Source organism: Solanum verrucosum, unplaced genomic scaffold (assembly GCF_900185275.1).
Source record: "Solanum verrucosum unplaced genomic scaffold, falcon-dt-bn FXZP01000010.1, whole genome shotgun sequence".
Taxonomy (NCBI): Eukaryota; Viridiplantae; Streptophyta; class Magnoliopsida; order Solanales; family Solanaceae; genus Solanum; species Solanum verrucosum.
The window spans coordinates 625,935-698,023 of record NW_026020633.1 but is presented as its reverse complement, the minus strand read 5'-3'; the positions used below and the strand labels follow the sequence as shown (position 1 = coordinate 698,023).

The 72,089-nt window shown below is 32.9% G+C and overlaps 3 protein-coding genes and 1 long non-coding RNA gene across 5 annotated transcripts in view; 2 read left to right on the top strand and 2 right to left on the bottom strand.

Annotated features, from left to right (window-relative positions):
* Window positions 1-19,014: 19,014 nt before the first annotated feature.
* LOC125812032 (probable L-gulonolactone oxidase 6) lies at window positions 19,015-21,173 on the top strand. Its single transcript, XM_049491537.1, has 4 exons — window positions 19,015-19,671; window positions 19,908-20,163; window positions 20,261-20,362; window positions 20,434-21,173. The coding sequence occupies exons 1-4, from the start codon at window positions 19,039-19,041 to the stop codon at window positions 21,171-21,173; spliced, it is 1,731 nt and encodes a 576-aa protein (XP_049347494.1). The 5' UTR covers window positions 19,015-19,038.
* Window positions 21,174-34,908: 13,735 nt separating this feature from the next.
* LOC125812033 (uncharacterized) lies at window positions 34,909-45,448 on the top strand. 2 transcript variants are annotated; one of them, XR_007441959.1, is made up of 3 exons: window positions 34,909-34,968; window positions 40,640-40,697; window positions 45,313-45,448. It is a non-coding gene; the product is annotated as an uncharacterized LOC125812033 (long non-coding RNA). The 2 variants fall into 2 exon arrangements; XR_007441960.1 differs by lacking the exon at window positions 45,313-45,448 and adding an exon at window positions 40,784-40,830.
* A 1,725-nt stretch (window positions 45,449-47,173) lies between these two features.
* On the bottom strand, window positions 47,174-52,220 carry LOC125812040 (monooxygenase 1-like). Its single transcript, XM_049491540.1, has 6 exons — window positions 52,091-52,220; window positions 49,551-49,697; window positions 48,581-48,631; window positions 48,307-48,478; window positions 47,951-48,176; window positions 47,174-47,806 (listed from the first exon to the last, which is right to left on the bottom strand). Exons 1-6 carry the CDS (start codon window positions 52,177-52,179, stop codon window positions 47,307-47,309), a joined length of 1,185 nt encoding a protein of 394 aa, XP_049347497.1. The 5' UTR covers window positions 52,180-52,220; the 3' UTR covers window positions 47,174-47,306.
* Window positions 52,221-61,788: 9,568 nt separating this feature from the next.
* Window positions 61,789-72,089, bottom strand: part of LOC125812031 (uncharacterized) — a 13,516-nt gene continuing 3,215 nt past the window's right edge. Inside the window, exons 4-5 of the mRNA XM_049491536.1 lie at window positions 62,298-62,421; window positions 61,789-62,206 (exon numbers count right to left, since the gene is read on the bottom strand). Coding sequence (XP_049347493.1) covers window positions 62,159-62,206; window positions 62,298-62,421 — 172 coding nt within the window. The 3' untranslated portion in view covers window positions 61,789-62,158. The remainder of the gene's footprint in view (window positions 62,207-62,297; window positions 62,422-72,089) is intronic.

Genomic DNA, 72,089 nt, shown 5'->3' with positions numbered 1-72,089 from the left:
TTCGGAATCGCTCAAACTTGGCGGCGTTGGAAAGATAATTCCAAGTGATTTCCAACCATCGCTAGAAGTACACCTAACTCGTCTTGATCTAGGAGTTATGGCCGTTTGAAGTTGACCAAAACTCAATTTTTCTTAACTTAAACAAATTTCCTGATTTCCATTCTTTCCAAAAATGACTATTTCCAATTATTAGCTTCTTCCTAGTTACTTCAAATTGCGAGATGTCACATTATCCTAGCGCCTCCACTCCAGTTCCACCCTCCACTTCCCTAGAGGTTGAGATGTTCCGCCGCCAGCTGCGATTGGAGAAGAAGAAGAATGTACAGAGGGATCGTCTGATGAGCGAGATGTGGAAGACCCTTAAGGTCATTTTCTCTTGCGTTTCCCCCCATCGGGAGCTTCCCAAGCTCGAGACGGAGGACTTTCGGGAGTTCCCCTGGTTTAGAGAGGTGTGGACTGGCGAGACAGCCTAGGAGGACCGAGATTTCGACAGTGATACTTCCCATTTCCATGGTCCCTGATTTGGATTTTCCCCGCTTGGGCATGTAACAAACAATATTTCTATTCATCTTTTGTTTTTCCTAAGTTTTTGTTAGCACATGGATGCTCATTTTTATATTTTCATAGTTGTAATTAAATGCTAGGTGATGATAACTTATTGTTCTTATTGTTGAGTACTTATTGGATTGCAGAATTTAGCCTATGCACGAATCGGAGTCCATAGGCGGAACAAGGGAAAAACAAGGGAGACAGGGCTGAGATTCTATCTCGCCCTATCCCGCTCTGGCGGAAGGCTTCCCGCCTTGCCACTATTATGCAATAATAACCCTTTTTCTTACATGGTTCCCGACCAATCCTGATTGTCCTAAAACCGAAGTTTCCCTACAGTCACAAGTCGTTCGTTTCCCATACCCTATTTATAACTGGTAAGTCCATGCACAACTAAAAGTGGCATTCCCTCTCATAAGTATATCATATCTCACATAATTTCAAACATTTAGGCAAGTATACCTCACATACCAGCAGTTATATCATACATTCACCATGCACATAATCACAATTTCAAGCTACATCACATAGGCAAGTTAAAATTGTTAACTTAATTCGCTTCATGGATGATCATTAGCTGATCATCCATGCATTTATACAGCCTCTAAGGCCAAATACCAATTGGAACCTTCTCGGTTCCATTTTACCTTGCTTGTGCTCCTTCAGTCGCGACCACGGCGTCCAGTTCACTTTGTTGAGATATCAATTGGAATCGAAAGATACCAATTGGGCTCAACTCATACCACAAGAGACCATTGGCACAGAATGAGAGAAGAATGGAACGACTTCCTAGAATGCTTCATAGCTTCCTAAAAATGAGATGTGGACGTCAACACACCCATTCGCAGGAGTTTATTCCACATTTGCTCTTGTGATTGGAGACCTGCAACCTGGGCTCTGATACCAAATTGTCACGACCCAATCCATTGGGCTGTGCGGGGACCTACTCTAACACCTAAGTAGGAGCACCATTCATTCCCCAATGGTTAAAACATGCGTAAGATTAAGAAAACTAGATATAAAAGGAAATTTATGTGTTTTTATATAATAAAGAGTTCTAAACGATCCAAAGTTAAAACTCGTAAAATAATTAACACCCCCAGGGATCTAGTCTAAACATGCACAAGAGCTTCTAGGATTACAAGGTATAAATTATAGTAACTACTGACACAGCTCCCACCACACGAAAGGAAAAGTAGAAGCTGTTGGAGATTGTCTTCCTCTTCACCTATGGAACATCACTGACCCTACAACCAGACTATGCCAAAGTGACATAGCAAAAGTAGCATCAGTACAAACCACACATATTGGTAGGCATCATCGGTCAACCTGATACCCACCGCATAATATAAAGAATCAACCAGCAGGAAATATGCAATAAGAAAGTGCACCCCTCAACCTTGTCCTCCGGCCTTTACCATCCCTGAATACCTTACAACATACTAGTACACTTGACTCTAACCCCCTGCTCGCTCTGCCCTTGATCATAGCTTAACCTTTCTATCTCAAACAGGAGTCCCCTAATACAACCACTACCAACTCGGCCAACCACTCACGACATGCCCATGCTTCTTTTGCCTCACAATTCAGCCGTTGACTACCTAGTAGACTTCTACCAAGGCTCGCTAACCATCTCGAATACCAATCTCTTTCCAAGGTAAGACCTAACTATTGTTTGGACAATGAACACTATCGCGCTCTCATTACTTAGAACACGGACAGCCTCCCTAAAATAACCAATAGAAATACATGGATCCTCGGTCTCCACTTACCAGACCTCATACTGATGGCGCAGGCTCATTCGCAATCAATTATAATTAACGAGATATAAGAAATTAATTACAATATAGTAAACACACATATACAGGATGCATCACTCACATACCTTTTTAGATGCAACATACAATTTCCCAATATCATTGACAGGTAGATATGAACGTAATAATCACAAGTGGTCCGCTCATGGAACCCACACCCAAACTATTAATGTGTCGGAATGTGACACTCGATCAAATATACATATGTCGGAACGTGACACCCGGTCTAATATATGTGTCGAAATGTGACACCCGATCCAATATATGTGTCGGAACGTGACACCCGATCCAGTCAGCACAACCACAGTCACAATCACTCTCATAATGAACAGTGATCATAGTCATACAATTAAGTAATACGTTCATGGCATGTAATTGTTCACATATAATCATTGCATTAGATTTGATTGACATTTCCCTATTCACACATATATGCATGCATACCATGAAGCAATTAACCGACATATATCACACAACAAGAAATCAAACCATCACCTACCCCTAGTTCACAAGACGAGGTTTTCCCCATGGTACCCATCATATTTAACAACTAGGAGTATGTGTATAACCGTATGCCTAACATGAATCTTACCATTAATTAGAAATATACTACACAGTGAGCACAAACTTACGACTACTCAAGTAAGTAAACCAAGCCTACTTGGGCGTCAAGAAGTTGTAGAGGGATTGTAGCCCAATCTTGGCTTCTGGACAATAAGATGGTGGATTTTTGGACGGGAATCGGTGAGTTATCATCAACCTTATGCTAGAAATCTTTTTCTCCTTCCTTCTCAAGTCTAGAGCAGCATTTCGAGGGTTTCTCGTGGGTTCCTAGCCTCTTTTTGGCACTTATGGAAAAAGGAGAAAATAAGAATTCACGTCATTAAGTTCAACCTCCACCCCTCCCGCTCTGGTGCTACCATCCCGCTGGGGTGCAGCCGCCGTAGTGGTATCACCCCGCTCTAGCGGGACAATGGGGCCTAGTTATTCATGTCATTTTGCCCTTCATACATAACGATGGTTTGGGTCGTTACATGCTTTTATGGGTCGTAGAAATTTTGAAGAACTGTATTGTAGACTCGTTGAAAATTTCAGATAAGTCACATTGTTGGGTCCAATTCGTATGGATCCATTCTATAGGCCGTAGGAACTTCTACAAGTCGTAGATTAGACCCGTAGAACGAAATTTTGAGCCGTAAAATTCAATATAAATTCCACAGATGATATCTATGGTCTGTATAATAAACCACGAACTGTAGATGGACCCGTAAAAGGTTTAGCCAAGTTTCAAGAGGGATATTTTAGTCTTTTCTCACCCAATCTAAGCCTAAATTACGATGTTTATATACCTAGTAAAGAGTTTAAACTGTGTCAGTCAATTCTTTTACGTTCATTAACACTTTCATGTCTTAGAGACAGGATCCAAGAGGAGAAGGCTAGGGTTTTCAAGTGTTCATCCAACTATTTCGCCAAGAACTTTGCTCTTCCAAGTATGTAAGGTTATCGCAGTGATGGATTGAGTTTGTCCTCATGCCCTACATCTATATATAAAATGTTTCTATTCACAAGTCATTTTGTCAGTACATAGAGCACACAAAAAATGTGGTTTATAATTATAGGTACTTGATATTGATATATTGTTCCTAATTATTATGTCTTTCAACCATGCATACGTACTCTTTATGTTATAATTTTCACTCATTGAGATTCAATTATATTATTTACTTCACTCCAAAATAAACGATACTTAAGTAAAAATCACATTGAATCTTTGGATTTAAATGAAGTAAAATCCATTTAAAGTAGTTCAAAATTCTAAAAGAGAAATTTCTTTCATTTAAAAAAATCAATTAAATTTCCTCGGTGAAACAAAAGAAACTTAATTAGTTTATTGGTAATTTGACTTCTTTATTTTAAAACAAGGCTAGCTAGATTTCATATTCTTCTCAATTGTGTATCATTATTTTTGTTCACCTTTTTTTTGTTTTTCGTTCGGTATTTTTTAACTGCTTTGGAGTTCAATTAATAGAAATTTAAACTGTGGAGTTTTTAATATTGAATGCTCAAATTTGAAACCTCTAATAATAGATGAATACATACTTATCTTTCCACGTACCTATTATCATATTTTTTGTTTGCTAATGGTCCCTGAACCATCTTATTTGTTTTAAAGGAAGTCTAACCCATTGTCACATTTCATTTTTATTTGTTGGTGTGTAATAGGGGGACTAATTTGGCCAGCTTGTTTACGATTTCTGGAATCAGTCCTATAATTCCTCCACCGCCTCCCCCACAGATATGGTGGATCATCAGCACCCACCCATGATCCCTAAACCAAAAGCAAAGGTTCCATCTTCTAGAATGTTTTCTTGCCTCTACTGTTCTCGCAAGTTTTGCACTTCTCATGCTCTTGGAGGACACCAAAATGCTCATAAGCGTGAAAGAGCCACTTCTCACCATAATATGTTGCAATTCAACCCCTACCTATGTTTTTATCGATGTGGGGCCTTTTGTCTTAAACTTAGTGTCACAAAAATGGTATATATATATATATATATTATTTTATCTACTGACGGATTATCATATGAAATATTTACTATGAACTATTTGATGAAAAATTAATAATAATTTCATAGCTGAATCTTTTAATTTTTATAGTGATGGATGGAAGGAAACATAAAAAACAAAAAAAATAAATGACACCAAAAGTAAAAAAACCTATGGTCCCCTTATGTAATGTTCATATATTTATGAGTCATTTTGTCATATATAGAACACATAAAAATGAGTTATAATTTTAAGCACTTTTGATATTGATATATTGCTCTTAATTATTGTGCCTTACAATTTATTAAGTTGCGTGTGAATCCAATATTTCTATCAACCATGCATGTACTCTTTAGATATGTCTGATATTTTTATAGGTAATTGACAAAATTATTTCTTTAGTTTTTGTAGTATTATAAGAAATTAATAAGAGGAATTTGGATAAAAACAACAGTTTTATATATACAAGGACTAAAATAGAGCAACCCTCAAACTAATGGTCACCAATTGGGTTAAAAACCATATACTAGTATTTAAATTTTAAGAATTATATTTGGGAGTTTTTGGTATCGATTAAAAGTGAACCTATTTTTTAAACTATGTTAGATAATGAAAATAGATCAAACATATCTCTATTTTATATAGAATAATTTTATCCTTCATTTGAAAAGTCTTCGACTCATAACTCTATTATTAGTGAAATGATCCAAATATGCAATTATTGCCCAACGACAACCAATTCCCTTTAGGAAATTTTATTCTACTTTTCGAAAAAACACAACCTAATCAACTACTATTTAATTCTTCTCTTTATTTTTATTTGTCCATATCTTTATTTTTATTTATCCATCCATATTCGTCGATACATCTACGAATTAGAAGTGTTTGTTGAATTTTATTCTCGACTGGTTTAAAATACCAATCTTACAAATTGTACACATTTTTGTATTTGTTGATACATGTTGTATTTTAAATAATAAATACAGTCGAGGGGTGATGTAACATCCCAAAAATTTCTAAGCTAAGCCTGAATCATTCTTTATTTACATTTAAGGTCGTATCAAATAATTCTTCAATTGCCCATATGTGTAAAGGTCAATTCTTTTGTGTTGGAATGAATTTGGATATGAATTAAGTTGACAAGAACTCCCTAGCACAAAGTCGAGTTTCAAGCTTCCTTACCAATTCAGTTTCGACATAAGATTCTACTTAGGTGAACTTCAAATGATCATATCTCTCAACACAAAATGAGTTAGGTGACCCATGACCTATAATATTGAAGGCCTTTGAGTTCCATTTCCAATGTCACCAAATTTGATTCATTTCGAGTTCAGAATAAAAATTTATGGTATTTTATCAGAGACTATGACATCAGAGTTTTCTTAAGTCAATTCCTCCGAGTTGCTTCTATAGGTCGTAGAAATTTTGAAAACCCGTATTGTCAGCTCGTTTAAAACTTCATATAAGTCACATTTTGGGGTCCAATTCGTATGGATCCATTCTACGGGCCGTAGGAAATTCTACATGTCGTAGCTTAGACCCGTAGAATGAAATTTTGAGCCGTAAAATTCAATATAAATTCCACAGATAATATCTATAGTCCCTAGAATAAACCGCGAACCGTAGATGAACCTGTAGAAGGTTTTTGCCAACTTTCAAGAGGGATATTTAAGTCTTTTCTCACCCCATCCAAGCCTAAATTACGATGTTCTTACACCTAGTAAAGGTTTTAAACAGTGTTTGTCTATTCTTTTACGTTCATTAACGCTTCCAAGTCTTAGAGGAAAGGATCCAAGAGGAGAAGGCTAGAGTTTTCAAGCATTCTTCCAACTGTTTCGCCAAGAACTTTGTTCTTCCAAGTATGTAAAGTTATCATAGTGATGGACTGAGTTTGACCTCATGCCCTACATCTATCTAAAAAATGTTTTTATTCACAAGTCATTTTGTCAGTACATGAGCACACAAAAATGTGGTTTATAATTATAGGTACTTGATATTGATATATTGTTCCTAAGTATTATGTCTTTCAATCATGCATGCATTTATGTACTCTTTATGTTATAATTTTCGCTCATTGAGATTCAATTATATTTTTTACTTCACTCCAAAATAAACGATACTTGAGTAAAAATCACATTGAAACTTTGGATTTAAATGAAGTAAAATCCATTTAAAGTAGTTCAAAATTCTGAAAGAGAAACTTCTTTCATTTAAAAGAAAACAATTAAATTTCCTCGGTGAATCAAAAGAAACTTAATTAGTTTATTGGTTATTGGCCTTCTTTATTTTAAAACAATGCTAGCTAGATTTCATATTCTTCTCAATTGTGTATCATTATTCTTGTTCACCTTTTTTTTACTTCTTGTTCGATATATGTTATCTGCTTTGGAGATCAATTAATAGAAACTTAAAAATTTTTATATTGAATGCTCAAAATCTGAAACCTCTAATTAAAGATGATTACATACTTATCTTTCCACGTACCAATAATCATATTTTTTGTTTACTATTGGTACCTCAACCTTCTTCTTTTTTCCAAAGAAAGTATAACCCTTTATCACGTTTTGTTTTAATTTGTTGGGGTGTAATTGGGGGACTAATTAATAAATTGCAACTCAAACCCTACTTATGTTTTTATCAATGTGGGACCTTTTGTCTTAAACTTAGTGTCACAAAAATGGTATATATATATATATATATATATATATATATATATATATTATTTTATGTAATGACGGATTATCATATGAAATATTTACTATGAACTATTTGATGAAAAATTAATAATAATTTCGTAGCTGAATTTTTGAATTTTTATAGTGATGGATGGAAGGAAACATAAAAAACAAAATAAATAAATGACACCAAAAGTAAAAAATCTTTGGTCCCCTAATGTAATGTTCTTATATTTATGAATCATTTTGTCATATATAGAACACATAAAAATGTGTTATAATTTTAAGTACTTTTGATATTGATAAATTGCTCTTAATTATTATGTCTTTCAATTTATTAAATTGCGTGTGAATCTAATATTTCTATCAACCATGCATTTACTCTTTAGATATGTCTGATATTTTTATAAGTAATTCACAAAATTATTTCTTTAGGTTTTGTAGTATTATAAGAAATTAATAAGAGGAATTTGGGTTAAAAAACATTTTTATATATACAAGGACTAAAATACAGCAACCCTCAAACTAAATGGTCACCAATTGGGTAAAAAAACATATACAAGTATTTAAATTTTATGAATTATATTTGGGAGTTTTTGGTATCGATTAAAAGTAAACCTATTTAGTAAACTGTGTCAGATAATGAAAAAGGATCAAACATATCTCTATTTTATATAAAAGAATTTTATCCTTCATTTGAAAAGTTTTCGACACATAACTCTATTGTTAGTCAAATGATCCAAATATGCAATTATTGCCTAACAACCACCAATTCCCTGTAGAAAATTATATCTACTTTTCGAAAAAAACACAACCTAATCAACTACTATTTAATTCCTCTCTTTACTTTTATTTGTCCATCTCTTTATTTTTATTTGTCCATCAATACTCGTCGATACATCTACGAATTAGAAGTATTTGTTGAATTTTATTCTCGACTGTTTTAAAATACCAATCTTACAAATTGTACACATTTTTGTATTTGTTGATAAATGTTGTATTTTAAATAATAAATACAGATGAGGGCAAATGTAACATCCTAAAAATTTCTAAGCTAAGGCCTGAATCATTCTTTATTAACGTGTAAGGTCGTATCAGATGATTCTTAAATTGCTCATATGTGTAAAGGTCAATTCTTTTGTGTCGGAATGAATTTGGATATGAATTAAGGTGACAAGAAATCCCTAGCACAAAGCTGAGTTTCAAGCTTCCTCGCCGATTCAGTTTCGACATAAGATTCTACTTAGGTGAACTTCAAATATTCATATCTCTCAACACAAAATGAGTTAGGTGACCGATGACCTATAATATTGAAGGCCTATGAGTTCTATTTCCAATGTCACCAAATTTTCATCATTTCGAGTTCAGAATAAAAAGTTATGGTATTTTACTAGAGACTATCATTTTCTGAAGTCAATTCCTTCGAGTTGCTTCTATGGGTCTTAGAAATTTTGAAGACCCGTATTGTCAACTCCTTGTAAACTTCATATAAGTCACATTTTGGGGTCCAATTCGTATGGATCCATTCTACGGGTCGTAGGAACTTCTACAGGTCATAGATCAGACCCGTAGAATGAAATTTTGAGCAGTAAAATTCAATATAAATTGCACAGGTGATATCTATGATCCGGAGAATAAACCACGAACCATAGATGGACCCGTAGAAGGTTTTCGCCAACTTTCAAGAGGAATATTTTAGTCTTTTCTCACTCCATCTAAGCCTAAATTACGATGTTTTTACAACTAGTAAAGGGTTTAAAAAGTGTTAGTCATTCCTTTACATTCATTAACGCTTCCAAGTCTTAGCGACAGGACCTAAGAGGAGAAGGCTAGGGTTTTCAAGTGTTCATCCAACTGTTTCGCCAAGAACTTTGTTCTTCCAAGTATGTAAGGTTATCATAGTGATGAACTAAGTTTGTCCTCATGCCCTACATCTATCTATAAAAATATTTTTATTCACGAGTCATTTTGTCAGTACATAGAGCACACAAAAATGAGGTTTATAATTATAGGTACTTGATATTGATATATTGTTCCTAATTATTATGTCTTTCAACCATGCATACGTACTCTTTATGTTATAATTTTCACTCATTGAGGTTCAATTATAATTCAATTATATTATTTACTTCACTCAAAAATAAACTATACTTAAGTAAAAATCACATTGAAACTTTGGATTTAAATGAAGTAAAATCCATTTAAAGTAGTACAAAATTCTAAAAGAAAACTTCTTTCAATTAAAAAAAATCAATAAAATTGCCTCGGTGAAACAAAAGAAACTTAATTAGTTTATTGGTAATTTGACTTCTTTATTTTAAAACAACGCTAGCTAGATTTCGTATTCTTTTCAATTGTGTATCATTATTTTTGTTCACCTTTTTTTTATTCCTCGTTTGATATTTGATATCTGCTTTGGAGATCAACTAATAGAAATTTATACTAAGAAGTTTTTTATATTCAAAGCTCAAATCCAAAACCTCTAATTAAAGATGAATACATACTTATCTTTCCACGTATCTATAATCATATTTTTTGTTTACTACAGGTCCCTCAACCTTCTTATTTGTTCCAAAGAAGGTATAATTCATTATCACGTTTAGTTTTTATTTTTTGGGGTGTAATGGGGGGAGTAATTTGACAATTGCAATTCAAACCCTACCTACCACGCATTAATTAAATCTATGGTCCCAAAGATTTTAAAGTCTTAAATAGATATACAATGCAATTGTTTTATGAATTAACGTGAATCCAATATTTTAAAGATAGATCTTATCCAAATAATATACACTTCACCAATAAAAAAGCACAAATAAATTATACAAAAAAATAAAAAGAAAGGGATATTAAAAAAAACTATGGCCCCCTATAAAATGGTTTTTATTCATGAGTCATTTTGTCGGTATATATAACACACAAAAACTGTGATTTATAATTATATTGTTCCTAGTTATTACTTCTTTCAACCATCCATGTATTAGGTACTCTTTATGTTATGATTTTTTCTCATTGATATTCAATTGTATTATTTTCTTCACTCTAAAATAAACGTCATTTAAGTAAAAATGATGTTTTGTAGTTTACTACTCTTGGCATGTGGCCTTTTCTTAATGTTCAAAAATCATTATATATTGCAATTCTTCTCATGTCAGTACAATGAATAAAATATTCTTTAAAATCTAAATTGAAGTTTGTATAATTTGAATCTTGAATAGCTAAAATATCATATGAGACAGAGAGCGTATTTGATATCTTACACGACTACATGAGTATATATATTTATATATGAAATTTGTAACAGTCCAGCTCACTAGTGATATTATTCGCTTTTGGCTTATGCCCGCATGACTTTAAAACACATATGTAATTGGTAAGAGCTGCTTACTTATAAGTTATATACCCAACATATTTCCTATGTTTTAATAGATGTGGGACCTTTTATCTTAAACTTAGTGTCACAAAAATAGTATATATGTGTGTGTGTGTATATATGTTATTTTATCTAATGACGGATTATCATACGAAATATTTACTGTGAACTATTTGATGAAAATTTAATAATAATTTCATAGCTGAACTTTTGAATTTTTATAGTGATGGATGGAAGGAAACATAAAAATCAAAAAAATAAATTATACCAAAAGTAAAAAACATATGGTCCCCTAATGTAATGTTCTTATATTTATGAGTCATTTTTTCATATATAGAACACACAAAAATGTGTTATAACTTATAAGTAATTTTGATGCTGATATATTGTTCTTAATTATTGTGCCTTTCAATTTATTAAGTTGCATGTGAATCCAATATTTCTATCAACCATGCATTTACTCTTTAGATATGTCTGATATTTTTATAAGTAATTCACAAAATTATTTCTTTATTTTTTGTATTATTAAAAGAAATTAATAAGGGGAATCTGGGTAAAAAAAAAAACATTTTTATATATACAAGGACTAAAATAGAGCAACCCTCAAACTTAATGGTCACCAATTGGGTATAAAAACATATACTAGTATTTAAATTTTATGAAATAAAATTTGGAAATTTTTGGTATCGATTAAAAGTGAACCTATTTTGTAAACTGTGTTAGATAATGAAAAAGGATCAAACATAACTCCATTTTAAATAGAATAATTTTAACCTTTATTTGAAAAGTTTTCGACTCATAACTCTATTGTTAGTCAAATGATCCAAATATGCAATTATTGCCTAACAACCACCAATTCCCTGTAGGAAATTTTATTCTACTTTTCGAAAAAACACAACCTAATCAACTACTATTTAATTCCGCTCTTTACTTTTATTTGTCCATCTCTTTATTTTTATTTGTCCATCCATATTGGTCGATACATCTACGAATTAGAAGTGTTTGTTGAATTTTATTCTCAACTGTTTTAAAATACCAATCTTACAAATTGTACACATTTTTGTATTTGTTGATACATGTTGTATTTTAAATAATAAATACAGATGAGGGCAAATGTAATATCCTAAAAATTTCTAAGCTAAGGCCTGAATCATTCTTTATTAACGTGTAAGGTCGCATCAGATGATTCTTAAATTGCTCATATGTGTAAAGGTCAATTCTTTTGTGTCGGAATGAATTTGGATATGAATTAAGGTGACAAGAAATCCCTAGCACAAAGTTGAGTTTCAAGCTTCCTCGCCGATTCAGTTTCGACATAAGATTCTACTTAGGTGAACTTCATATGATCATATCTCTCAACACAAAATGAGTTAGGTGACCGATGACCTATAATATTGAAGGCCTATGAGTTCTATTTCCAATGTCACCAAATTTTCCTCATTTCATGTTCAGAATAAAAAGTTACGGTATTTTAATAGAGACTATCACATCGGAGTTTTATGAAGTCAATTTCTTCAAGTTGCTTCTATGGGTCTTAGAAATTTCGAAGACCCGTATTGTCAACTCGTTGAAAATTTCATATAAGTCACATTTTGGTGTCCAATTCGTATGGATCCATTCTACGACCGTAGGAACTTCTACGGGTCGTAGATTTGACTCGTAGAATGAAACTTTGAGCTATAAAATTCAATATAAATTCCACAGATGATATCTATGATTCGGAGAATAAACCACGAACCGTAGATGGACCTATAGAAGGTTGTCGCCAACTTTCAAGAGGGATATTTTAGTCTTTTCTCACCCCATCTAAGCCTAAATTACGATGTTCCTACAACTAGTAAAGGGTTTAAATAGTGTTACTCAATTCTTTTACATTAATTAACGCTTCCAAGTCTTAGAGACAGGATCCAAGAGGAGTAGGCTAGGGTTTTCAAGTGTTCATCCAAGTGTTTCGCCAAGAACTTTGCTCTTCCAAGTATCTAAGGTTATCATAGTGATGGACTAAGTTTGTCCTCATGCCCTACATCTATCTATAAAATGTTTTTATTCACGAGTCATTTTGTCAGTACATAAAGCACACAAAAAATGTGGTTTATATTTATAGGTACTTGATATTGATATATTGTTCCTAATTATTATGTTTTTCAACCATGCATACATACTCTTTATGTTATAATTTTCGCTCATTGAGATTCAATTATATTATTTACTTCACTCAAAAATAAACGATACTCAAGTAAAAATCACATTGAAACTTTGGATTTAAATGAAGTAGAATCCATTTAATGTAGTACAAAATTCTGAAAGAAAACTTCTTTCAATTAAAAAAATCTATAAAATTGCCGCGGTGAATAAAAGAAACTTAATTAGTTTATTGGTAATTGACTTCTTTATTTTAAAACAAGGCTAGCAAGATTTCGTATTCTTTTCTATAGTGTATCATTATTTTAGTTCACCTTTTTTTGTTTTTCATTCGGTATTTGATATCTGCTTTGGAGTTCAACTAATAGAAATTTATACTGAGAAGTTTTTTATATTCAATGCTCAAACTGAAACCTCTAATTAAACATGAATACATACTTATCTTTCCTCGTACCTATAATCATATTTTTTGTTTACTATTGGTCCCTCAACCCTCTTATTTGTTCCAAAGAAAGTATAACACATTGTCACATTTAGATTTTATTTGTTGGGGTGTAATGGGGGGACCAATTTGACAATTGCAATTCAAACCCTACCTACCACACATTAATTAAATCGATGGTCCCAAAGATTTTAAAGTCTTAAATAGATATACAATGCAATTATTTTATGAATTCATGTTATTCCAATATTTTAAAGATAGATCTTATCCAAATAATATACACTTCACCAATAAAAAAGCACAAATAAAAGAAACAAAAAAAATAAAAAGAAAGGGATATTGAAAAAAAACTATGCCCCCCTATAAAATGTTTTTTATTCATAAGTCATTTTGTCGGTATATATAACACACAAAAAATGTGATTTATAATTATATTGTTCCTAGTTATTATGTCTTTCAACCATCCATGCATTAGGTACTCTTTATGTTATGAGTTTTGCTCATTGAGATTCAATTGTATTATTTTCTTCACTCTAAAATAAACGCCATTTAAGTAAAAATGACGTTTTGTAGTTTACTACTCTTGGCATGTGGTCTTTTCTTTATGTTCAAAAAATATTGTATAATGCAATTCTTCTCATGTCAATATAATGAAAAAAATATTCTTTAAAATCTAAATTGAAGCTTATATAATTTGAATCTTGAATAGCTAAAATATCATCTGACACAAAGAGCGTATTTGATGTCTTACACGACTACATGAGTATATATATATTTATATATGAAATTCGTAACGGTCCAGCTCACTAGTGATATTATTCGCTTTTGGCTTATGCCCGCACATCTTTAAAACACATCTTTAATTGGTAAGAACTGCTTACTTATAAGTTATATACCCAACATCTCTCCAATGTTTTTATCGATGTGGGACCTTTTGTCTTAAACTTAGTGTCACAAAAATGGTATATATATGTGTGTGTGCGTGTGTGTCTATATATATATATATATATATATATATATATATATATATTATTTTATCTACTGACGGATTATCATACAAAATATTTAATGTGAACTATTTGATGAAAAATTAATAATAATTTCATATCTAAACTTTTGAATTTTTATAGTGATGGATGGAAGGAAACATAAAGAATAAAAAAATTAATTATACCAAAAGTAAAAAATGTATGGTCCCCTAATGTAATGTTCTTATATTTATAAGTCATTTTTTCATATATAGAACACATAAAAATGTGTTATAATTTTAAGTACTTTTGATGTCAATATATTGCTCTTAATTATTGTGCCTTTCAATTTATTAAGTTGGCTGTGAATCCAATATTTCTATCAACCATGCATTTTTTCTTTAGATATGTCTGATATTTTTATAAGTAATTGACAAAATTATTTTTTTATTTTTTTTATTATTATAAGTTATTAATATGAGGAATTTGGGTAAAAAAACATTTTTTATATATACAAGGACTAAATTAGAGCAACCCTCAAACTTAATGGTCACCAATTGGGTAAAAAAATATATACTAGTATTTAAATTTTATGAATTATATTTGGGAGTTTTTGGTATCGATTGAAACTGAACCTGTTTTGTAAACTGTGTTAGATAATGGAAAATGATCAAATATTTCTCTATTTTATATAGAATAATTTTATCCTTCATTTGAAAAGTTTTCAACTCATAACTCTATCGTTAGTCAAATGATCCAAATATGCAATTATTGCCTAACGACCACAAATTCCCTCTAGGATTTTATTCTACTTTTCGAAAAAACACAACCTAATCAACTACTATTTAATTCCTCTCTTTATTTTTATCTGTCCATCTCTTTATTTTTATTTGTCCATCCATATTCGTCGATACATCTACGAATTAGAAATGTTTGTTGAATTTTATTCTCGACTGTTTTAAAATATCAATCTTACAAATTGTACACTTTTTGTATTTGTTGATACATGTTGTATTTTATACAGTCGGGAGCAAATGTAACATCCCGAATATTTCTAAGCTAAGGTGAATCATTATTTATTTACATGTAAGGTCGTATCGGATGATTCTTAAATTGCTCATATGTGTAAAAGGTCAATTCTTTTGTGTCGGAATGAATTTGGATATGAATTAAGGTGACAAGAACTCCCTAGCTCAAAGTTGAGCTCATGCTTCCTTACCGATTCAATTTCGACATAAGATTCTACTTAGGTCAACTTCAAATGATCGTATCTCTCAGAACAAAATGAGTTAGGTGACCTATGACCTATAATATTGAAGGCCTAGGAGTTCTATTTCCAATGTCACCAAATTTGCCTCATTTCAAGTTCAAAGTAAAAAGTTATGGCATTTTACTAGAGACTATCACATCAGTGTTTCCTGAAGTCAATTCCTTCGAGTTACTTCTATGGGTCGTAGAAATTTTGAAGACCCGTGTTGTCAACTCGTTGAAAACTTCAGATAAGTCACATTTTGGGGTCCAATTCGTATGGATCCATTGTACGGGCCGTAGGAACTTCTACGGGTCGTAGATTAGACCCGTAGGATGAAATTTTGAGCCATAGAATTCAATATCAGTTCCACAGATGATATCTATGGTCCGTAGAATAAACCGCGAACCGTAGATGGACCCGTAGAAGGTTTTCGCCAACTTTCAAGAGGGATATTTAAGTCTTTTATCATATAAGTCTAAATTACAATGACTTTACACCTAGTAAAGGGTTTAAACAGTGTTGGTCAATTATTTTACGTTCATTAACGCTTCCAAGTCTTAGAGCAAGGATCCAAGAGGAGAAACCTAGGGTTTTCAAGTGTTCTTCTAACTGTTTCGCCAAGAACTTTGTTCCTCCAAGTATGTAAGGTTATCATAGTGATGGACTGAGTTTGTCCTCATGCCCTACATCTATGTTTGACCCAAATAAAATTAAAGAAAATATGCTATGTCTAATGTCTTTACACCTATATTTATATGATACTTGTTTAGTATAATATGGTCCTATCATCTAGTTATTATATCTCTTCGCTTCAACTTTAACAGCAACATGAATTAAAAAAACAAAGAGAAGTAGTGTGAACATCTTAAATTCGACATGAATTATTTAGTTTCGTCTTCGAACTATTGACAACCTTAAGAACACCCATCTATTTGACTAATTGAACTTAAATACACTCTTGATCTTGTCATATGGTGAAATACACCCCTAAATTCTCGTCAAGTTTATGGATGTTTTCAGCACTTCACTCGACATTTTATTAAGAGCCCCACGCTTCTACAAAAAATTGAGGCCATTTGTTATGTCATATGGCAAATCGGGGGTGTATTTAAGTTCAATTAGTCAAATAGATAGGGATATTTTTAAGGGTGTCAATAGTTAAAAAGTTAAAGTAATAATTCACGCAAAATTTAAGGATAGTTTTCCATTATTCTATTAGAAACAAAATGATGGAATGGCATGTCACTATTGCAATACAAATTTTAAATACAAAATGGATAAAGTCTTCTTTTATTTTGACATGGCACAACATTCATCTATTAAGAGATTGGGGTGAAAAAAAGAGTTTTGTTTTTCCTTAATTTCTTTTTACCTACAAGAGCTACAATAATATTGCTAGTACAATAACCAACACATAAAAATTTAATCCCTCAAAAAGTGAAACAACCTCTATTACGTACAAACCTTCTATCTTAATATGAGTCTTCTACTCTTCTATCTAAGGTTATATTCTCGATAACGTAAAATTATGTAATGTCTAATTACCTCTCTCTAATACCTCTTTGATCTACCTCTACCTCGATCTCCTCATATCTTTTATAATCAACCTCTCTCACCTCCTCACTGTTGGGATATATACTATTAACCATGTGTTAAGAAATAATATTTATTATAGAATAAATATTTGCTCAATTTTAATAGATCATATATTCGTTTATGGTGTCTATTTACTTATATAGTAGATGATTTAGTGTGTAGAGTTTTAGCTTATACACAGAGGATTAAATCATCGGTTCTTATAAGTATAAAGTTTTTTGTTCACAATCTAGGATGGAAATTGGACATGCCATCGGTACGATTATAGCACAAGATTATAGGTAATTTATCTTGATTATGGGAATGGTATAGTTCCAACTTCTTGTGCTAGTGCATTTTGTATGTATTGAACGGGACCGAGTAGAGAGTTGTTTTAGACTGACTGACAAAACATATTCTCTAAACTATTAAATGTACTTATATTCTTAATCTTGATATAACTATTATGATCTGTACATATTAATTATCGTTTTGATTTATTAAAAGGTGAGATTCTGAGATGGGTCAATATGTCTGGTAAGTTGGATGATAATAATATATATTGGTGAAATAATAAGTTAGTTGATGAAATCCATGTCTCGTTATAGAGATTGATTGATATGCCTTTTTGAGAAACTTATAAGTTTTCATCGTGTCAAACCTTGCAAGTGGATTTATGAATCCGACACATGAAATAAGTTAAGTAGTGCTCTAAAGGAAATTAATCATTAAGTTAAATTCGTCAGTAATTTAATTTATTGATTAGTATCGGAAATCTTAACATGGGGAATTACATAAGTGTTTAATGGGGAATTACGAAATATAAATAGAGGAGTGCAATTACGAATTTCTAGTGGAATGATTTGTAATTTATTATGGTAAGAATAATTCAAATTAATTATTTGGAATTATTTCCATAATAGGAAGCCTCAGCAATTAATTTTGTGGTCCCTCCAGTGCCCATATTTAACTAGAACTCAGAATCCTAATTCTAAAGGGAAAAGGGGAGAGGCGTTAGTTTTCTTATAAAAAGAAAACTAGCGTGTATTTTTCGGTTGAAGAAAAATAACGTGTGTTTGGTTCTCCTCTTTGGACTGTGAAGAAATCTCTATAATTAGGGATTCTTATAGCCCTAGATTGATTAGTTTTCTATTCGATACTTGCCCACCCAAGTATTGAGAGAGTTCAGATGTGAACTTGGGATCACTGTAGAAGACCATGGCTATCTTGTAGATTCACTTGAAGGACAGTCTAACTTGGGGACTCGCTTGAAGGTATCTATTCATGCTTCAAGAGGTATTTATCGAATTAAATTTCAGTATGTTTATGTGTTCTAGCATGATTATGTGGTCTAGCATAAACATTATTGGTTATCTATTATTCATGTAAGCCGTAAGATTCTAATATGCTTCCGCTATGCATATAGTTTTCTAACACTCACTTTGACGTCTACACGTATAATTAATTAGTGTCAGTTATATTTCTCACATAACTTATACTAATTATGTGAATTGTTTTTTTATTCTTACAAGTTAGTGGATTCAAATTTTGTGTTTTCAAAAGCATAATAGTTGAATCTACTATATAAGTAGGTGTTAGTTGCGTAGACACATCATTCATGTTCTTCTATAATTATTTCATCAATTCTCTGTAGTAGCCATGAGTGACACAAAAATCATAAAACTAAGTTTGATTTTCTTTATGATCTACTTAGTGAATTCTAGCCCACCTGAAGATCCCATAAAATGTTCATACGACACCAATTTTAATTGCACCATTACAAACACTTATGGTGCCTTCCCAGATCGAACCATTTGCAAGGCAGCTCAAGCTGTTTTTCCAACCACAGAAGAAGAAGTCATTTCTATAGTAGCGAATGCAACAAGGGAAAAGCGAAAAATGAAAATCGCAACTCGATTTTCTAGTAGCATACCCAAATTGGTATGTCTAGACAATGGTGATCAAAACGGGTTACTTATAAGTACAAAATTCCTAAATAAAATCATAAGAATCGATCAAGAAAACATGATGATCACCGTTGAAAGTGGGGTGACATTGAGACAACTAATTAGTGAGGCGGGTAAAGCAGGTTTGGTCCTGCCTTACACGCCTTACTGGTGGGGTTTAACGATTGGTGGCTTAATTGGGACCGGAGCTCATGGAAGTTCTCTCTGGGGTTTGGGAAGTTCTGTACATGATTATATTGTACAACTTCGAATTGTTACACCAGCTGATGCGGCAAATAATTATGCTAAAGTCCGTATATTGGAAAATGGTAGCCCCGACTTGAATTCTGTTAGAGTGTCACTAGGTGTTCTTGGAGTTGTTTCACAGGTATCTACTTTTTTATTATTATATCATCGGGTCGTTTGGTAAGATGTATTAGATTTTCACTAATACATGCATATATTAGTTATGATATTATTAATCATATTCATATCATATATGACGTATAATCAATACATGATAATAAATCATGTTTAGTTCTCTTTTCAATGTGAAAAAATCAAACACAGATTTTGAATGACAAATCCAATCCTTATGTATGTGTGTATGTGAATTAAATTTAGGTGACACTAAAACTAGAACGAGTGTTCAAACGTTCAATTACCTTTTCTGAAAGGGATGACTCAAACTTAGGGGAAGATGCAGCTACTTTTGGGAGACAACATGAATTTGCTGATTTTACGTGGTATCCGAGTCAACACAAGGTTATTTATAGGATCGATGATCGAGTTAGTATCGACACTCCTGGCAATGCCCTTAATGACTTCCTTGGATTTCGCCCTACAGATCAATACTTGCTCGCCTCTGTCAGAACCCTGGGTAACAATTAATTACTCATAATAAATTGCTTCAAATTTACTTTCTTTCAACTTAATGGTAACATTTTTTACTTTACTCTACTTTCTTTGTTCACTAGAGGAGATACTAGAATCAACAAATAATGCTGATGGAAAATGCCTTGATGCAACAACAACCACTGACATATTGAAGTCTCTTTCTTATGGGTGGACAAACAATGGTTAGTTAATTCTTTCATCATGCGACGTACAAGCAACATATATAGTTAATAATTCGATTGCATTCTCTTAGGTACTGGCTATCCAATGGTTGGGTTTCACGACCGAGTCCAAGCATCAGGAACATGCCTAGACAGTCATGAAGGTGCAACATGCCCTTGGGACCATAGAGTTAAAGGTCTATTTTTTCACCAAACAACATTTACCATTAGTTTATCAAAAGTCAAAGGTTTCATTGAAGATGTCCAAAGGCTAGTTGCTTTAGAGCCTAAGGCACTATGTGTCCTTGACTTATACAATGGAATCCTCATGAGGTATGTTACAACTTCAAATGCTTACTTGGGTAAACAAGAAGATTCTTTGGATTTTGACATCACATATTATAGAAGCAAGGACCCAATGTCCCCTAGACTCTTTGAAAACTTCCTTGAAGAAATTGAACAACTAGCATTTTTCAAATATGGTGCATTGCCACATTGGGGTAAAAATAGGAATGTAGCATTTATTGGGGCAATCAACAAGTACAAAAATGTTGATAAATTCTTGCAAGTGAAACAAAGTTATGACCATTTAGGTTTATTCTCAAGTGAGTGGACTGATCAAGTTTTAGGCTTAAAAGATGGGTTGAGCATAGTCAAAGAAGGTTGTGCTCTAGAAGGACTATGCATTTGCTCTAAAGATATTCATTGTGCTCCAAACAAGGGTTACTTTTGTCGACCCGGAAAAATTTACAAAGATGCCAGAGTGTGTACTAATTCATCGTTAAGCACTATCGATATCCAAACAAGGAAAACAATAAGCACATCAATGTAACACTTTGTTTTGATTCTTGTTAAAAAATTGTTTCATAATGTATCGTATTGTATTGCATTATGTTGTATTGTATCGTATTGTATTGTATCTTACTATATTGTTTTAATGAATAAAGTGTTTGGTTTGATTGTATCGTTCTCCGTTGTTACATAATATCACACATCCATAATTTGAATGATAAACCTATAAGAAAATTCGGGTACGAGGTAGAACTACTATGAAAAGGTAGGATAATAGATGAAATTTAAATAATAAATAAAGACAAAATGAGAAGAAATTGTTAAGGTGACGACACAATCACACCAAATCAGTTGTTACATAAAATGGGTCGTTTCGTTGTTACCTATCGATGGATTTAAAAGATATGATACTGTCACGCCCCGAAGCTACCCCTAGGACGCGGACACAGGACCTAGGATCACGAGTGACCCCAAGCTAACCCTGCTGGCATATCATAAGCATACTCAATAAACTGAATTAGGAAAGTATTGTGCAGAAGCTAAATCATAAGATAAACTGAAATGATGGGGAATACCCATAAGCTAACTGAATATATAAAAATTGAGAGTTTAACAACAACTGAAAGGTCAAACTCTAATACTAAAATTGAATCTAACTATGTCTGAAATAAGTCTCTAACTGACTAGAAGTGTTGGGACATGCCCAAGCTAAATCTAGCAAAACTGAAACTAAAGACTGAAAGGAAAGGAAATAATCATGTCAATCGTCCTCGAAGAATGAAGACTCCACTGCAAGAAAAATGTCAATTACATGGGGATTTTCCAAGGAATTATATACGAAAATTCGAAGAAAACTAAGTTTTCTACAGATTTTCCTACGAAAAAGAATCCGATGGTAAAACCTTTGTAGGTAATTATTTCGTGCTGATTTCAAAATCAGCAAATAATTTACCTAGGGATTTAAATTTCGCAGGTAAACTACTTGGGAATTTTCTTGCAAATAATATTAAAAATATCCCAATAATTTTTTATAAAAAATAACAAAAAAATGAATTTTCTTAATTTCCTATAAACAATATTAACTATTATCTTCTATTATTTATTTTGTTCATTAAACCCTAATCACATATTGACTTATTTCTGGGTTAATCTAGTATTTAACTGCACTGCCCACCCATTATATTACAACACAGGTTAATTAATCGATGTACACCAATTATATTACGCGACTTAGTTACAAGTAAATTAATCCCCACCCACTTCCCAACGCCTACCCTCTGCATATTTCAAATTGCATTACATCATTGTTCTTAGTCAAAGTATTATAAATGCAAAACTATTGGTGTCTTCCATCGAGGTAGTACAAGAAGTACCATTAACACCACCAATTTTTGATGTCTTCCTCCGATTTGATTAATTTTTAAAGCTAAATTTATTTAAATAAATGAGGTATTTAAAATATAATTTAGAAATTTATGATTACACAAAAAATATTATAAATTCATGTCATATAAATATGGTTACAAAATATATCCTAAAATGTTGGCTAGCATTTATGTAATTTGACTCTTAAAAAATGAAACATAATCACTATTTATATATTTAAAATAAATCACTACCACCCAACATATCATGAAAATTTTAAACTTACACTTTCTATGAGATAACATTCATATCTAAGCATATTAAACACAAACAAAAATTAAATTATACATACAAAATCTTATAAATAAATAATGAAAAATATAAATAAATTTTAAGTTTAAAGTGCAAAAAGGTTATTATCAATAATTGATAGTATAGCGTATAAGATATTTGTGACATTTATTATTTTAATTTATCATTTAATAATTATATTTTAACATACTCAATTATATTTACAAGTAATATTATTTAATAACTTACCATAGAAAATTATATCATTTTAAATGTTTGAAAAAAGATATATCAATTGAATATACAAGTAAAAAAAAAAACCATGAGGGTTAATCAAACTTCACATTAATAATGTAAATAACCGAATTTTTCTCCCCTTAAAAATAATGTTTGACTTATTTAATAATACACAATTTAATGTAAAATAGTATTGAAACAAAATTAATTATATTTATGATAGTTATTTTTCTGTTGGATGAATAACTAACCATATAATTTTAACCTAAAGTTAGAGTAAATATTTAACAATAAAATTCATTCTAATATCATTATCATTTTTTATATTATTATAATTTTCAATTTTGTTAAATATTTTTAAGAAAATATTTAAGTAAAAATAATCCTTAAATTCCAAGAAAAAACTTTGAGTAAAATTATATCAAAAAAATTTGAAGTATGCATATTTCCAAGTAAATTCCTTCAAAAATCACCAACCAAATTCACAACAATAAAATCCCCAAGTAATTCTTCACTAGGAAAATTTCCAAGTAAATTCTCAAGAAATAAATCCCCAACAAAATTCGTAGAGCATGAATCCCCATGTAATATCACATATAAAATTATTTCTAGATAAATTTTCAAGTAACTATTTCTAGCTAAATTTGAAAGTAATTTTATGTAACGACCCGAACCGTCGTTAATTAGGAGGGACAAAAATCTGGGCCATTGTCCCGCCAGAGCGGGCTAGATGTCGCCAGGGCGGGGTAAGTTGGCGCCAGATCAGGATAAGCGAGACAGAACGTAAATTACGAGAAATCCTATTTTCTCCATCTTCCTAAAATACCTAATTAAGTCGTAAAACACCCTAGAAACCTCAGAAAAGCTACACTAAGCTTGGGAAGGAATGAGAAGGAGATTTCTAGCGTAAGGATGGTGAGATCTTGCGGATTCTTGGCCAAATTCACCGTCACGAAGCCCAGAGAACTCGAATCGAAGTCAAAACTTTGTGCATTTGCCTGGCGCCCAGGTAGGCTAGATTTTATGAACTAAGTAGTTATAAATTTGTGGTTACTACGTAATATATGGAAATCAATGGTAGGGTTGTGTGTAGACCTTCGTGCACCAAGTAAATTCCATGAGTAATCCCTAGAAATCAAAGTACGTAGGTGTATGCCTTGAAAAGAGGAGATAGATGAATTGTTAGGGACTCTAGAATTGTTATCATGGATACAATTGGTTCAAGAATAAGACTAAGAAATCATGAATGGAGCTAGATTTATGAATGCATGCTAGATCATAAATTGGAGTGATTGAATTGAGGATTTATGATGAATTGTGACTAAACCCTAGAAGGGAGTACTTAGATGATGAACTAGGGCTAAGTATGGTCAAATTGATGTTTGTATATGAATGTTACATTGTTGATCACACTTGTTGTAATTGAGATGGGTAAACTATGATTGCCATGAAATCATGACTTAAATGTATGATCTTGAAGATATACTTGTGATTGTGATTGTGATTGTGATGTGTTGAATGGATCGGTTGCCATGTTCCGGCATAACTATGGGATCAGTTACCACGTTTCGGCATAACTAACTTGGATCGGTTGCCACATTCCAACATAATTAATTGTTTGGGTTTGGGTTTGGGTTCCATGAGAGGACCAATGATGTGATATAAAATATGAGATTGTGCGATTGTTCGTAAATATTGATGATATCATATTACGTTGTATTGACTTGTTTATGTTGTACTTAGTGGGCACTTGTATGATGGTTTATATTTGATTGTTCATTGTAATGAGCAAGCCTATTGAGTATAATGGAAGGGTAAAATGTTCAAGAGGTGAGTAATAGATAGTAAGGGTTGTTCGTGAATTGTAATGGAAAAGAGTAGATGTAGCGTGAGTGATGAAATATGCTTAGATGGATTTCACCTTGGGGGAAAGAGATTGGGTTTAGTGTTAAGGGAGCGTGATGTAATGTATCATGTGACTATGGCTGGGTAATGTGACGAGAAGTAGGGGTATGACGTGAACGGTTAGTGGAAATGTTAGTGGTTGTATTTGGGGGATTTCTCTATGTGGTAGAATGGTTAGGCTATGATCAAGTATATGGTAGGTAGGTTGATTGAGAAGGGTGACAGTAGGCAGAATACTAGTGTGTATTGGAGGTATTTTAAGAGAGGGTAGAGGTGGAGAAGCGAGTGGTTTATTTCATGATCTTACTAGTTATTTTCTTATGTTATGTGGTGGGCGTCGGGTTGATCGATGATGCCTACCAGTACGCGTGTTTGTACTGATACTACTCTTGCTATGTCTTTTGACATAGTCTGGATGCAGGATTGGTGACATTTCCAGCAGCTTCTATTCTTCCTTCCGCATGGTGGAAGCTGTGTCTTTTAATTATCATGTCCAGTTGTACTCTTAGTAGCTCTTGTACCTGTTTAGACTAGATCCTTGGGAGTGTTAATTACTTCACAAGTCTTAACTCAAAATTATTTAAAAGGTTTTTAATAAAGAATTTTGTTAGTATGTTATTTCGTTTATTTAATTTTCAATATGTTTTAAATTATTGGGATATGAGAATTCTCCTACTTACGTGGTAGTATGTAAGTGCCCGCACGTCCTCCTTATCTTGCTCCTAGAAGTAGAACTTGTCCTAACCAGAAGAGGGTGAAGGGGGGGATCCATAGAAAGTACCCCATCAGCATCAAAGAGTGGCACTCTTGCCGCCTGCTTGCACAGGGCAGTGATAAGACCAGGAAGAAAGAACGCCTTTTTGTTGCCCCAATAAAACATCTTCCATTCTGAGATGATCTGCCCCCCCCCCCACATTTAGCTGGATGCCTTGTATGGCGCACGCCACCACCAAGGCCTGGCGACCCAATGGGTTGGGTCGTGACATTTTATATAGCGATTTTTTTAATAAATAGATAAAAAAAAATCATTACTTGCGAATTTACTTATGAAAATGGTACTTGCATATCATTTTCCCTAAATAATTCCCCAGGTGATAATTTTGTTAAAATGGCGCCAAATTTACATACCAATTTTCTGTGAAAATTATTTTCCCATGTAAAAAGGTTTAGAATTTAGGAATTTCTTATTTCCACAAGAAAAATCTTAGAAAATTTCTACGGAAATAATCCCCAAGTAAAATCTACAAGTAATTTACAATTTTCTAGTAGCTCACCATTGATGTTGCTGAATTGGAGATCGGGAACCGATCTATGCGTCATTTGAATGCTGAGGACCTGAACCTACATCACGAGAAGATGTAGCGAAGAGTATGCATCAGTACTTGAAAGGTATTGAGCATGCAGGATAAAATAAAGATGTACAAAATACATAACTGAACAAAGCATATAACTGAGCAATGACATGAGATAAGCATAATACTATACTGAAAGCACTGAACATGAACTAATTGAATGCAATGACCAAGTTTATAACATGTTGAGACTGAAATCTGACTGTAACTGATAACATGGTCAATGCAATAGAATCTAACTATGGGAGCTACTAATGACCAACATAAAACCATATGAGCTAAATGTGGAGTCCGATGTATACGCCCCATTGAGAGGACCCAATATACCCTGCTAGAGGTATAGAGGCTTGACTGGCGTGATCACTAAAATATAATGCCCGCATAGGAAACTTATAAACCTATGGGGGCACGTAGTTTTGGGACTATTCGAGTACGTTGAACCCTAGTCCATTCGGTCTAAGCCTACTCCTAATTAGAATGTATGTAAGCAATATTATGACTGAAATGCTGAAGTACTGGATAACTCAATTACTGACATGCAAACTCTGAGAATGCAACAATTATAACTGATAATGTGACATTCGTAAACTGAAGCATGTATATCTAAAATAATTGACCTAGCATATGTAATTCATGAACTAAAAGAACTACATAGCTAGGGTTTTGAATATCATACAAAAAACTAAGCAACAATATGATAATCTGATTTGATCATTTTAACAGCTAAAACCCAACAATTTCTAATATTCAAGAAACCCTAGGTCTAGATAATATTAAGGGAATCAAGATTCTGACTGAAATCTAGGGACCTAGTGGATGAAAAGAATCCACCAGTGAAATCCCACATACCTGGTGATGAATTCCACGGAGAAATTTTTCGATTTCGGGGTTGGAACTGATGAAAACTCGTTGTGTTCTTGAACTAGGGTTGCTCGACTTTCTTTTCTATTTTCCTCTAAGTTTTCGCTTGATTTTGGTGAGTAATTGATTAGGTTAGGTTCTAATTAGTTTACTAGGCTAAAACTGACCAAATCCACGTAGTTTAGAGGTTAAAAAACGTAGTTTAGGGGTTCAACGCATAAGAAAAAGACCAAACGACCCCTGACTTAAAAGCTGTCGGGGTCACCGACAGTCCGTTCTAGTCGATCGTCGTTCGGTTTCAGAGAGTTAAATTTTGGGGCTCTGACCTACGGCCCTAGACCACGGACCGTGGTCTGACCTACGGTTCATGGGTCCTGGCGTAGGCTGACCCTTAGCTAAATTTTCTGGGGGGTTCTGGGATTGAAAGCTGGGGGCTGACCCACGGCCCTGGACCACAGACCGTGGCCTGACCTACGGTCTGTAAGTCCCGGCATGGGAGGACCTTTAGCTGGATTTCTGGAATGTTTCTGGGAAGGGCTGCAGGTGGCCATCCACAGACCACCAAAACGGACCGTGAGTCAACCTACGGTCCGTGGGTTGCACCTGCAACTTCTGAAAATCTATTGGTTGGTCTGTTTTCGGATACGGGGTGTTACAGATACAATACAATTTTAGTAAAAACCAAAACAAACAGTGTATTTAAACTAACAATACAATACAATCAGAGCAGATCCAAGATTTAGATTTAATGGTATCAAGTAGACACATTGATTAGATCACTAAACCAACCTTAGGCTTCAATACCGCGCAAACTCTACAAAGCATAATTTTTTAAAAATAATTTTACTATAAATATATATTATTCATTTATAATAATTCTCGACGAGTTTACATATTTTGAAAACGGACAATAAGAGCATTATTACTTACATTTGTAAATATATCACGTACTATGTAACAAACTAAACAATCATTTGAATAGCAATCACCAATGTTATTTCATACTTCAGTTTTTATCTACTTCATGAAAGAGAATGATATTTCCACAGTTGTGATACATGTAAAATATTTGCTTAATCAATTTTAAGAAGATTAAGAAAAAAATATATACTTTATTTTATTAGGAAAAAATAATTTTATCATTATCTAAATAAAATTAAAGATGAAGTTACTATGATATTATTTAAAAAGTACATGACGTTATTCTATTTAAATTATAATAAAACGAGATTAAGAAAATATTACTTCCGATGTTTTTTAAGTTAAAAGAATTTCAAAAGAAAAGAAACAAGAAAGGGTTCTTTAAGAATAATAATTTAATTACAAAAAAAAATAATCATGTTTATTAGAAAAAGTGTATTTTTGACACAATAAAGTAACAACAGATTTTCAGATTAACCACTTTAAGGAAATTCCTAGTGCAGGAAAAAAGATGGTCAACACAAAACCTAGTTCATGGTGGCGACATGTGGCTTCCAACCTTCTAAACTCTGATTTCCCTTTGCTTCCAATAATTCTACCCTCAACGTTGAAAGATATATCAACTGTTAGCCCTAACTTGCCTAAGGAGAAAATATTTGCAAACACTTTGAATGTTAATGATGATAATGAGACTCTAGAGATTTGTTCTTTAAAGAAGGAGATCACATATGTGGAAGGTGCACCACAAGTAAAATGGACGGATACAGGAAGTGATTCAGAAGACTCATATTGAAAATTGAAGGGTGACTGTCAAATAGGATTGCTACGCCCAAACATGAGGACTATGTTAACATGATCTCGAAAGGGGCTTTCAACATTAATTGCAAAGACGGGTATTCATATTTGATGCGTACTATTATTTATGATTCTAGATTCAAGGTTTCTGAAGAGACAACTATGGCCATGGCATGGATTTCATTTCCTAATCTTCTGTCAACCTTCTTTGTGAAAGAATGTTTATTTTCAATTGTTGCGGCAGTTGGTAAACCAATTTATTTCGATCAAGCAACAAGGCCTAGTTGTGCACGTGTGAAGGTGTTGGTAGATCTCAAAGGCAAATTTTCTACGATGGTGCAGATGAATATAGAAAATCTAGAAATGGGAGAAATGAGGTCAAATATGATAAATATTCAATACTATATATCATGTCCCGAAATACTTCGAGTGCAAAATGCAAGGGCACAACAAAAACAATTGTAAAATAGGTATAAAGCAAAGAGAAATGATGAACAAACAAAACAATTGGAGCAAATTAGGATCCTTCATGAGCAGCAACCACTACTTAAAAAAGAAAATGCAAGAATTCTTTTAAGTGGAAAGGTAGTGGGGGACCCGAGTAACTGGAGAAGATTTGGTATTGTACCCACCAACAAAACTTAATTTAGCTCATACCCACTTAATTTGTTTTTGCTTTATCTTCTAGGGCTAGGCTTTTTAAAAAGGAAAAATTGTGAGGTCATGGGTCTCTTTGGCCTTTTTAAAACTTAGGGTATATTTGTGAATGTGGGGTCATGGGCTTGTTTATTATTTTTAAAACTTGGGAAAAAGATATAAGTTTACAAAAATATATAATAATCCCAATACATTTTTAAAAATATTATTTATTGATGAAAATCGAGGTACAATTTTCTGAATATTTGTTCCGGCGTTTCTTCTTCTCCAAGTGCAAGGGCTTTTCATCTTCCAAGAACATCTTCTATTCTTGAAAGATGGAACCAGTGTAATCATACGTTACTCTTCCCCATACAGTTCTCTTCCATTAACTTATACAACCTTAGCTTTTCATCGTCCTAAACCCCTCTCAAATCATCATCTATTTTTTTCAATCTTTTTCCCCAAGTTCAAAGCTCTCATCTTTGGTAAGTTGAACCTTCTGTAATGGTGTTCTTCGGTAATTTTTAGTCATATTTGATTGTTTATTGAGTATAACTCTCTCTGTTCATATTTATATGTCCCATTTACTAAAAAGAGATGGTCCTTAATATTAGTCATTGTATAAAAGCAATACATAAATGATATTATTCTTCCTATTTTACCTTTGAAAATAATAGTCTTGAAAGTATCAACATAGGAAAATTAAATGATTAATCCAGGTTCATTGATCAATTTAATTAATCAAAATAAATTAATTTATGTTCATTTATGAAAAAAAATTTGAGGGAACACCATATAAGGATACACTGGTAAATTTACCTAATTTCTTAAAGATCGTAAAATCTAAAATAGTGACATATAAATAAGAATGGAAAAAGTAATACACAAATCTAATACATATATTTTGTTAATACATTCTATCAAATCTAAAAATCTAATGGTTGTGATTTATGTGAAAGAGAGAAGTGCCCCTATAATATAGTGAAGGGTGCATGTATTTCCTTAGACTGATAAAGAAAATAGTCATAAGCTCTGATAGAGGATCTTTTTGGTGTTATTAACATTTATTTCTTTAGTTTATTTTTACTAATATTTTAAATTTTACACGATTTAAAAAAAAAAAAATTGATATAAATGTTGAAAGTATTTGCAAAAGGTTTATGTGGAAAGAAAATCTTAAAACATCAAAAAAAAAAAAAAAAAAACCTTAATTGCTTGGGAGAAATTATGTTGGTCAAAGATATGTGGAGGAATGAACTTTCTGGATGTGCATACCTGAAACAAAGCTGCAATCAGTGGCGGAGCCAGAAATTTAAATAAGAGGTTCAAAATCTGAGAAGTAAACACACGAACTAGTGGAAGGGGGTTCGACATCTATTATACATACATAAAAAATAATTTTAACCATGTATAAATAGTAATATTATTCGTCCAGGGATCCCTCATTATATGCTGCCTCCGCCCTTGGCTGCAATAGAGAAATTATTGTGGAACCTGTGCAAAAAAAAAAAAAAAAAGATAAACTATAGGTAAAGTGGATCCATAACTACTATGGACAAGAAGAAATATGGGGCATCACACAAGCCAAGAAAGCCTCTTGGGTGGTATAGAGAATACTAAAGGCACTCAAAAATCTCCTAACTGCTAGATACAATGAACAAGCACTGCTGAATATTAAAAACTACTCTGTCAAGGAGGTCTATAAAAAGATGAGGGGAAGCATGGACATGGTTGAGTGGAGGAAGTTGGTCTGTACAAAATATGAAGCTTCTAAATGGTTGTTCATACTATATCTTGCCTTCAACAGGAGATTATCAACAAAGATTAGATTGGCGAAATGGGGGATATATAGTTGCTAGCTTGACATGTCTACTATGTCAAGAGGAGGATGAAGACATTGAACACTTGTTCTTTGAATGCTCATTCACTTCAAATGTGTGGAATAAGATTCTGACATGGCAAGGGATTCAGAGGCCTAGCCTAAAATGGCAGGATGAAGTACAATGGGCATTAGCACATATAAAGAGCAAAAACAATGTAACACAGGAATATAGAATGACACTGGCAGGACCATATATTGTTTATGAAAGGAACGAAACTACAAAAATATTTCAGCACAAACAGAGAAATAGAAGGAGACTATCATCAACAGATAATACAAAGTGTGCACATAAGAGGAACCCAGAATGTCAAGTGAGGAAGTAGGATGTAACAGCTTAATATATATCCCTAGTATCAATGTTAGAAAGAAAGGATAGTTGTTAGAGTGTGATGGGCGTAGCTGAGCTTGGGGCTGCTTGTCCAAGCATGCTGATTTTATTTTTTTTGAATGTTTTGTATTGCTCACTTTACCAAAAAAAAAAAATGGTTGATATAACTATATTATTATAATAATATTTATATCAATTGATATTTAATATTAGATCTTAAAAATAATTTAGAGAATAAGTAGCTAATATTAAAAACAAAATATATTAAAATAACTATTTTTTAATATATTAAAAATGAAAAATAAAAAAAAATCTCTTTATAAAAAATAGCGACAAGTAAAATGAAGTAATAAAAGAAGTACCATAAATCGTGATACCTTGTATAATTTAACATGTTATTTACACTCGTTCAAATTAATTTGTGTGCATATTTGAGGGTATACGAAATTATGATTAATAATGTGTTTGCATATAAACATGCATTAAATAAGAAAAACACATTTTCTAAAATTATTTTTAAACCTCACACCTCAACTTTAATCTAACTCAAGTCTTGAGTACAAATTTCCTATACAAATCTGGATCCTACTCCTGATTCTAGATTCAGAATTCGATTTCCGACCTCGATGCAAGATCCAACTCCCGAGTTCTAGGTAGGTTGGGATCAGGGTCCGATCCCGATTGCAATGTCGAGTTTATGGTAAGGAATTAAGGTTGAATCCCAAATTGGATATCAAGATCAAGTCCCGAGTCAGTGTTTGGAGTCGGATTTTGGATCGAATGTCGAGGTCGAGTTCCGATTTAGGAGTTGAGTTCGGGTTTGGATCGGTCGTAAAGGTCGGATGTCGAGGTCAGATTCAAATTTGGAAGTCGGGTTGAATTCTGATTCAAAAGTCGGATCCCAGATTGGGAGTAGGGTCTTAGTCTGAAATTCATATCGTGAGATGGGTGTTAGGATCAGGTTCATGATCAGTCATCAAGGTCGAGTGTCGTCGAGGTCAGGTTCTGATTTGGAAGTCGAATCGAGAAACGTGATCGGGTCTCGAGTTAGGTGTTAGATTCAGGTTTCATCTAGAGAGTTGAGGTCGAGTCCTAGGTCAGGTGTCGAGTTTTGGTTCCGGATCGAATGTTGGGGTCGAGTCTCAATTCGGGTGTTAAGGTCAGGTGTCATGTCCTCATTCAGATGTTAGGGTCAGATCCAATGTTAGGTGTCGGGTCGAATGTCAAGATCAGATCTCATATCGATCATCGGGGTCGTGTCCTGATTCGAATGTTCAAGTCGATTTTCGGATCAATTATCTGGATTGATTTTCAAGTCAAAAACTAAATTTCTTAAAAGTATTTTCTACTCTCTACTCAAAATTAAGATATTTTCTGGAAAAGGGTCATATTTGCCCTTGTACTCTTAGAAAATAGTTATATTTATATCTCATCATACATTTTTGATATATTTACTCTTATCATCCAACTATGGGTTCATATTTGCCCTCGGAGAGTTAACTCTCATCTTCCCACCCTTATTAGCTATGTGGCACTCATGTGAATTTATTTTTACTTCAATTATTACATTTAAACAATCATTTCAAATAATCACTTATTCAACCCGAGATCATCTGATCTTTAAAAGAGCAAAGATCAACACACCCAGTATCCAGAATTCTCCGCAAAGCAAAAAAGATCAAATCAAATTTTAAACATAAAACATGAAAATGAAGCAAACTTGCCATGAATGAGAGTTCCTTTCATATGAAAGAAATCCTATAATCTAAGACAAAGCTCATTGGAACAAGACTGCAATAGAAACTCTCCCATAGGCCATACAGAGAGATATAACCCATTAAATTATGACTAAATAGATAAGCAAACTTTCAACCAAAATGACAACTCCCTCCATCCTAGCAAGCTTCTACATCTCAACTTCATCTTAAATTTTCTTGTCAACGAGATCCTCAAACAAATTAGCAGCATCTTGAACTGTTGCAATAGTTTATGCATTCTCCTCTTCCACGGTGATTCCAAATCAACAACCCACAAGCCAAAATCCTGACTCTGTTGAATTAAAAATAAATACACATGAGTGCCACATAGATAATAGGGGTGGGAAGATGAGAGTTAACTCTCTGAGGGCAAATATGAACCCATAGTTGGATGATAAGGATAAATATATCAAAAAAGTATGACGAGGGTAAATATGTACTTAGGGCAAATATGACCCTTTTACGAAATATTTTTCTTTAATACCAAAACCCTTATATCTAGGGTTTCACCGTTCCTCTCAATTCCAGGCAACCTACACTTTCTTACTTCTTATCGGGGTATTTCCAACTTTTTCGCATTGCCACCTCTGTGTATTTTGGTACTGTTCTAGTTTCGCCATTTTTGAATCAGCTAGTATGACTAAACAAGGTATGCAATTCTCTTTCTAGTTATTTTTTTTTTAATTACAAGTTTTAAGCCTAATAAGATTATTACAACTTATTTTAGCACCTAGTAAAAGAGCTGCTGTTGAAGGGGAAAAAGAAGATATAATCATTGCTCTGCCAAGAAACGTTGTTGATCGTATCCTTGAGCTCTTGTCGGTTCACGATGCAGCAAGAACTAGTATTTTGTCTAGTAAATGGAGAGATATTTGGGTCTCACTTCCATATCTAGTGCTAAATAACTATTTTTGTAAAAAGTTGGCAGAAAAATCTACCACTGTTTTTAAAATAACAATTGATGAGATTCTCTTACAGCATGTTGGAGACATTGTGAAGTTTGTTCTTGACGTTTCAGGAATAAATTTGAATTTGTCTTCATATGCTACTATTAATAGATGGATGAGTTATGTCACCAAAAATGGTGTCAAGGAGCTAACTATTAATATGTCGGATAATAAAACGTATATACTGCCTTCTTATGTATATAATTGTCCGACCTTGACGCATTTGGAAATCTTCAACTGTGTCTTCAAACCACCAACTTCTTTTCTTGGCTTTCGGAATCTTACGTATCTTCATCTAGAAAGAAAAACATTTGTGCCAACCAACCAATTTTGTGTTATCAAAGTTCCCCTTGTTGTGGATTTAGCCTTGATATTCTATTGTGGCACTCAATACTTGAAGATGGTTTCACCACAATTGAAGTCCTTGTTTGTTGTTGTGGGTCACTGTCTCGTGCTAAATTGCTTTATGAATTGCAATAAACTGAGCAAGTTGGTGATTGAATTGGAAAAAGTGGAGGATAATCCAAAACATGATGAAATATCAACCTTGGAAAAGTTGCTATTTAGCTTTCCTTCCCTTGAACAACTTTATTTGGATCGCTTGGTCCTTGAGGTAAGAAATTGACATGTTGTTTCACTTGAATATTTAATATATAGTGATTGTATTCATCGAATTCTAATTATTGTACTTTTCGGAAAGCTTTTGAATGCAAATATAGTTCTGGAGGAGCTTCCTCCCAAGCTCAACTAATTGTGGTGTCTACACTTAGGTGTTGATTTCAACAAAGTGGATCAGACTTGTTGTGCTCTACAGTTAATCAAGAGTTTTCCTAATTTGAGTAAACTTCTGATTACGGTAAGAAATAGCACATATATGTTGTCGTGCAATGGATATAATTATTATTTGGTTTCATGTTTGCTCTTCATATATTTGAACTTGAGAAGCTAAAATGTCTTGGGATTTCTTTATACATTAGGTCTAGGATGGCGACGACAATGCTTAAACAATTATGAAATATTTGGAGACACGAACCTGCTTGAACAGACCACTTAACAAGCTCAAGTATGTGACCATCAGTTCTTTTAAGTGTTCAAAACCCAAGTGTTTTTTGTAAAGCTATTATGTGCTCGCACTCCGTCTCTTGTAAGGATGTGCATTGACCAAGGGATAGCCATTGATTCCCAGGAAGAAAGGAATATCACCATAAAATTGATGTGTTTTCCTAGAGCTTCCACACGGGCAGAACTGTTCTATTTTCCATTTGAGGCTACGAACGCAGACTGATGCCCCTGTTCTCAATGAGTTTTGTTAAACAAGGTACTGAATTGGCCAATTACGTAAAACGTGTGGTTTCCTTAATGGTAAATATGTTCATCACTTGGATGTTTTTAAAGTTGAAGAGTTTGTGTTGACATATGCATATTTAGCTACCTGTTTGGTAACTAAGGAAGGAATTTCAGTGATATAGTCCATGAATTGCAGGGAAAGATTCTTGGTTTTGGGGCTATTTTTGCAAAGCACATGCAGATTCAAATGTTGCTTCTTTTTTCTTTGTATATGAGTCCGGAGACATATATTGCTATACTTTTATCCCGGGCTCAAAAGTCAACCCCAAGATCAAAATCGTAAATTTGACACCAATTAGTTTACCAATAAGGTCAGGAGCATATGTGCCAAAAAATTATTGAAATCTAAGCACTAATTGATTCCCAAATTGAAGAAACATCAATATTCAACTCTAGGTATTAAAAGCCCCAATTTATAATCAATTTTTGTATGTGAATACCAATGACCCCCCTCCTTTTTCGTGAATGCGGAGGAGTGAGTTACTGGCACTAGAAGACAACAAAACTAAAAAAATCAAACTTCAACCAAAACTTCAATCCACTCCTTGGAATTACTTCGGAACCTTCCAGATGCAAACCAATTATACAGATTGACGGCAAAACATGTTTCAAGCCTGTTGAAATTATCAAAACAACAGGACAAAACCTACTTTTCCAAAATGCTAGAATCCATCCAATGATCCAAATCACTCTTGAGGTTTGACAGATCCAAATCACATGTCAAACCTACTTATCATCCCTCTCAATTGTTGGCAACCTGCACTTTCTCACTTTTTCACCGGAATTTCCAACTCTTCTCTTGATATGACATTGCCACCTCTGTGTACTTTGGTACTGTTCTATTTCACCATTTTTGAATCAGCTAGTATGACTCAACAAGGTATACAATTCTGTTTTCCTCTATTCAGTACTGCCAATCGATTTTTATCTAAACCGTGAACACATTTAATTACTATTGTCAATCACTATACCATAAGATACTACGCACAATCAACATCATCAGTCAACACCATTCCAAATTGACAAACAATCACCATCGTTATTCATCACCACAATCAATCGGCATATCGGTGGATCGGACGGGTAATTTTGCTTAACGATTTGGCCTATCAGATCGGTTTTTAAATTTACTAATCCGTTAGCCAAACAACAAGATATCAATTTGTTCGATAACGGATTAACAATTATCAGGTAATGTATTGGCTAACATCTACTTTTTTTCATGAACGCACCTTAAAAAAGGGACTTCTTTTCACTATTTTAAATGTAAGTTAAATTATTAATTTTTTTCTATATTTCAAAAAATATATAGATTAATAGTTATATAATAGTTACTACAATAGAAAAAAGTAAATAGTTTTTTCAATTTTTGTCTTTACGGCTTTAACAATAAATAACTATATATATGGCAAAATATTACATGAGACTAATATATCTAAGATAAAAGTGTAAGTATGGTAACTCTGAGTCTGTTTGGAAAACCACGTGGTAATTGGAATTGGTGTAATTACTAGGGTAGTAATAATCAGCCTAGTAATTTTACAGTCTAGTAATTACACTGACCTGTTTGGTTGCCTCAGTGTAATTACACTGTAGTTACACATGTCTTGTTTGGATGTCACAGTGTAATTAATTATACATGTTCTGTTTGGACTTTGGATGCACAATTGCAATCATAAAATTATATTAAATTTTAAAAATAAAAATTTATACTAAACAAATAAGAAACTTTATAAATGATATTAAATTAAATATTTAAGATATATATTAATTAATAAACATATGTTCTTAACTAATATTATGAAAAAAAATAATTGATTTATATATAATTTCAAATTAATATATTTCAATTGAATTGATCATAAAAACCAAAAGTATGAAGTTTCTACGAACATCGTGAAATGCATGTTTGATAAAAATATTAATATATAAATAAAATGTCATAAATTATTAAAATGTTTAACAAAAAGATAATCTAATTAAAAAATGACTTGCAATGTGAATTCAATATTACTAAAACAAATGAAATTGAAAAATATAACATAAGTTATAAATTCAAAACAAAAAATTTAACATAATATTCTTATCGCAAATTTCAACATCGCATAAATAAATATGATGTATTTTTATTTTTTTAAAAGAAAGAAAACGTAAGTCTATAACCTTATTTAACAATAAATTATATTTTAATTTAAAAATTAGAATACTAATAAAATTATGCTAATGAGAAAATAAGCATGGCATAAAGAAAGTAGATAATACAAAAAAATTGCATAGAAGCATGTGAATAAGGTTGAGAATGAGAAGGAAATTATAATAATATAAAATAAAAAATAAACTTTTACAGATTTTTAGAATAATAAAAAAAAAAAAAACTTAAAATAATAGAAATAAAAAATTAAAACAAAAAAATAAATAAAAGAAATTAAAAAGTAGTCAGCCGGTAATTACACCATGTAATTACCAACAATTCGCATCTTCTCCCTAATTGGAGAGTGTAATTATCCCTGCCAATTACACCAATTACCTGCTGACCAAGTAATTATTTGTCCAACCAAACAGGACAGTCAGTGTAATTACACTCAATAACACTCAATTTAATTACTAGGTTGGCTTTCCAAACAGGCCCTTAATGGGTTAACGATTTATCCTATAAGGAAATTGAATAATTTTTCCCCACACCAATAAGTCGTTAATTATAAAATTCTAATCTGTCCACCAATCATTTATTCAATAACCCAATACAAATAAGCCAATAAGCTAATTTTACGATTGACTTATCGATTACAAATTGACTTTGAACACCCCTGCCATCAATCCATATTAAAATTTTAAAATATTTTAATTTAATTTTATATTTATTGTTTTCTAAATAAAGACAAATTTTATTTAAAAAACAAGCTATATTAATTATTTAATATTCAAACGTTTTAATGGAAACGGAAAAGGGTCAAAATTGCCCCTGAACTATGCGAAATAGACCACTTATACCCTCCATTACATTTTGGGATCAAAAATACCCCCGCAGTTATCCCAGGAGACCACAAATACCCTCAAGAGTTAACACCCCAATTTTTTAGTGACGTGGCATGCCACATGGGACTAATCCTTCCACCTAATCATTGCCAACTAAGATTCACTACAAAAGAACTTGACTTTTAGTGGCGACAAAGTTGCCACAAAATCCCAAAATATTGCCACTAAAGGTTATGAGTGATTTTTAATGGCGACTAAGGCTCCAACAACCATTCGCTAGTAAAACCTATTTTTTCAACAAAAAAAATATGATAATTAATTTTCGATTGCGACCTAATTTTCTAAAATAAATAACTTGCAATATCCATATTAAAAACATCCAATATTATTACGAAAAATAATCAAAATTACTTCTCAATTCAAATCTCCTACTATATATATAATGAATTATTGTACATTTTATACATTTACATATGACATAAAAATAAAACATATAGTGTCTTCAAACTCCTACTTAATCGATATCATATTTGGTTTTTAAAAAACAATGAAGAAAAAAACACAAAATTAGAATTTAATGTTAAAAACTTTTAGTGACGATTTTCTGGGCTTTTGTGGCGACTGTTGTTGCCGCTAAAGGTGTAGTTCTTTTGTAGTGAATCCTAGTTGGCAATGCTTAGGTGGAAGGATTAGTCCCACGTGGCTTGCCACGTCAACAAAAATTTGAAGTGTTAACTCTTGAGGGTATTTGTGGTCTCTTAGAATAACAGCAGGGGCATTTTTTATCCCAAAATGTAACGAAGGATATAAATTGTCTATTTCATATAGTTCGGGGGCAATTTTGACCCTTTTCCATAATGGAAATGAAAACAAATGAGCCAATGCAACCCAGACCAAAAAATCCCTAAAATCTAGGGTTTCACCATGGCATTTCCTCGCTCTCAATTGCTTGGCAGTAACGTTTCTTTGCCGGGCATTTCACTTTTTCTTAATACGGCGTTGCCACCTCTGTGCATTTTGTTACTATTTTTGAATCAGCCAGCATGACTCAACAAGGTATAAAATTCTCTCTTTTCCTCTTTCTAGTATTTTTTTGGATAATAAATTTTAAGATATTATTTTTACTAATTTTAGCACCTAGTAAAAGAGCTGCTGTTGAAGGGGAAAAAGAAGATATAATCATTGCTCTACCAAGAAATGTTGTTGATCGTATCCTTGAGCACTTGCCGGTTCACGATGCAGCAAGAACTGGTATTTTGTCTAGTAAATGGAGAGATATTTGGGTCTCACTTCCATAACTAGTGCTAAATAACTATTTTTGCAAAAAGTTGACAGCAAAATCTACAATTGTTTTTAAAATAACAATTGATGAGATTCTCTAACAGCATGTTGGAGATATTGTGAAGTTTGTTCTTGACGTTTCAGGAATAAATTTGTCTTCATATGCTAGTATTAATAGATGGATGTGTTATGTCACCAGAAATGGTGTCAAGGAGCTAACTATTAATATGTCGGATAATAGAATTTATATACTGCCTTCTTATGTATTTAAATGTCCGACCTTCACACGCTTGGAACTGTTCAACTGTGTCTTCAAACCATCAAATTCATATCTTGGCTTTCAGAATCTTACGTATCTTCATCTACAAAGAATAACATTTGTGCCAACCAACCAGTTTTGTGTTATCGATGTTCCCCTTCTTGTGGATTTAGTCTTGATGTTCTGTTGTGGCATTCAATACTTGAAGATGGTTTCACCAGAATTGGGGTCCTTGGTTGTTCTTGTGGGTCACTATCTCATGCTAAATTGCTTTATGAATTGCAATAAACTGATCCTGTTGGTGATTGAATTGGAAAAAATGGAGGATAATCCAAAACATGATGAAATATCAACTTTGGAAAGGTTTCTATTTAGCTTTGGTTCACTTGAACAACTTTATTTGGGTTCCTTGATCCTTGAGGTAAGAAAATCGACGTGTTGTTTCACTTGAATATCTAATATATAGTGATTATTCATCAAATTCTAATTATTGTATTTGTCTAAAAGTTTTTGAACGCAAATATAGTTCTGGATGAGCTTTCTTCCAAGCTCAACTTCTTGTGGTGTCTACACTTAGGCGTTGATTTCAACAAAGTGGATCAGACTTGTTGTACTCCACAGTTAATCAAGAGTTTTCCTAATTTGAGTAAACTTCTGATTACGGTAAGAAATAGTACATATATGTTGTCATGCAATGGATATAATTGTTATTTGGTTTCATGTTTGCTCTTCATATATTTGAACTTGAGAAGCTAAAATTTCTCTATACATTAGGTCGAGGGTAGTGATGACAATGTTGAAACAATTATAAAATATTTGGAGACACAAACCTGCTTGAATAGACCACTTAACGAGCTCGAGTATGTGACCATCAGTTCTTTTAAGTGTTCAAAAACTAAGTGTTTTTTGTAAAGCTATTATTTGCTCGCACTCCGTCTCTTGTAAGGATGTGCATTGAGCAAGGGATAATCATTGATTCCAAGGAAGAAAGGAATATCACCATAAAATTGATGCGTTTCCCCAGAGCTTCCACACGGGCAGAACTGTTCTATTTTCCATTTGAGGTTACGAACGCAGATTGATTCTCCTGTTTTCAATGAGTTTTGTTAAACAAGGCACTAAATTGGCCAATTTCTTAAACGTGTGGTTTCCTTAACGATTAATATGTTCATCAATTGGATGTTATTAAAGTTAAGAGTCTGTGTTGACATATGCTATATTTAGCTACCTGTTTTGTAACTAAGGAAGTAATTTGACAGGAAGTTGAGTGATATAGTCCATGAATTGCATGGAAAGATTCTTGGTTTTGGGGCTATATTTGCAAAGCACATGCAAATTCAAATGCTCTTTCTTTTTTCTTTGTATATGAGTCCGTAGACATATATATTGCTATACTTTTATCCCGGGCTCAAAAGTCAACCCCAAGATCAAAATCGTAAATTTGACACCAAAATTAGTTTACCAATAAGGTCAAGAGCTTATGCGCCAAAAAAATTATGGAAATCTGAGCACTAATCGATCCCCAAATTGAAGAAACATCAATATTCAACTCTAGGTATTAAAAGCCCAAATTTATAATCAATTTTGAATGTGAATACCAATGACCCCCTCCTTTTTTGTGAACACGAACACGGAGAAGTTACTGGCACTAGAAGACAACAAAACCAGAAAAATCAAACTTCAACCAAAACTTCAATCCACTCCTTGGAATTCTCCGGAACCTTCCAGACGCAAACCAAATATACAGATTGACGGCAAAACATGTTTTGGGCTTGTTGAATTCATCAAAACACCGATTTGAGGTCGTATTGACAATTCAAACCTAATTTTCTAAAATGCTAGAATCCATCCAATGATCCAAATCACTCTTGAGGTTTGACAGATCCAAATCACATGTCAAACCTACTTTTCCTCCCTCAATTGTTGGCAACCTGCGCTTTTTCTCAGTTCTTCGCCGTGATTTTCCAACTCTTCTCTTAATATGACATTGCCACCTCTGTGTATTTTGGTACTGTTCTAGTTTCATCATTTTTGAATAAACTAGTATGACTCAAGAAGGTATACGATTCTCTTTTCCTCTAATCACTATTGCCAATCGATTTTTATCTAAACTGTGAACACCCCTAGTTACTATTATCAATCACTATACCATAAGATACTATGCACAATCAACATCATCGGTCAACACCATTCCAAATTGACAAATAATCACGGCTGAACCCATCGGTGGCCCCTTAAAGTTGGCACCAACTTTCACTTAGACACCTCAACTAAGCTTTATTCATTTTAGACACCTCATGTCATGTCACTGTGTCATTTTGACACTTTTTACTGAATTGACAAAGTGCGTGTGTTGCACTAATTTTAAGTGCGTGGAAAGCATTTTTTGTGAAAAATAATATTTTTTTCTCTTCTTCTCTCTTTCTCCTTCACCTTCCATCACCATTATGTACTGATTTTGAGTAAAACAAAAAAAATAATACACTCATTAAAAAAGATTTAAAAAGAATCATAAACTGATTGAAATAATTTATAAAAGCTATTTTTTAATAAAAAATTCAGATCTAAAAAATAACAACACCATCTTGTCGAAAAAGATGGAGATCCATCATATTTGTTACTATCTTTGTCACTCTCTCCCCCTAGCTTCTACCAAAATATATTTTATCTATAATTAGAATTATTAGTCATAAAAGAAAATATGAGAAGTCATTGAAAAAAAAATGGATCCAAGTCTTCTCAATTTTTTCGGCGGAACAACAATTTCCGGCGAAATTTTTTTTAGATCTTAGTCATTGAAACGACTTCCTAGAAAATGAAATCTTTTTTTATTGATTTTTTAAAATATAAGTTTATATATTTTTTCTTTCTTCTACTTATAATTAAATTTTACTTTTTTTTACCCAAATTGCCACATGTCTTCTCTTAATTTATTATCATGTCATCCCGCGAGGGTATAACACACATTTTGTAACTTTTGTTGATTGTTAAAAAAGTGTCAAAAATGACACAGTGGGGCATGACATAAGATGTCTAAAATGAACAAAGCTCATTTGAAGTGTCTAAGTAAAAATTGGTGCCAACTTTAGGGGGCCATCGATGAGTTCAGCCAACAATCACCATCGTTATTCATCACCACAAACAATTAGGATTGCTTATCGGGCAGATCAGGCGGATAATTTCGCTTAACGATTTGGCTATCAGATCGGTTTTTAAATTTACTAACTCGTTTGCCAAACAATAAGATATCGATTTGTTCGATAACGGATTAACAATTATCGGGCGGTGTATTGGGTAACATCTACCTTTTTTTTTCATGAACGCACCTTAAAAAGAGGAATTCTTTTCAATATTTTAAATGCAGTTAAATTATTAAATTCTTCTATATTGCAAAAAATATATAGATTAATAGTAATATAATAGTTAATACAATATAAAAAGTAAATAGTTGTTTCAATTTTTGTCTTTACGACTTTAAGACTAACAATATAGAATTGTATATATGGCAAATTATTAAAAGAGACTAACATATCTAAGATAAACGTATAAGTATGGTAACTCTTAACGGGTTAACGGTTTATTCTATAAGGAAATTGAATAATTTGCCCCCACACCAATAAGCCGTTAATTATAAAATTTTAATCCGTCCACCAATCATTTATTCAATAACCCAATACGAATAAGCCAATAAGCCAATTTTACGGTTGACTTATCAATTACGGATCAATTTTGAACACCACATACCATCAATCCAAATTAAAATTTTAAAATATTTTATTCATATGATATTAAATTAATTTAGTATTTTTATTTAATTTTATATTTATTCTTTTCTAAATAAAGACAAAATTTTATAGAAAACAAGCTATATTAATATTTAATATTTAAACGTTTTAATGGAAATGAAAACAAATGAGCCTATGCAAACCCAAACCAAAAAATCCCTAAAATCTAGGGTTTCACCGTGGCATTTTGCTCGCGCTCATTTGCTTGGCAACGTGCGCTTTGTCACTGCAGTAACGTCTTCTTTGCCGGGGCATTTCACTTTTCTCTTAATACGGCGTTGCCACCTCTGTGCATTTTGGTACTATTTTTTGAATCAGACACAATTTTTCAATCAGCCAGCATGACTAAACAAGGTATAAAATTCTCTGCATTTTTTTGGATTATAAATGTTAAGCCTAATAAGATTATTTTAACTTATTCTAGAATCTAGTAAAAGAGCTGCTGTGGAAGGGGAAAAAGAAGATATAATCATTGCTCTGCCGAGAAACGTGGTCGATCTTATCCTTGAGCTCTTGCCTGTTCACGATGCAGCAAGAACTAGTATTTTGTGTAGTAAATGGAGAGATATTTGGGTCTCACTTCCATTTCTAGGGCTAAATAACTATTTTTGCAAAAAGTTAACAGCAAAATCTGCAAATTTTTTTAGAATAACAGTCGATGAGATTCTGTTACAGCATGTTGGAGACATTGTGAAGTTTGTTCTTGACGTTTCAGGAATAAATTTGTCTTCATATGCTAGTATTAATAGATGGATGCGTTATGTCACCAAAAATGGTGTCAAGGAGTTAACTGTTAATATGTCGGATAATAAAATTTATATACTGCCTTCTTATGTATTTAACTGTCCGACCTTGACACATTTGGAACTCTTCAACTGTGTCTTCAAACCACCAATTCATTTTCTTGGCTTTCGGAATCTTACTTATCTTCATCTAGAAAGAATAACATTTGTGCCAACCAACCAGTTTTGTGTTATCGATGTTCCCCTTCTTGTGGATTTAGTCTTGACGTTCTGTTGTGGCACTCAATACTTGAAGATGGTTTCACCACAGTTAGAGTCCTTGGTTGTTCTTGGGGGTCACTATCTCGTGCTAAATTGCTTCATGAATTGCAAAAAAATGAGCGTGTTGGTGATTGAATTGGAAAAAGTGGAGGATAATCCAAAACATGATGAAATATCAACCTTGGAAAAGTTTCTATTTAGCTTTCCTTCACTTGAACAACTTTGTTTGGGTTCCTTGGTCCTTGAGGTAAGAAATCTACACGTTGTTTCACTTGAATTGGAAAAAGTGATTGATTGTATTCATCGGATTCTAATTATAGTACTTGACTGAAAGCTTTTGAATGCAAATATAGTTCTGGATGAGCTTCCTCCCAAGCTCAACTGCTTGTGGTATCTGCACTTAGGAGTTGATTTCAATAAAGTGGATCAGACTTCTTGTGCTGTACAGTTAATCAAGAGTTTTCCTAATTTGAGTAAACTTCAGATTACGGTAAGAAATAGTACATATATGTTGTCGTGCAATGGTATAATTATTACTTGGTTTCATGTTTGCTCTTCATTTATTTGAACTTGAGAAGCTAAAATGTCTTGGTATTTCTTTATACATTAGGTCCAGGATGGCGATGACAATGCTGAAACAGTTATGAAATATCTGGAGACACCAACCTGCTTGAATAGACCACTTAATAAGCTTGAGTATGTGACCATCAATTCTTTTCAGTGTTCAAAAACTGAAGTGTTTTTTGTAAAGCTATTATGTGCTTGCACTCCATCTCTTGTAAGGATGTACATTCAGCAAGGGATAGCCATTGATTCCAAGGAAGAAAGGAATATCACCATAAAATTGATGCGTTTTCCCAGAGCTTCCACATGGGCAGAACTGTTCTATTTTCCATTTGAGGCTACGAACGCAGACTGATGCCCCTGTTCTCAATGAGTTTTGTTAAACAAGGTACTGAATTGGCCAATTACGTAAAGCGTGTGGTTTCTGTGTCAATGTGTGTGATAAGATTAAAAGTTTTTGTATGCATATTTAACTACCTGTTTGGTAACTAAGGATGGTATTTGACAGGAAGTTCATACAATGAAAATATTTCCTGTTGGTTGTCTGGTTAGAGGCATTAACACCTGTGTTTTTTGGGATGGTGAGTTAGCAATTGCAAACTGGTTCTAACCAAATTGAATGTATTCACATTTTTATGTAGAGGTTTTGTTTCCTATTGCTATGTTATCACAATGTTGAAGATGCTGGCTTTACTTTATTATTACCAGTGGAGTTTGAGTGATATAGACCATGAATTGCAGGGAAAAATTCTTGGTTTTGGGGCTATTTTGCAAAGCACATGCAGATTCAAATGATGCTTCCTTTTTTTCTTTGTATATGAGTCCGTAGACATATATATTGCTCAAAAGTCAACCCCAAAACTTCAAAGCACTAGAAGTCAGAAGAATGCAAAACTAGCAAAATCAAGCTTCAACCAAATCTTCAATCCACCCTATGGAATTCATTTGGAACCTCTCGGATACAAACTAAATATGCAGAATGATGATAAAAGACGTTTCGAACCTGTTGGAATCATCAAAATACCTATTAGTGGTTGTTTTGACCAAATGTTGATCGAGGTTAAATCTAACTTTTTTCAAAATATTTGAATCCATCCAATGATCCAAATCACTCTCCAGACCTAATAGATTGTCAAGATTCAAATCTGACCTTGCTAACCCAAAATGTTGACTTTGGTCAAACTTTCCAAAAACCTAACTTCCAAGAAAGAAAATCTTCTTCGAAACTCATCTGATCACCTTGGAGATCGTGTCACCCTTCTTGAGAAGTCGTAAAAGGCATAATGAAACTACGAGAAGGGTCAAAACTTGAAAACACAAATGACCACGAGGGTCATTACAATTCTCTTCGTTTCTCCTCATTGAGTTTGTATGTTTCATGATTGATCTACTCGAATATGCCATTAACTTCATCCGGATCTTTAGATTCTATCTATCAATGATGTGTAAAACTCCCTGATATATTTGGGGATCTTGCATTACTCGAACAATGGCCATATTAGTTGTTGTGTATTCATTGAAGTACTATGGTAGGATAAACCCATATAAACATAGAACAATAAATAAGCTGCAACTATTGTTGCAGTTGATCACTCTTAAACTTGTAAAAAGTTGAACAAGTAGACACACGCGTTCTAGATATCAAAAGATGGATACAAAAGCGCAAAACACTTGGTATCAGAGGAGACCACAGTCATATTGAGTATGAGCATTTTGGTTTCTGAAGAAAATGGCCATCACAGCAACGACGACAATTTTTGTGAGCATTGGTCTATTCTCAATAAGAAGGGCAGTCAGATAAGATTGTGTTGCTAGTTTTACCACCCTCATTTTCCTCTCTTTTATATACCGATCCAATGCCTCTTCATGATCAAAACAACTTCCGTTAATCGTCTTTGCCAAGTTTCTTCCAAGCACCACTGCATCTTCTATTCCTGATGAACCTCCCTGCCCAAGGAATGGACCCATTACATGCATTGCATCTCCAGCAACCGTTACTGTTTTTTCCCGAAAATTTCCAAATACTAAGTCCCATGGTGCGCGATATTTCAAGTGAGCAAATGACAGAGAATCCAAGTCACATTTTTCTATCATTTCTTGTACATCAGCTGGATGACCACTTACTGCCTCCATGGCTCTTTGTTTGATAAATTGTGTATCTTGTGGAAACTTGGCATCTGAATGTGCACAAAATCAATCAGACGATACAGAAAACAAGATAGATGGACACAAGACGGAGATAAAATTCATTTGTGGGATCATGAAAAGTATCAAAATTGAAGTCACATTATAACAAAAGGCATCAAATTGGATTACCATACCTGTGCCCTGTTGAACAGCAACAAACCAATGTACCAACTTATCAGTGATCGGTAGTCTCCCAACTGCGGTTTGGCCAATGATGAGACGGGCAAATTCGAGAGGAAATGAGTGACCATTGGGATAACTTGTTAAACCCCTGATTGCACAATTCCGAAATGTTTTTGCAGGCTTTAATCCAAGGAAACTTGCCACTATTGACCTCCATCCATCACACCCGATCAAAACCTGCAACGATCACTCAAACATAATGTAATCAACTTCTATTTTATTGAGCCACCCTTACCACCAATACATCAGAAATTTTCACTGTCAAGGGAATTCATAAAAGAGGACAGAGCAAATAGAGAAAGAATACCTTAGCACCAATACGCTTTCCATTAGAAAGTAGAAGACTCGGTAAGAAAGTGATAGGATCCATTTCTACAGACACAATATCGCATCCAAAACGTATAGTATTTGGAGGCAAAGCATCAGCAAATGTTTCGACTATATCACTCCTCTTCAGACAACGAACCTCTCCGATATTCCTATATTTTAATAACACCGTATAGAGTTACTGTTTACTTTCTCTTCTTTCAAGTGTAGAAAAAAATGAAATTGACATCGATTTCGATTTGAATTTGACTTACTTGTATGGTGTGAATTTTTCATTGCCCTTGTCCATCCATGTAATTCGCATCCTGTTTGATATACTATAAAGTTAACAAGAGTACTAGAGTAGAAAAACTAGAGAATTAAAAGGCACAACACATAAAAATACCCTTTAACTTGACCTCATTTCATATTTATGTCCTGCAATTTTGGGTGTGCACAAGTAGACACTTAAATTTGTATAAAGTTGAACTAACAGACACACGTGTCCTACATGACAATTTGTGTCCTACGTGTATTATGTCACATAGAGGACTCATGCAGAGGCGTATCCAGAATTTCGGCTAGATGGGTGCACGATTACGAAAAATGTATCTTAAATATAAATTTGATCGATTTGACTTTTAGTTTGTAATATGAACCATTAAAGTTTAAAAATTATAGGTCCAAAATATATAATACTACTAGTTTTAAATTTTAATATACACATTTGATTTAATTATATAAAAAATTTACAATGCTAAATTTTTTAGGAATTCTCAATGTAACACACTTGAAAATTTTGAAACAATAAAGGAAAAAAACAAAACAAAAATTAGTTGAAACGACAAAAGTGTAACTGATAACCACTTGGAAAAGTGTTACTCAAAGAGACAAGATAGATATAAGATTTAAATTTTTATCTCTCACTTAGAGAAGTGCACCCATCATTATCGCATTATTATATGATACTTTGAACATGAGTTCACACATCTATATTTAAATATTTTTAAAAATATATAACATTACTATATATGATCTAGAGAGGGGAGCATGGGTTCACGTGAACCCACGGCACCCCCTCTAGATACGCCTCTAGACTCATGTGTCTGTTTTTTCAAGTTTATACAGGTTTAAGTGCCTAGTTGTGCATATTCAAAGTTGGAGGGCATAAATGTGAAATGAAACCAAGTTAAAAAGCGCATTTATGCGTTATGCCGAATTAAAATGATGTAAAGATTATATTACCCTTGAAGAGGAAGAGCAGTAGTTCTTAGATGAGAAGCCACACCAAGTTGATCAAGTGCCTTCCATCCATTAGGCAATACACCTATGGCTGCTCCTGCTGATCTTAAAGTTTCTGATTTCTCTAATACCACACTCTTTATCCCTTTCCTGCATTTGGTTTTATATATAAATTTATACAAATTCTTTCTTCAATAAACTAAGTAGACGTTTTGGACCTACCATTTTTTCTCGTAACTTAAAATCAGAGATGAAATGATCGTTTGGACATGCATGAGATGAAATCCAATTTTTTTTTTTAAAAAAAAAACTTAGATTTAGGAATTTCATGTCATGAATTCATATTTTTCAAATATAAAAATTGACCAACAAGTTTATATTTTATTTTTAAAAAAACTACAATTTTAACATTTATTTCATCTGTAAACAAAATCTATAGTTGATATTGTTACTCTTAGCAACCATTAAACCATCTATATCAGGTATAACAACTACTCTCACCACTCTTATTGAATTACAGTTCGATGAATAAATGTTGTATTTTTAGAATAATTTTATAATCATTTGCTTATTTAATATGATATAAATTTTGTTTGGATTTTTAAGTTGTATTTTTTGTTTATAAACATAAAGCTCTCTTATACTTGTATTTTAAATTTATATCATAATTTCGAGGCGGAATTACCCGAGACACCCTTATACTTGGCTCCATTTGCAAGTTGGGCCCTTATACTCATGACTTTATCAACTGAACCTAGGGGTGTACATGGCTGGGTTGGTTCGGGTTTTTCAAATATCAAACCAAACCATTTGTGTCGGATTTTTAAATCTATAAACCAAACCAAACCAATAAAACTCGGGTTTTTCAACTTCGGGTTTTTTCCGGAAAAATATTCATACAAACATATAATTTACTTGTACTTCAAATATTTCTTTAGTCGTACCAAAATACAACTATCTAAGGTGTTTCTTAAGAAAATAACACAAAATATTATATGAGTAATGATACTAAAATATCCAACAAAAAATAATAATAATAATGAAATCGCGTAAAACAAATATTGCAAATTAACAAGTCATAATGAAAATGATCATAATTTAAAAGAACTAAATCATGCTAAAATAAGTTTAATAAGTATTAGTTACATGACTAAATATTAAAGGAAATTAAAATTAGATTATGTATTTGAATAAACCAATGTAAAACCATAGAACAAATATTCAATATTATTGTCATTCTTAGTGTTGAATTGATTATTTTTTTTGCTTTAGTATTAATTTAATTTTGATTTAAGCTTTATTATAATTACCAATATCTGTGGACTATAATCTTTATTGAACCATTTAGAATTCTAAGTTTCAAACTTGAAATAATAATTTATTAAAAGATAAAAACTAAGAAAAAGTATAAGAAATATTTAAAAATTATATCAAAGTAAATATTTTTAAGTATAAAATAAAATTTTAAAATTATATATATAATGTCGGGTTGGTTTGGTCTCGGGTTGGTTTTTTATTATTAAAACCAAACCAACCCAAATATAGTCGGGTTTTTTTTTTCCAATACCAAACCAAGTCAAACCAACCACTAGTCGGGTTTTTTTTTCTCGATTTGCGGTTTGGTTAGATTTTCGGCTTGGTTTTGTACTCCCCTAACTGAACCCTTAAACACAATAAAACACAATATTTTAAACTTTTTTCTCGTTCTATCCTACGTGTGAGATTTTGTACACTTGTTTTACACGTGGAATTTCACTTCATTTTAGTGACACATAAGATATTAAATGTTAAAAAAGAAAAAAAAATACTTTTGCAGAAATATTAAACATTATGTTATATTTGCTCTCAAATTGAAAGCCAAATTCATACCAAATAGATGAAATTCTTGTCTATTTGACTTGAATTTTACCCTACAAACACAAACCCAACAAATTCTCATCACAATTTTAAATCAATTTCATAAATTCACAAAATTCATTTAGTGTTCTTCAAGCTTCCTCAAACTGATCAATGAAATTTTTCAATACCGAAGTTTGGTTGGGTGATGGTGTTAAGAAGGAGGAGAGCTTTTATTATTACTATTTTTATTATTATAGCTTATTTCAGTTTTTTTTTTTAAAAAAATAATATTTTTTTAATGTATAATATTTTAAATTTATTTGCTTTGACACATTTTATCAACTCAGCAATATTAGTGTCGCATAAATTTGATCAGGGGTCAAAAGTTAAAAATATTGTGTTTCAGTGAGTGAGAAGTTTAATTGGCAAAATCATAAATATATAAAAACCAAAGTTTACATATGGAATCAAGTACAGAGTCCCTTGTATCATACTACCTGATTTCAAATCATGATTTCATCTCACTTAACGAAATAAATCTTAAATATTGAAATGATGAAGTTAGTCTAGCACAGTAAATTAAGATTCTGGTCTGAAAGGGCGTGAATTCACATCTCACTCCCAATATTTATATCTTAGTTAATTATTACTTGTCCATAGAAAGTAAAAAAGAGGAAGAAAAACAGAAGTAGAGAGAAAAGAACCTGTGCAAAGCAAGAGCTGTGGCAAGTCCACAAAGGCCTCCACCTACTATCACTATCTCCTGAATTTCATCACAACCACTTGACTCCATCTTAATTATTTTTCTCTTTTCTTTGTGACTGTTTGATAGGAAGTGATTGCTTGGATCTGACTATATATTAAAAAGAATAATGTTATTTAAGTAACAAGTGGAGTAGAAAAGGAAATGGCCAAGAAAGGGTTGAATACTTTGCAAAAAAAAAAGTTTGACCATATTTAATTCCTGTCTCTCTAGGACCCAAATAGCATGACAACATGTAAGGGGGACACACTGTTTTACTCAATTCTATCATTAGGAATTGTAGTAGTACTTTGGAATTTTTAAAGTCATAATATATGAATATGTCTTTTAATTTGATTTTAATAATTTAATTGATATTTATGTTTTTCAGTTTTTGATTTTTGAATGTGCATAAGTAGATATTTAAATTTGTCTAAAATAGAATAGGTAGAAAGACATACTCCCTCCGTCCCATTTTATGTGGCAACATTTCCTTTTTGGTCAATCCCAAAAAGAATGTCACATTTCTTTATATGGAAAGTATTTAAAGGTACAATTCCTTTTTTATCCTTGTTGGTCCCACTTAATCTTAAAATAATACTCCAATACATTTATGAGGAGAGAGAAATTGAGTCTACTTTTTAAAAGGGCAATTTGGTAAACATTTCAAAGTCTTCATTTATTTTTTAAACTCCGTGCCCGGTCAAATGTTGCCACATAAAATGGGAGGAGGGAGTATTATATTCCTATACATGACATAATACACGTAAGATGCCTTATAGAACACAAAATTATCATGTAGGACGCTATGTAAGACGAATGTATATATTTATTCAATTTTATACAAATTTAAGTATCTACTTGTGTACACTCAAAATTGAACGACATAGATGTCGGATGAAGTCAAGTTGAATGGCACATTTATGTATGGGAAAAGGGTATGATATACCCTAAAATTTGTTATTTAGAATTGATATATATTTCGTTACAAAAGTGACTTACATATACCATTATAAATTAGCTTACATATACCTATATCATTACAAAACGACTCACATACACGTTTTTCATCTAACGTACATAAGTGAAAAAATAATTTTAAATTTATTTTTTTTAAAATCCATTTAAGAATATATATAATCTTTTCACACAGGAATTATTTTTTGACTTCTTTATCATTATTTGAGTTTCTTATTCTTATTTTATTTTTTTCTTTCATTCTTTAGTTAAAAAATATAAGAAATAAAAAGAAAGAAGTGTGAATGAAAAAAAATTAAAACTAATATTTTTTTGTGCCTATATTGTAAATTTCAAATTATTATTTTTTGCGGTTATATTTAATTTAGTTTTTGTATTTGTAAATTTTTTGGGGGGCATCCATGATAAATTTTACAGGAAAATAAGTAAGAAAATAAATTGGACCATTAAAATAATAAATTCAAATTAGTTTTTGAGTCAAACAAGCAAAAAAAAGGGAAAATTGTATATAATAGCAAACTATTAATTTAAATTAAATGCTATAACCATAGTTTGATTTAATTGTACCCCATAGTAAATTGTTTCTATTTCGCCTCTCTCCCTGGTAAATCTCGCTCGCCACTCTCGTTCTTGCTAGGCAGTCTCCCTCGCCTCTCGCTTTTGTACAAACACAAATGTATAAAATGTGTTTGTATTTGTATAAAGCGAGAGAAAATTGTATGTATACATATATTTTCGTTCCCCTCTCTCCCCTCTCCCAGATCTCGCTCGCCACTCTCCTAGATCTCGCACGCCACTCTCACTTTATACAAACACAAATGTATACATTGCGTTTGTGTTTGTATAAAGCGAGAGAAAATTGTATATACAAATACAAATGCATATATTTTCGTCCTATACACTTATGATTATACAAATACGATCTTCCCCTGCCCAATTTTCTTTTGTCTTTCTCTCTTTCTCGCTTTATACAAACACAAATTATACAATTGATTCTTTTGTATATGTATAACGAAACAGATTATACAATTGCTTCTTTTGTATATGTATATCGAAATATACATATTAATAATCATAGCAAACATAAAGTTTGCTATGGAGCGCAATTATGCAAACTATTGTTCAAATATGATTTTTATGTTTGTTATATGTGAAAGTTGCTCAAAAAATGCGTGAGAAGGATCAAATATACCCTTACATGGATTTTTTTAATAAAAATTAATTTAAATTATTTTTTTTCACTTTCATTTGAGGAAAAGTATATATGTGAGTCATTTATATAACAATTATATATGAATCACTTTTATAACAAGGAATAGATAAACCCGAAATAACAAAATTTAAAATTATATCAAACCCTTTCCCGTCATGTATTGTGCCATTTTCAAAGTGAATTATTTCAAATGCATGCTGCATGTGGTAACGTTCAGTACTTGCACTTGCACATGTAAATAAAATCGAGAAGAATCTATCTATCTTCTTCCAATAACAAGAGGAAGTTGCTCAAATGATAAGCATAGAAAGTTCTATGGAGGGAGTGAATTAAAAAAAATTCTCAGAAATTTTATTTCAATAGTGGTATCTAAAGGTGTTCAATTTGATTTTAACTTTTTATTTATCAAATTAAATCAATTAGATAGGTTCTTAAAATTCATAAAGAAAATTAAATTACGTAGAATTTCGCTTTTAACTCTGATGTAATATTTTAACTCTAGTCTCCATACTTTATTCAAAAATAATTTTATTTGTCCGTCTGATTTGAATAGAGCATAGACAGCCTATAAAATGAATATTTAATTAGCATGATAGTACATATGACAGACCTATTAATAATTCAAAAAATATCTCTTTTATGTTAATTTATTTATCATACCTTTTACGCTGTTTACAAAAATCGTCCTTTTTCTTTTTAGGTAATTTTTCAATTTAATTATTTTATATTACATATTTAAATATATGGCATATAAATAAAACGGAATTTAAGAATATTTTTTGCATTTAGTGTTAAGTCAAAATATACATTAAAACGGAAGGAATAATTAATTGATAAAAGAAATTGCTATCCAATATAATATTGTTTAGTAATTAAATAGAGTTATGCTCATATTAGTTATACAAGTATGAATTACATAAAATTTAGTTATGTAGAATTTAGTTACATAGATATTTAACTTGGGCAAGACGTATTCTAATAACATTAGATGGTTGTGACGGTCTTCATTTCCAATATAATATTACACCTACTTCTTGTTTTCCAAGAAAGTTTTACCAAAAAACTAAAATATAATACCACTTAAATAGCTAACGGTCAACAATATTTTATTAAAATATTTAGGTTATAATTCTAGCATATCATTTGCACCGACTTGACACTACATTTATTAGTTCCTCCCTCTCCTTTTGTTCTAGCTTATGTTTTACTGTTTGAATTTTAAGAGTTAATTTTATTTTAATGATGTATTTAAGTGTGAAATTTTTAAATTTTTAATTTTTTTTTACATAGTTGAAAATTATGTAAAGAGTAATATAAGTTACAATGATTAATGAATCAAGATATTTGAAAATTATATATAAAAAATAATTAAAAAAAAACTTATTTAAATTTGAGATTTAAAAAGTGTCACATAAATTAAGACAAACCAAAATACTTTATTTCAGGCAAATCAAAAAGGCTCTTACATAATCGAAATAACGCATTGATTACATAGAAATTTCTTGGCTGTTACTATTTAAAGGCACATATCATCTACGTATGCAATGACATAATAGGGAGAAACAGAGGCGGAGTTAAGTGGAGGTTTGTGGGTTCGGATGAATTCAGTAGTTTTTTTGTAAATTCTATATTTGTATTAAAAAATTAAATAAATATATATGTATATTAACTTGTGAATCCCCAAATAAAATTGATTGATGACTTAGTGGTAAGAAAGAGGTAGTAAACATGTTTTCCACACTAGTGTTGTGAATTCGAAGTCCACTAAATCAATAAAAGTTTCTCCTTTTTAAAAAATAAAACATGTTTTGTTATATTTTTCTCCTCAATTGCAAAATTTAAAACCATAAACTCTTAATTCTAACTCTGAGTAGAAATTCTAATTCATATCTTGCCCAAATATGAACAAGAAAAACTGGTAGTTTTCTTTTGTAATGACAAAGTAATTAAGTAAATATAATTTGCAATTGAAATTATTTTTTACTCAAGTGTTTTTTTGTATGTGATTTATTTTTCTTCATAAAATTACTTATTTTTGTAGGAAAAGATTTCCTAAAAAAGGTTTTCCAGTTGATGTTTGGTGGGAATTGAAAAATATTTTCCAAGAAAATATTAATTAAATAGGATTATGTTTTGATGAATTTTTTTAATGATGACATTTGTGTTGGTTTATAAAGATGGACATTCAGTTCGGTTTTATCAAAGTTTGATTTGATTTTTCAATTTTCAATTTTGAAAAAGTGTGTATTGAACACCAAACTAAATTAGTTCGGCTCAATGTTTTTAAAATGATTTTTTGATGTAAATGAAAAAGTAAAATGAGAACCAAATCAAAATATAAAATACTTAAAATTTTAAAATCTTAAAATCATGTTAAATGATACTTTAAAACTGACTTGTTATAGATGGTTTAAATGCTTGTTAGACTTTTGCTTTTTGGTTAGGGAAATGCTAATATGTGAAAATAATTATTTAATAAAAAATTAATTCTTCTGTGTGCATCTAAGTACCAAAACCCTTATACCAAAAGAATCAATCTTTTTTTAAAAAACACCCAAATCAAATTAGTTTGATTCGATCCAATTTTTCGGTTTTCGATATTCATGCCCACTATTATTAGTTATATCATCAGAGATGTGAAGTTAAAATTTGAGATAATTGAAAGGGAAAATGACTTCCATCCAAAGGTCGAAAAGTCATTACCCCCTTCAGTGAAAAAAATATTTTATAACAGTGAAACAAATAAAAATAACTTATTTTTTTGCAAAAATAATAATAATTCTCCAGGCCAGACGATATATACACCAAATGACGTAATACTTCAGTATGAAAAGATTAATCTACTGAAGCTATCCATTGATTATTTATCTGTGTTTGGAACAACACATCTATCTAATATCTATTGTAATTAAGGGTGTGTTTGGTAGGAAGAAAACTGTATTTCATGGAAAATATTTTCTTGAAAAATAAGTGGATTTCTAGCTTATTTTCTCATGTTTGGTTGGTGAGTAGAAAAAAATTGGAAATTTTTTTGGTGTTTAGTTGGTGAATGAAAAAAATAATTTTATTCTAGAGAATAGAAAATAATTTTTAGGAAAATAATTTATGAACCGAAAACCAGCCCGATAATCGATCTATGACTCGACCTTGAACCTCGAAATAGGACACGACCCTGACAACGTTCCAAAATTTGACCCTGAGATCTGACCCAAGACCTGACCCCGACTTCCAACCCGAGATACAACATTCAAACTAAGACCAAACCCCAACACGCGAACCTGAACACAATCCTGACGACCAATTCGAGATTCAATCCCGAAAATCGATATGGGACCCAACTTCTGATCAGGACCCGACTTGACTCAACTTCTGACCCAAAATTTGACTTTTAAATCAAAATTCGACCCCGACTTGTGAATCGGTACCTGAACACATCCGACTTAGAACCTGACTTTCAAACTGGGATTTGAATTTTTTTTTAAAAATAACTTTTATTTTTTTTTATTAAAAAACAATTATTTGTATTTTTCTTAGGGGGGGGGAGGAGGGGTCAGGGTAGGGGGATTAAAAATGAAATTTTCAAAATTTGAAATACTTTTCAAAAACAATTTTTAAGATTTTTTATGTGGGGGGAGGGAGAGGGGTAGGGGTGGTCCGGGGTTGAGTGAGGTAAAAAAAAAATCTTAAAATTTGAAATATTTTTCAAAAATAATTTTCTAAATTTTAAGTTTTTTTATTTGGTGGGAGGGGGGTTGGGGGCTGATTTGGGGCATGGGTAAAAAATATTTGAAATTAACAAAAAAAAAATTGGATGGGAAGGATCAGAATACGGGGTAAGGTAAGAAAAAAATATTGTAATTTAAGGCTAGAATAGAGTTTTGGAAAAAAAATTTCTTCATTTTTAAAGGGAAGTCATTTTCCTTAAATTTGAGAAAAATAAATTGATTTGAAAATATTTTTCAAAACTTTAAGTCAACCAAAAATGGAAAATTGAAATATTTTCCTTCATACAAAACACACCCGAAATGACAGTAGCTACTCAAAAGCTAAGTTCAAGGCAAATTCTCAAATCTTTTACCTACATTCTATGTGAAAGAGTCTTTGCTTACACCAACTCAGTACATAATTGGGATGCCATTGCAACTAGATATGCCAATTGTTAATAGGAATAGTGTTATGACCCACCACGTTATCATAATGCTTGGGAACTATGTGGTATAAAGTTGTCTAGGGGTGTTCATGGTTTGGTTGGGTCGGTTATTGGTCAAAACCAAAATCAAAACCAAACCAACTTAATCGGTTTTAAAATTATCAAAACCAAACCAAACCAAATATAATATACATTTATCGGTTTGGTTGTTTTCGGTTTTGGTTTGGTTTGGTTCGGTTATTTAGTTATTAACCATACATAAAAATAAAATAAACAATTCATTCAAAATGTGAAAAAAGTGACAACAATCCATTCAAACAAAAAAATAGTTAGAATGACTGGCATTATAGAACTTTCGATCATTGAATTTACTGAATAAAACTTCAAAATTCACTATTTTGGCATAGAAGGAAGAGACAATGACATTTTTAGTCCCACAAAGAATTTTCATAGACACTCATATACATGAAATCAATAAGAAAAATGTTCTCACCTTGGACATTTTTTCTTTCATAAGTAAATTATAAAAATAAATTTTGATGAAACATATATAAAATCTTTAAAATTGTTTATGAATATAATATGTTATGTATGTATAATAATAAAATTTATGTATATAACTTGTTGGTTCGGTTCGGTTATTTCTTCGATTTTTTTCAAACGAAACCATAACCAAACAAAATACTATCGATTCTTACCAATCTAAAACCAAACCAAACCCAAATTAAATCGGTTCATTTAATTGGTTTGATTTGATTTTTCGATTTGGATCGATTTTTATCCAAACCATGAACACCCCTAGTTGTCTATGTAGAAGTTTACATAGGAAAGAGAGCTCCTAGGGGAGGGTAAAAAAAAACAGTCCTTAGTGAAAGATTCTAGAGAAATATGAAAATTTTTGATAGATCCTAGAAAATTGTAGATTTACATGAAAGGTCCTTAGAATATTCTAGACTTGTAGAGTATTCTAGAGAATGACTTATTTGTAAATATGCACAATATGATCCGAAATAATAAAGCCCATCTCAATGTTCATCCCCTCTAACAATCTTCTCGAGGTGGAGTCCTATATAACCCACATAAATTTAGTGAATATGCCATTATAATTCAAGTGATCAAATTAATTGTTACACAATTTAAATTACAAGTTAAATCTGGGACATAAAGAACATTCTTCAATCATAATGTTTCATTCAATTTCATTGAACCCCTTTTAGTAGCCACCGAGTTACTCCCGCCTAGTAACCCAATGGGACATTTCAAAATGTCCCATTCACCTTGCAACTTGTTCAAACTACTTGTCAAATGGTTGGTCACCCTGATGTCAATAATTCAAGACATATTTTTAATCTAACCATTCAGCTTGTCATTCATACCCGGTTACTGAGACTTCAACATTCCAATCAGGGGTAGCGTAATGTCTTTAAAAATGAGGCATCCGTCTTGGACCCTCAAATTTGAGGGGCTCCATCTTTTAGTAATAATAAAATTATTTTAAGTTTTTTTTAACAACAAAAAACATTATAGTGTTTTTTAGTTTATTTGTCTTATTTTTTTAGTTCATTTCAAAACATTAAACAATGTTTTTTTTTTGTCAATTTTAAAATTTAACTTCCACGTGACATGTTTAAAACCACAAAATTAAAAAATATTTTGGTATATATATATATCCATAGAAAAAATAAAGTTTTTTCAATAAAAAGAAGGAAATAACTTTGTATCTCAAAAGTAAAAAAAAAGTTAGCTCCAATTAATTTTTGACTTTAGGCAACTAATTAGTTTGAGCTGCCACTGATCCCAACCACAGTCATCCTTCATTACTTAGTTTGGGTGGTCCCAGTTGACATTCATCAGAGGTTTGATGTACTTTTATCCTTGGTCACAACAACATTGACCCAAAAATTGCCTCTTCACCGGCCTCCTCCCACCTCCTCCTAGACCTCCTCTTTGTTGTTGTAGTTGACCTCTTCCCTAGCCTCCTTCCCTTCCCATCGCTCCTTTGAAACCACTATTTCAGGTTACCAACAAGCTGATAGCATATTTCGGAGTCATGCCCATATTTCTTGCAATGTGAACAAACTCATACCAATTCTTATTTCTCCCTTCACCTTGATCACGGTTAGAGTATCCTTTTGTTCCAAGCAAATCCCTTTCACCTATTATTCATGTACCAACTTTGAATAAATTTTGTTCAAGGTCGACAACGAGTCCTGAGCCAGCAAGTTGGATCTTACTATTCCATATGTTGTCTCATATAATCCCACAAGGAAGAGATGTACTTTTCTTCTGTCTTGATTTCCAAAGTTGATCCCAAGTTGCACGTACACTTAACACTTACACACAAGTGGACATTGAGATATGCTCATAATTTTCCAATTCTTCCCACAACTTAGTAAGTTTCCTGTAGTAATTAACAATGGTCATGTCTTCTGTTTACACTCAACGACCATTGTTAATTACTAGGATCATTATCAGCCACAAATGTTCCCAAAAATTGGTTCAATGGTATTGTGAATCCATGCTACCAATAAAGAATTAATAGTCCACCAATCTTTAAGATCCAAAGATTCTTCGTTTGACTTTTTTATAGTTCCATCAATAAAGCCAAATTCATTCCTTGCCTGTAAGGCCATCCTCATGGATCTTTCTCATTCTTCATAGTTTTCACCCATCAATTGGACTGGTGTTATCACAATCCCAAGGTTATCAGTTGACGTGATGTCGTATGGAGAAATCGTCTTCCTTTGACTAATCTCCTCTTTTGCATCAATCCCTTTACCGTTTTCTTCGGTCATGATCACACAATGTAGGGTTTTCTATATCCTTATTAATATGGGTCTGACACCATGATAAAATCAAGGACGAAGAACAAAAACAAACAAGAGAACAATTATTGGAAGAATTTTCACGTGTCTTTTCTCATTAATTTAATGTTCTTTTGTTATTTCAAATAAACAATGTAATTCTAGCCTCATCACCAATGTACTCACTCCTCAGCAACAATGTTCCCATCTACCTGATTCCTCTTTCAATAGTTATATAGGTTTTTTGAGTTATATACACCACTTTGTCAAGATTTTCTTACACCATCAATGTATCTCTCATTGTAAAACATTGCCTTTTTAAGGTTATCAATTAATGTCTAATAAACCTAGAGCTGCTCTCTGAGTGATCTTTTGTTGTAAATCTTTTTTACAGGCAACAACGCATAACATTTATACTCGGTAGAGTATATCAGATCTCAGTTGCTTTCTAACAGGCAATGTCGTTTTACCCTCCAAATAAAGGGGGAAACGAAAAAAAGCAAAGAAAATCAAACAAACAAATTTTGATTAGATAAATAAAACTTCATCATATCCTCACCCCCAAAGCTGTGTTTCTACTTGACGACGCCATTTCCTCAAGTTATCAACCTTGTAATCATAATATGGCACATTTAAATTACCTTAATTTTACAGGCAAATGAGAAAAAAAAAACTTGTATTTTCTTTGGGGACGGGGGTGAGGGATAGAGCAACTCCCATCACTAAAATTTTCCCAAGTCGAAATCTCTTACAGGTGTAGAGACACAATACATCTTCGCTCAAGTAGGATGCTACTTGTATGGCCATTTTTGCTAAAGCCTTTGGTATTTGTTTTCTCAGCAGGACACCGATCCAAAGAATACCTCAGACGAACAAAAAGGAATCTCACTGTCCAGTATTACGGGATTGCAACCTCTTCCTCTCCAATTCAAGCTGAATGAAGAAACCATGATGAATGAATTCAAGTAACCACAAAAAAAGGATTAGTTTTTCTTTGATTTCAGAATATACACAAGTATCTTACCACTTTCCGCACTCTTTCATTAGCAGCAGGAGTGCCTCCAGCAACAGATTCGGGAAGGTATGGACTGCTAACACGCACCTCATTCATCACAACTATCACAGTTTTGTCCCAGCGCACAGGCAACCTGGTTACATGAACAGTGACATCAAATTTCACAGAAGATATCCTTGTCACCAAAACTGGGATCCTACATATGCGCAGCACAGTTTACATACTCGTACAAAAACACAGGAGACTGATACTGCAATGTCCTTTATACATAGTTTTCTTGATAGGTACTTCACTAATATGTACTTATTTTTATTTGATGACGAGAAACCCACAACCGCTATCCTTTGGGTGCGCATAGGGTAAAACTCCTGCTCCTATGCAATAGCTCGCAAACCACACAGGAAAGGTAACACACACTAGGCAATCCCGGTGCGACGAGCTCGACCCAAAAGGCAAACCCCTTGCCTTCGATGGCAAAGGGTTTCGAACTTGAGACCTCCAACATGGAAGTCCCAAGCCCAAACCACTGGGCCACCCCGAAGGATTAATATGTACTTATTATCATACCTCCATATTGTTTCAAAAGAACATAAATTGTAAATAAAATTTTGGATATTCGCTAGTCAAGGACAGAAATCCATTTCAATTACCTAGTTGGATGAATAATCCCAAGCTCTATGGATTGCTACGATCTATGTATCGTGTGAAACCTATTCTCAACTGTTATCCTTGCATCAGATTAAGCTTCCCTTTATATCTCATCTTTGGTCAGTGAAATTCCATTAATAAAATTTAAGAGGGTCATATGTCGACTTCCTTATAGCCGAATCAGCAAGGATATAACATGACCCACAAGAACTAATTTAGCCACTAAAAGTCTGAAATTGCCATTAGAATCTAAAACAAACACTTCTATAACGAGAACCACCAAAATGAATCAACAATTGATTTGTCTTCAGCCAAATAATATCCCAACTTTCTTCTCTCTATCAAAAAATATATATCAACTTCTTAATTTGTCATGGAATATTCGCAGATCAATTAACTTAGTATTTTAGTCCCAGAAAGCCAAATGTTATTCTCATGCTAACAAGTGACCCATGTTTTTCTTACAACTCAAGCCAGAGAACTCACACCTAGACACCACTTAGTGACAAGCTCAAACTACTTCAGCCAACATAAATGGGACAAAGTTGGGTGCCACAACCACAGCTTCTTCACTCCTGCTACTGCCACTCTGGAGTTCCCCTAGTAAACATCTGATATAAGCTCACTTCATCACAACAAATAAAAAAAAGAGAAGAGGAATCAATCCATAGATTTACCTAAGTCATTGTAGTTGTAAGGTGAATACTTTCTTTTTTGCCATTTTTCCATCTATACCATAATCTCAAACAGTAAATTCAATTACAGCCAGCTGGCACCAGTATAATGTGGGGTGGCGGGTGAGCTGTTAACTAGGTTAAGTTTGTTGGACCTATCAAGATTTAGGCCTAAATAGCGTACGACTTAATGACCTTCTCCTTCTTTCAACAGTTATTACGGAATTTCTAACGACAGGTAGCTCAAGATTTTTCCCTACCCTGCTCAGCAGAAGAAAAAAAAATCACTAGCACTTGGGCAAAAAAGGTGGAGATTTTAAGGATTTGAACAAATGGCTGGGTTAAATTGCAGGCCTTAAGCCTTAAAATATGGGAACAGCAGTGACAAAATTTGCTTCTTCCGGAACTGGCTATTTTTATGTTTTATGAGATTTCAAGCTGATAAATTGAGCGTTATCATATTTGATAGTGCGAACAATAAGTACGAAAAGAAGGAAGAGGAGATCAAAAAAGATATTGGAAGGTCACCAGCACTTAGAAGGATTAAACACCAAACATATTTCTTCATTTGCAATTTGAAGAAGCTACACATTTCCTAGGACTCAAACATAAACAAATAGAAAATTGCTCACTGCAATGAAGAAATAAGGTGGAGGCAAAGATCCAAGAATCCAGTGGCTGAAGTGGGGGGATAAAAATACTATCCTCATGACCTTTAAATTGTCTTTTTGGGAGATCTTGAAAGAGGATATTATAAAGGCTATACATGAATTCTATGCTAGACAGAAGACTGAGAAGAGCTTTAATGCTATTTTTGTAGCACTCATTCCCTAGAAAGCCGATGATGCAGAACTAAAAGACTTCAAGCCAATAAGTCTGATTACTGGAGTTTATAAGGTGATAACAAAATCACTGGCAAAAAGGTTAAAAAGGGTGATTGATAAGTTTGTCAACAAAAACCAAATGACCTTTATTAAAGAAAGACAAATAATGGATGCTGCTCTCATTGCAAGTGAATGTGTCGACTCCAGGTTGAAAGGGAACATCTCTTGGGTAATGTGCAAGTTGGACACTGAAAAGGCATATGATCATGTAAATTGGGGTTTCCTACTGAACACCTTGAGACAAATGAGTTTTGGGGAAAGATGGGTGGGAATTGGGATGGATAAAATTTTGCATAAGCATGGTGAGAATCTCCATTCTTGTAAATGGAGAACCTATGGGCTTTTTCTCTTTAGGTAGGGAATCAGATTGGGTAATCCTAAATCACCCTTTTTGTTTATCCTGGTAATGGATGGATTTGATAGTTTGAAAGGATTGGTACTCAGAACAGATGGATCATAGGTTTTCAGATTAGTAGAAACAATGGTGATATTAAGAGATCTGCCATCTACTTGATGCAGATGACATGGTGATATTAGATTCATCAAACAAATTTTATTGTTTTTTGAAGCTTTTGTAGGTTTGAAAGTTAATTGGGGAAAGAGCACTTCATATCCTATCAGGGATGTGACAAACATTCTCTACTGATATTTTGGGTTGCAAAGTGGAAAAATTGCCCACAAGATGGTCACATGCTGAAGGGGGGGGGGGGGGTAATTTTTTTGAAACATGATTAAAGAGACGAGAAAATGATCAAAATGGCCCTTCATGTATAGGGGTTGGATTATTTTGGTCCTTGATATATACCAAGTGATTGAAATAGTCCTTAATGTATGTAAAATGGGTATCATTTTGGTCCTAAACCCTAAATTTGACTATCCTCCGTTAAAAACTAACGTCCCCTTCCCAAGCTCATCTCCCTCTTCTCCTTCCCAAACTCATTTCTCTCCAATGCTCTGCCTCCCTTTCTGTTTCTCTTTAACTGAATCCTCTTCCTAAATTAGTTTATTTTCATTAAATCATCTCGTTTCATTTTTGTACTTTCTTCTATTTTCTGTTCATTAATTTCTAATATAGATAAATTTTACATTCCTATTAGTTTTTTTGCTACTTTTACACTGTCAACACTTCATCTTCTTTTACAAAATTTCAATGGTACTTAATTATTTGAGCAGTTTGTTCCATTTTCTGTTAATGATATGAATGACAATACTTTGGTTGAATTCAAAAAAATATATTTAAAAAGAGTTATCCCTTCAAGGACGATACACAGAATAAAACTTGAAATATAATGTTACAGAGCTGTAGCATATCCATGCTTATGGATAATACAACCACATAAGAAATTCTCTATTATTTTATTACTATTAATTTATAATCTTTTTTCGGTGAATTGAATGATTTATGAATTGGATTAGCTAATTGGTTAATTTAACAAAGGATGAAATCAATAGGTGAGGTTTTTATGCCCCTTCACTGAGTCTGGTGTATTTTCAGTATACCCACATAAGAAATTCTCTATTATTGAGGAAGAACATGCTCTGAAGAACCAGAGAGGAGCGGGCAAGGAGATGAGAGAGATGAGTGTTGGTATGGAACATTAGTTTTTAACAGAGGATAGTCAAATTTAGGGCTCAGGATCAAAATGATACCCATTTTACATACATTAAGGACTATTTCAATCAAATGGTACATATCAAGGATCAAAATAATTCAACCCCTAAACATGAAGGACCATTTTTCTCCAAATCTGGCAGCTTACTTATCTTATTGGTTGTGTGCTTTTTGTTCTTGTCAATAAAGAATGTCACTTCATTCGTCCAGGGACTTTCAAGATGGCAAGTGGGCAGAAGGTTAGCCTTGACGGCCTAAATGACATCTCATCTTCATCACAGCTTGATCAAATTAAAGTCTGCTTCTCCATTCTCTTTGTTTATGGTTGGCTTGCTCATTATTTCAAGACTCATTACACGTTCGCTAATGGGTTAATACTTTAAAGAAGGTGGTGCAAGGTAATTTGACAATAATGACGTGAGAAAATGCATCCATGGTGGGGAGAACTTGGCTTGGACCTCTACCATGCTGGATAAGACGCACCCTTGCTTTTATGTGGATAATGATAGTGTGCCAGAATTAAGTTACTTCATGAGTATTTGCTTCAACTATCTCCCTTTTAGATATAAATTTCATTCATCATTGAGTCATATAGTCCACATCGCTTCAGTTTGGATACAACTCTAGCTCTAGCTCAATATCATTATCCACATAACAGTAAGGGTGCGTCTTACCCAGCATGATAGAGGTCCAGAACCAAGTTCTCCCCACCATGGATACATTTTCTCGCGTCATTCTCTTCTAAGTACCCTGCACCACCCTCTCTGAAGTATACCACCATAGTGGGAGCATAGGACCCATTGGCGCATGCGTAATGAGTCTTGAAATAATGAGAAAGTTTCATAAACAAAGTGAATGGTGAAACAAACTAATTTGATCAAGTTGCGATGAAGATGCGATCTTATTTAGGCTGTTGTAGATACTAGTCAATGAAGGAATTGCAGTGCTGACCTTCCGCCCACTTGCCATCCTACTTGCCATCTTGAAAGTCCCTAGACGAATGAAGTAACCTTCCTTATTGGGAACGAAAGCTAACAACCAACAAGATAAGAAAGCTAACAGATTTGTGTCATCTCTTTTATCATGTTCCACCCCAAGCTTAGAAAATACTCCTCCTTAAGCATGTGACCATCTTGCTACATCAGGAAAGCCCCTGCTATGATTATGTGTCAATTTGAGGCGAGCATAATTATTTTTCTGTCTCAGGAGCAGGTCCATACCTTCGAGGTTTCTTACACCAAAATTTTATCCACTTGCCAAATAATATTTCTTGGTTAGCACTTCGAAGATCATGAGAGGTTGCAAACAAATATGCACAAGTTCGAGAAACATAGCTTGCACTCTTTTCATCTAAACCTATAAGTTCCATAGCCTCATGCACCACTTTCTCATAAAAATATCTCAAATTGGTAGGCCTCTAAGAGTATGTAAATCCCATAGAGAAATAGATAATTCCCTGATAGAGGTAAGAAAGTGTGTCCGTTTTGGGGCACCAAGCTTCATAAAATGCTTGCAAAATAGCTGAATTACGGTCATAAGTGAAAAGTGACACAAAAACATCATAAATTTGTGTTGTACCCAAGATTTCTTGGCTCCTACCGATATATTTTCAGTCCACTCCCAATACCCTGGAAAATGGCAATACTCTCCTACGACCGTCATCACATCTTCCCAGTGTATCTCTCCTTGAATTATGCAACGACCTAAGCTCGAAAGTGGAGTAGTAGTGTTAGCATGGTATGATCTGGCACTTAGAGGGACCATAACATGAACGACTAACTAGAATTGCGAGTTTGCACCAAAGTCCAACTTGCCATAGAAAATGGGTTCTTTAAAGAAGACCACAAACTCACATACCGACCAACTAGTGAAGTAGTCAAGAATCAAGTTTACCCCACCCCACCTTGAGTTTTAACTACAAGATACCTAAGTTTGGTGGAGGGGGTGTAGTGTCTGACAATCACTATCTCTTCAAACTGCAAAGGTTAGAAGAAGTCATTAGGGACGAAATTCATGCATACAACGACCGACACAAAAATCTTGACAAGTGAACTCTTTACCATTCTTAGGATAGGGACGAATATCCATCCCTTTGCGCTCTATGATTATTACCTAAAAGTGGGATGAGTATCCATCCTTTTGCACCATAATATTACCTTACTTAGGGTAGGAACGAGCATCTATCCCTTTGCACCTTAAGAATACCATTAAATTTACCTTTCTTAGAGGTAGGAAGAGTATCCATCCCTTTGCAGTTTGCACCTTAAGCTTGACTTTTTACGGACTTATCCTTAAAAATGATCACTAAATTCTCATGCCTTAAGGTGGACAAAATTTGTCCCTTTGCATCTTATGCTCTAATATTCAATATTTCATAAAGCCTTTGCAATCTCAAGACGAGGGCGATAAATACATCCCTTCACATCTTAAGATTAAATTCTTGTATTATGATAAAACTTTCCATGGTATGACATCCATAATATAATTATTATTTCCATTGGCTTGCAAGAAGGGAAAAATACACACAAAAAAAATTAAAAAATCAAAGGCTCAAAGAATACTCACCAAGAACGTTGTAGATGTGTGCCCCTCCAAGAAATCAATGGGAAAATATGATGGTATATATCCCTATTTATAGAGATCCAAAAACAACTACCACAGCTAGTCTCCAATTCGAATTAGGTTTCTACAATTTGACTCCTTTAAAATGTTACAACCTGTGTATGTTTTGTGTTGTACACTTTCCTAATACTAATGGAGTCTCTTAATTTCATATGGGTAAGAAAGCTAGGCAGTGAAGTTTCCTAGCCATAAGACAATCTGAGGGAGCCATGCATAGTGAATTAATTCGCTATTAATCTTACATGGATCAAAAGTGCCACAAAGATATCAAATGGACATGTAATTCAAGTCATATATATTCTTAGTTAATATGGAATGCATTGATCTGTAATGGTTTAATATTCACAAACAAGTCGTGCTATTAAGGACACTCAAATCAATACTTAAAGCCTATTTACAAAAAGTTTAGACATTCCGACAAGTCTTGAAGTGGGGCCCATTTGGGGATGATGAAATTTTATTGAAATTAAATTCCAAAAAATTCGAATTATATAATTCAAAATATATTAATCCAAATAAATATTTGAATCAATATAATTGGATTAATTATTTAAGTCCACTAAATACGGATTTAATGAAAGTCCAATTTCATTGATAGTGCATTGATTTGGGCTACAAATGATGAGCCCACTATGCTAAACCCAAGATGTCATCTTAAAGGCCTAATTTCATGTCGCGTGTCAAATGACGTGGCACGCCACATCACACGAAAAGCCAGTAGGGTCATGCCACAACATGCCTAGTCAAGTCAAAGGCCTACGAGAGTGTCACGTGTGTACAAGTGATATGTTCCAACCAATCAAATATCGTCACATCACTTATATTTGTTTGGCCAAAAGAAACATGTCCTCATCACAACTCCTCAATTCTACAACTATAAATAGGGGTCCTCATAATTCAGATTATCCACAAGAATTCTAACAAGAAGCCAAAGAGTACTCGAGGATCAAATGTGGCAGAGTTCCTACAAGCTACTAGCATTCAAGACTCGAGCATTTCTCTACATGTTCTAGAATCAAGATTCATGATTCAAGCTCAAAGACCCTTGAATTCAAATACGAATCAGAAAGAATATACAATCATTCATCTACAAGTTCTAAAGATCAAGATTCAACATCAAGATCAAAGACCCTTGAAATACAAATCAAGCACAAGTTAATCAAGATTCAAGATCAAGCTCAAAGGCTTGAATCCGAATACAAATCAATAACAAGTCCACCAAATTCAAGATAAAGCTCAAAAACCTTTGAATTTATATTCGAAAAGAAGACTTACATGATTCATAGAGATGGTAACACTCATACATTTTAAATCAAATATTTTGATTATTGCGATATTTTTCAGTCTTGATTGTTATTTTCTCGACACAAATTTTATTGTCTATAGTGATGTTTTTCATTCTCCTAACATTTACACTATTTTGGCTCTAAATGATTACATGCCTCCACTATTTCCACTAGCTTTTGATTTCACCCAAGAACAATCTATTACCACATATTAGTGTTCGATCTACTCCAGTTCCTAAATTAATAATTTTTTTGTGTTGTACAATAGGTTTGTTGGCCAAGTTTTCATTTAAGTTAGCTTTTCATTTCTATGCAAGCAATCTTAACAACTTCTCTTTTCTTTGGTGTTCAATCCTTTGACATTCCAACATGCCCTAAGACTTCCAAAATATTATCTTTGTTTCATTGATAATAAGAATTATTTGTTTCTTCCTCTGGAGCTATTGTTTTAGTTATTAACGGTACATAAGGACATCCTTGGAATAATGCAGTAGGTGTCATAACTAATCGAGTAGCTATAAAAGCATGAGCCTATTTAACAATGAAGCTGACCAAAAATACTTGTTTTTTCAAAAAAACTTTAGCAAATGTGAATCACATGGAGAGTTTGATCCTAGCTCAAGATGGTGCCTTACTACGCCATAGGAAGACGTGTAAGAGCGTTCATGGTGGTGCTTCAAGATTCCAATGTACTACATTGAATTCCAACTTCCTTAGCTCCCTAAATCTCTTTTTTCTTTGTGTTCACAAACTTATATAAATTGTATTTCTTTCTTTTTTCTTGCATATTTTTTCTATATTATTCAAATAAGGCATGTGCTTCCTTCAAAGTCTTCGAATTGTACTCCTACTTGTTTGTTCAAGAGTTGATGTGTACTTATGGTCTCGCTATTGAGGTATTCAGTTCATGTAATTCATGCATCTATTCATGAATTGTTTCGAGATCAAGTCATGTGAAGATTTCCCATGCTGGTTGTATGAAGTGATTTTCTTCACCTTACTCTAGTTACATCCAATTGTACCACCTGAAATTATCGAATAATTTTCTAACTTAACTCAGACCTCCATGCCTGCAATTGAGCATGTGTTCTGATTGACCTGCTACAATTTTTAAATCAATTCGGTCAACCAACTTCGTAGTATCCTTAGAGATCTTGCTCCTAATACCTTGTGATTTTGATCAAGAAATGTCTCTTTGATCTTTTGACATTAACCCCTTAATTTTCTTCTCTGTCCTAATAGCAAGTTTTAAGTCGTCTTTCTTAAGGAGCAAAAAAAAGAGGAAATAGACTAGCTGGTTTGGCCACAACAAACCAAGACCATGGTAACCTTTTTAACGAAAGCGTCACGACAACATCCAAAGAAGACCTTTGGGTTCTTAAGTAGGGGGCAAGGAGGAGCACATATGAATGAAGGCCACTACATAAGCCTCTAGTGGCTAAGAGAAAGCGTGCAACACCTTGTATAGATTGGGCTAAGCTTAAAAAAGCAAGCCCCTATCACAAAAAGTCATTACGTGCTATCCTGGCTAGTAAAAGGAGCTGGATGATATTGTACCTCAGATGTACTCTTTTGAGGGATGAGCAATCCCCCTTTTTTTTAGGAACTGAGCAACAATAATGGCCATGAGAACAACATTTTGGTCTGAATTCTATGGTAGAGAACATTGCTATAATAATTGGGCCATGAAAGACTACGTATTGCAAAAGAAGGGGTCCACTAATAGAGTTAGGCAGGGAGGCAATACTTGTTATTAGGTTAGAGAAAGGCATGGTCTGTAAACAATGTTGAAAAATAACTATTAGGAAAATCCTTAACCCCACAATGTTGAAAAATAACTATCAAAGTTGCCATGTGACTTCAAAGTAACAAAACAAATTCGTACTTTCTTCAACATCTCTTTCACAAAAGATGCTCCTGCTGCACATATGAAAACCTTTTGCTGCAAATTTGTTAAACAGTCATCATGAACCAAAACCTAGCAAAAACACTCCACTTTAAATGGCACCTTGGACCACAATATAACCTTCCAGCGTAAAGAGGAGTATAATGTGCTATTGGAACCAAGACGACGT

Coding starts and splice junctions, on each gene's coding strand:
- LOC125812032 (XM_049491537.1), top strand. CDS start 19,039: ATGATCTACTTAGTGAATTCTAGCCCACCTGAAGATCCCATAAAATGT. Junction 19,672..19,907: donor TTCTTGGAGTTGTTTCACAG/GTATCTACTTTT, acceptor AATTAAATTTAG/GTGACACTAAAACTAGAACG. Junction 20,363..20,433: donor TTATGGGTGGACAAACAATG/GTTAGTTAATTC, acceptor GCATTCTCTTAG/GTACTGGCTATCCAATGGTT.
- LOC125812040 (XM_049491540.1), bottom strand. CDS start 52,179: ATGGAGTCAAGTGGTTGTGATGAAATTCAGGAGATAGTGATAGTAGGT. Junction 48,479..48,580: donor GAAAAATTCACACCATACAA/GTAAGTCAAATT, acceptor ATTAAAATATAG/GAATATCGGAGAGGTTCGTT. Junction 48,177..48,306: donor GAAAGCGTATTGGTGCTAAG/GTATTCTTTCTC, acceptor TGATCGTTGCAG/GTTTTGATCGGGTGTGATGG.